We start from the raw sequence: 71943 nt of genomic DNA on the forward strand, positions 1-71943 counted from the left end.
GCACTCAATAAATATTTACTGCATGGATGAATAATTAAACTGCACCACCCTGTGTGCTAGAGGACAGAAAGAAACCAGGTGGGCTGTGTGACTCAAATGGTTGGCACATTGTGGTAATAAGACTAAGCCTTGGCCAGCTCCGCAGAGGAGAGATAATTAGGGTGCCAGCCGCAGTCTCCAAGAGGACTTTCAGGGGCTGGCTGACCCTCTTGACTCAAATGTGTTGCTGTTTCTTCTGGGCTAATGGGCCTGGTGGGGGCTTCCTCATTGGCCACAGAGTAGGAGTAGGGCTGCCTGAATATTTTCAAGGGCTGGAGCCCCCCTGAATCCTGTTTCAGCTGTGAACATCTTAGAAGCTAGAGCTGGAAAAGAAAACAACAAGCCCTCAGGTCACAGTGGCCTGGTCTGTCTCACTGTGGGAGCCTGTGTACTCGGCCTCACTCACTCCCTGGCCTGTGACTGTGGGGCATATTTACCTCCCTGAAAGGACAGGGAGAGGCTGTGGTGCCCATACCCCACTGAACACCTAGTCCAGCGCCCAGCACAGAGCTGAAGAATATTATTTCTCTTATTTTTCTTCCAAAGTGATCACTCAATAAACACAGTGAACGACTAAGGGGTTGGGGGCTGGATAAACAAAGTGAGACACTGGGCAAACCTTACTGTAATCTCCAGTAAGTCCAAGGTGATGCATGAAGAAGACAGCTGGAGGGAGGAGGAATCAGTATTTGTGGGGAGTGGGGCCTTGAAAGGAAGGTGGCACATAAAATACACTGTCAACACCAGCCCTGCACGGACCCCTCTGCTCTGTAGAAACCAGCTTCTTCCCTGGCTCCAAATACTTCTTGGGCAGTTCCATCTCCATTACCCAGACCTCTGATCAGGTCATATTTCACCTGTCCTCTAAGGTTATGCTCTGACTTCCTCAAGGGCTGTGGCCACAATGACTTGCTTTTAGCAGCCTCTTCCTATCTATACCCTCTGTCTATACTACCTAAATAGACATCTTTGATGGATGCTTAGATGCTTTCTTCTTATTAGTCTTGTCCCTCCAACTAGATTGTAAACTCTTTAGCAAGAAGGTAATTATCTTGGTCCTCCCTTCGGTGCTCCCCACCCCAGAACAGTGTTCTGCATATGGTAGATGTGCAGTAAATTCTATTGGGAAAATGGATGAGCAAATAAATGAATAGATAGACAGGAAGGAAGGAAGGAAGGAAGGAAGGAAGGAAGGAAGGAAGGAAGGAAGGAAGGAAGGAAGGAAGGAAGGAAGGAAGGAAGGAAGGAAGATGGGCATTCTGGTTTTTACGAAGACTGTAAGGAACTTACGTGGCTTGTAAGGTTAGTGTTCTTTTTTTTTAATTTTATTTATTTATTTATACAAGCACTGGTTACAGTCAGAAGCACGGGAGGGTGAGAGAATTCACCAGAGCCAGAGCAGGGAGCAGAACAGGCAGACTGACGAAGTACACTGCTGAGGTGAGCAGCGGGCAGCAGGAGAGGTCTGCGCACCATGTGGGACCCTCACCAGCGGCCGGGGATCGAACCGGCACTGCAGAGGCTGTAGGCAGCTTCGCAGCCCAGCGCTCAACTGCTGCGCCACCAGGGCAGGCCCAGTTAGTGTTCTTTCTTTACCTCACTTTCTTACTCTTCTACAACAGACAACATGCTTTTAAAATTTTTACTTCTTGAGTAAAACTTGATGTGAGATAATATGCGTGAAGATTTCAAGTGATATAACATAATCAGGACTTATAAACACTTATTGAACACTTGCCATGTCATGATGGTAGTTCCTGTCCTGAAGAGGCTTACAGATAAGTTGGGAGATAAGAGTTACACACATGAAAACTTCAGCTAGAATGTTCCAGTGGTTGGGGCTCCAGCTCTGGAGACATCCATGCCAGGGATCCCAGCATGCCTTGAAACAATTGTTGTGAAAATTACATCCAGTGGGGACATTTGTAAATAGATAGATTATCTATCTATCTATCTATCTATCTATCTATCTATCTATCTATCTATCTATCTATCTATCTCTCTGTCTTTCTATCCATCTATAAATATATCTATAGATTAATGTTTCCTCATTTGTAAAAGCAAGGGCACATAAAACATTTAAGAAATTAATATGTTTAAAACTCTTGGCATAGTGCCTGGCACATAGTTAGTGCCCAATAAATATTACTTATAATTGTTATTCCTAAAGATATCAAACTTTATTGGCTTTCTGTTATGAATCAGCTACAAAGAACTTCAGGCATTGGATTACCATAGCTCTCTCTTGACAGTTGATTCCTCCCTCCATATTGTATTATTTTCATTAGCAAATAATAGCTCATGTCTCTTCCATCTTGAACCTCATCTCCTTGATCCCTCAGCAGCGTTTAGCTGCCACGCCATCTCTCTGCCGCTTTCCTTCTCCAGGTTTTCAATACTTGTCTACACATATTGCTTCTATTTCCTCTCTCATATCTTGACTCCACTGAGACCAATTTCTCCCACTGCTCAGCTGAAAAGGATCTTGTTAAGTATTATTCAGGCTAGACCAATGACTGTAACAAATAACCTTCCTGATCTCAGTGGCATAACACAATTCAGAATATTCCAGACTGAGCTGGCATGGGCAAGAAGGCAGAGGGGGCTCTACTCCATGCAGTGACCCAGAGACTCAGGCTCTATTCACAGTGGTTCTACACCCCCCCTGGGACCTCAGAACCCTTTCTGTCTACCTGCCAGATAAAGGAAAAATAGTTTGGCAAGATTATGTGGAAGATTTTAGGGTCAAGGTCTGAAAATGGCTTACATTACTTCTGCTCATGTTCTGTTGGCCATATTTCAGCTCCATGTCCTCACCATTCTGGAGGGAGCTTGGGAAAGAAGCCTTGGCTCTGCCCAAGAGGAAAAGGAAGGGGGTTTGTGAGCACTACCATAACCGTAGTCCCCAGTGACTTCTCTGTTGCCCTACCCACTGGATACCATTTTGTCCTCATCTCACTACTTTACCTCTTAACAGCTTTCTAAATAACTCATCATGTCTTCCTTCTTCTAAGCCATCCTCCTAGTTTCTTCCTTATCCTGGCTGATTCTTCTCAGTCTCTTTTGAGATTTCCTTGTCTCTACCTAATTTCTAAGTGACTAGGATAGAGTGGTTCTCCCTCTGCCCATTTGCCATTCCCAGGGTTGCAAATACCCTCTGTAACCTGAGGACTCTCTGGGGTATACCTCTGGTTTTGATCTCGCCTCTGAGTACCAACTTGCATTATTGACCACATGATGTCTTCATTCAGATATTTCACTGGAATCTCAAATAACATTTACTAAGCTGAGCTCTCAACTCCTTCCACCTCCCATCTCCTGCAACAGGCTGTTCTTCCCCTCATACCCTTCTCATGATCATTCACCCAGTTGCTGAAGTGCTACCTTAGGAATCAACTTTGATTTCTCCCTCCTTCTCTCTTAAATTCCATCTTGAATCTGTCATCAAGACCCATAGTTTCATGTTAAAAATACAACTGGAATTTCACCACTGTTTTTTATAATATGCCAAAATATAACCCTTACCTCTTTCTTAGATTAAATAATAGGCTCCAAACTGATTTTCTTATTTCTGTTCTCTCCCCCACATCCATTCACCGCATCACAGTGAGGGGGATCTTTGCAAAGCGTAGATGGCATCGTGTCACTCTATTTAAATTCCTTCAGGGGCACTCGGTTGCACTCAGGATAAAATCCACAACTTTCAACAAGACTAGCAAGACCTGGGCCTCCCTGGTGGTGCAGCGGTTGAGCGCTGGGTTGCGAAGCTGCCCACAGCCTCTGCAGCGCTGGTTCGATCCCCGGCTGCTCCCCGGCCACCGGAGGAGGGTCCCGCATGGCGCGCAGACCTCTCCTGCCGCCCGCTGCTCCCCTCAGCAGTGTACTTAGGTCCGTCTGTCTGCTCTGCTCCCTGCTCGCTGCTCTGGCTCTGGTGGATTCTCTCCCCGTCCTGCACTTCTGACTGTACTCAGTGCTTGTATAAATAAATAAATAAATCTTTAAAAAAAAAAAAAAAAAGAAAAGTTTAAAAAAAAAAAAAGACTAGCAAGGCCTTGTGTGATGTGGCCTCTGCCTACTTCTCTGATCTCATCTCAGGTCTGCCCTCCCCCTGCAAACAAACAGCCATGCCTATTTAGATGCAAATCCAAGTGAGCCAGTAGTAAGAGTGGAAAAAGTCAAGGAAGCCTTGCAGGACAGCTAGAATGGAAGGGACCAGGCCTGTGTTGTTCTCCACTATACACACAACAGTTGGCACAGTGCCTGACATACAATAGAGGTCAATAAATATTTGTGGAACAAATGAATGATAACGCATGAATGATTAAATGGCATGATTCCTGCTCTACGGGTAGAGGAGGTCAGCAAATTGACAAATACTTGGTTTATATGACACTGACAGATAGTCAAGGTACTCTAAGGCTACATGGACTGGAAATGTCAACTCTGCTTGGGGCAGTGTCAGGGAAAACTTTGAACAAGAAGGTGACACTAAGCAGGGAGTTGAAGGCTAATTAAAGATAAGTCCAGAGAGATGAGCAGAGACAGGCATCTCATACTAAAGACACTGGTAAATGAATACTGGGGGTCATTGCTGTTGGGGGCCATTAGAACAATAGACAAGACAGTGTGTGATCGAGTGTCAAACCATATGTCACAGACCACAAGGGCTTTGTAAGATGAGAAGTTGGGGATGCCTGGCACATGGTAAGCTTTCAGTGGGTATTGGTGGAAGGAATGCAGGCTGGATTACTAAGGGCAGTAATGGGTTGATTTGAGTCATTACTGCGCCTTGAAATGGAAAACCATTGTCTAAATGGAAGATGATATGCTAATAAAAGTCATAATTAATATTAATGAGAAGACAGTAACTGATGATCCCTCAGGGGAAGCAGAAGCCAGGTGGATGAGAAGGTGTATTGAACACTCCAGTAGGCCATTTTGTCTGGCTCTGCCACCCTGGGCGGGAGGGAGGGAGAGCAGGGAAAGGACTTCATGACTCAGGTAGTCTCTGGCAGGAGGCTGCCTTCCTGCTGCCTGGTCCAGCTACTGATGCCCCACCCCTGGGGGAGGGCTGGCCTTGGGAGGGAACCATCCTCCCCAAGAGACTGTAGGATCTTGATCTCCAGGAAAGGTCTGCCTGAGGTTTGTGAGGGTGAAAGCTGGGTCTCAAGCATGAGCCTAGGTCTCAAGTATCTTGCCTTCCTTGCTTCTTTCCTTCCCCAGGTCCTGTGTGGACAAAAACACTGCAGGGTTAGGAAATTCAAACTGAGTAAATGCTGGTCTTGAAAATGTTTATCTAGGTGGACGGGTGACTCTTAAGCCTCAGCACAGTCTGTCTCGAGGGCAGGAAGCCAGAGCGGGGCCATTAGAGGGGAAGGGAAGGCACAGGGCAGAGTCCCTTCTCTGCTTTTGGAGAAGGATAATGTGTGTGGGTAATCTGTGGGCCCTCTCTCTTTTTTCAAATCATAAATCTACCTCCATCACCCTGCTTACTGTCCATATACCTCGTCATGGTTATCTTAAGAATGATGGTGGAGGGCCTCCCTAGTGGCACAGCGGGTTGAGCGCCTCGCTGTGGAGCTCTCCGCAGCCTCTGCAGCATGGGTTCGATTCCCGGCTGGTCAGGAGAGGCGCCTCACACAGCACAGCAGACCTCTCCTGCCTTGCCTGCTGTTCCCCTCAGCAGTGTCTTCAGTCTGTCTGCCTGTCCTGCTCCCCACTCTGTCTCTGTCTCTGTTGAATTCTCTCACCCTCGTGCACCTCTGGTCTGTGCCCCAGTTCTTGTATAAATAAATAAATCTTAAAAAAAAAAAATGATGGTGGAGGTAGAAAAAAAATCAATAGTCAGTGATAATAGCACCCTTTACTGACCCAAGCTATTGTTATAAGGCCTTTCTGTTAGTTGTTTAACCTCTCAAAAACTGAGAGGTTACTTTTGTCGTTCCCATTCTACACATACAAAGACTGAGACTCAGGGAAGTGAAGTCGTTTCTCCAAGGCCACGCAGGAAGTTGTGGAGGCAGGATTTGAAGCAGATTGTGCCACTCCTGGAATTACTGTGGTGCACCAGTTTTCAGGGTGGACCTCAGGAAGGGAAGGGAGGGTTCCTGGGCCACAGTAAACTAGAGAAGAACTTGACCAAGAGCTAGCTGACAAAGTCACTGCCGGGTTCTCAGAGACTCTGGTCCGGGTGTGAGGAGCATTCTAGCTGTGTCGTAAGGGTAGAGCACATTGGGCAAGCACCTTTCAATGCTTTTGTTTTTCTATCTGTATGATAGGAGAATAATCACTAATCTACAAGGCCATCGGAAGTAATGAAGAAGCACTACAAAGTGCCCAGTGCATCATAGTGGGTGCCCAGTAAATGCGTTCCTTTCCCCACCTCCTTTGCTGGGTAAAGTTTGCTTCGGGTTACTTTCAGTGGCCAGTGCACCAGATCTTCTGCAATGCTCTGGGGGATACACTGGTGAAGGAAGAGATTGGAGCAATGTAAGCTGGGGTGAGGAGGGGAAATGACACAGAGCGATCACAGAACACAAACTAACACTCCAGAACACAGTAACTGATACAGGAAAGTTCTCTGCAAAGCAATAACCTCTGAGGGCGCATGGTTGTTCTGGAGATGCTGATGCCCCACCAGTGACATCAGCTTGGACTCTCCCCCAGCCCAAACCTGGTGCATGTCCCATGTCAGCAGGGACAGAGCAGGAGCCCGTCTCTCAGAGTGTGGGAGAAGGAAATGACCTGCCCGCAGTCCCACAGCTGCTCAGGGCGAGAGCAGGATCAGAAGACCGGACTTTAGATTTCTGTATCGGATCTTCCCAACACATAGGCGCGTAGAAGACAGAGACTTCCTTATATCAAGAGTTATTGTTTATTCAAAACTTTGGCTTGGAATGGCTTTGCATTACTATTCTTTACTAACTAAACCTGCTTTAGTAGCAGGTAACTGGGGATGTCCACCTGTTGGGTGACCTGCCTTGTAGAGGTTGGCTGGAAGCCAGAGCTGAGAGCCCCAGATTACCACTGAGTGCTGGGTGTCAAGGATCTCCATTTCTAAATAAACTTTATTTTTTTAAAGGGGGGGGAATAGGAGTCAGAAATTCTTTTTTTTTTTTAAGATTTATTTATTTATCTATACAAGCACTGGGTACAGTCAGAAGCGCGGGAGGGTGAGAGAATTCACCAGAGCCAGAGCGGGGAGCAGAGCAGGCAGAAGGAAATAAACTGCTGAGGGGAGCAGCGGGCGGCAGGCGAGGTCTGCGCCCCATGTGGGACCCTCCTCCGGTAGCCAGGGAGCAGCCGGGGATCAGCCTGGGATCAGCCGGGGAATCGAACCAGCGCTGCAGTTGCTGCGGGCAGTTTCGCAACCCAGCGCTCAATCGCTGCGCCACTGGGGAGGCCCCTAAATAAACTTTAAACAGAGGACACGACTAAGCCCTGTTCTGGGTGGAAGAGAGCTGCCGAGGCTAATGGACTCTTGTACTTAAAGGCTTTGGACTTTTCAGAGTCAAAAAGTTGGCAAATCGGTCTTCTGAGGCTTACTTAACTTTTTGGAGACGTGTGAAAGGAAGTGAGGTTTATTTGGAATTCCAATATTCCAATTCCAGCAGGGAGATTTAGTTCATTCTGAAGAAGTAACCCAGGGCTTTCACCAGGGCGTTGTGCTGCGGAGCATCCTGGGACTGCACTTCTCCTTGACTTGTGGGCTTGAACTCTTGTCCTGCGTGCAGGTGGGGGCATGGATTGGCCCCGAAGGCCTCCCCGCGCCGCGGGGGCCATGCGGAGGTCTGCGCGCGGGCAGCGAGGGGCGCGTGGGCGTCTGCGCGTGGCGGGGGGAGGGCGCGTGAGCGTGGCCGCCGCGGGTGTGCCCGAGGAGCTCGCGCTTGGGGCTGAGCCCGCTGCGCCCACTTGTGGCTCCCGGAGCCGCCGGGAGAAAGCGCGCTCAGACCGCCTCTGCCTAGGACACCGCCCGGGAGGAGGAGGACCTACGGCTGAGGACACGAGGGCGCAGTCTGCCTCGCCGCCTCCGCCGCTCAGCCCCGGCTCCTTACGTCAGGGTGCCGGGTCCCCCCTCCGCGCGGGAGCCTGCCGGCAGCGGGAGCGCAGAGCACAGCGCGCCTCGGAGCCCGCGCGCCCACCTTGCGCGCTCAGCCCCGCAGAGCCCGCCCGGAGGCAGAGCTGCCGAGACCGCACCGGACGCCGCACCCGCACCCAGCGCTCCCCGGCGACCGCTCCCCGGACCCCAGGGGCCCCGGGCTGGGTCTGCGAGCTCCCCCGCCACGCGCGCCGGGCTGCGCGGTGCCCCGGAGCGGCTCCCGGGTCGTGGGCGCCGGCGCCTGGGCCCGGGCACCTCTCGGTGAAGTAGCTGAGCGCCCAGAGCAGGGGGTCGCCACGTCGGGGGCGCGACTCGGACCCGTGGAGCCGGCCCCCGAGTGCGGGGAGCGGGCCCGCCCGCGCCGCCCCACCATTACCTCCCCGGGAGGCAAGGAGGAGCTGGTGGCGGTCGCGTCCCGGCTGTGGCAGCGGCGGCGCCGCGCTTGCCTGGCGGCCGTCGGCGTGCTCCTGGCCATGGCGCTGGGACTGCTCATCGCCCTGCCGCTGCTGCTGCAGGCGGCGCCCCCCGGCGCCGCGCACTACGAGATGATGGGCACCTGCCGCATGATCTGCGACCCGTACAGCGCCGCGCCCGGCGGGGGTCCCGCGGGGGCCAAGGCGCCGCCGCCGGGACCCAGCACCGCCGCCCTGGAAGTCATGCAGGACCTAAGCGCCCACCCTCCGCCCCCGTTCATCCAGGGACCCAAGGGCGACCCGGGGCGACCAGGCAAGCCCGGGCCGCGGGGGCCACCTGGAGAACCGGGCCCGCCTGGACCCAGGGGTCCCCCGGGGGAGAAGGGCGACTCGGGGCGACCCGGGCTGCCGGGGCTGCAGCTGACAGCGGGCACGGCCGGCGGTGTCGGGGTGGCGGGCGGCGGCACCGGGGGCGGCGGCGACGCTGAGGGCGAAGTGACCGGCGCGCTGAGCGCCGCCTTCAGTGGTCCCAAGATTGCCTTCTACGTGGGTCTGAAGAGCCCCCACGAAGGCTACGAGGTGCTCAAGTTCGACGACGTGGTCACCAATCTCGGCAATCATTACGACCCCACTACCGGCAAGTTCAGTTGCCAGGTGCGCGGCATCTACTTCTTCACCTACCACATCCTTATGCGCGGGGGCGACGGCACCAGCATGTGGGCGGATCTCTGCAAGAACGGGCAGGTCAGTGACTCCCCTCACCCCATCCTAGCTGGCCCCGGCACAGTCCCGTAGACCCCTGTCCCCACCCCAGCCTCAGCCGCCTGGGAAACCAGGCTCCTTTTTTCCCACTCCTGGGTACCAGAGCAAGCCCTGGGCGGGAGCGCGCCCCAGTATCCAACTTCCCAGTGCTTTCCGGCAGCCTTTATTCGCACGTTGCACTAGAGGTTGGGCCCCCAGCGCCCAGAAACCCGGTTCTCCAAACAGCATTGTTGGGATACTTGCATACCTGCCTGTAGCCCCATGAGTTCCTCGGAAACCTCCTTCTTGTTAGTTCTCTTGGTGCGCCCGGCTTAACCCCCTGCCTCCAGTCTCCTTTCCTCTTTGCCATGGCCCTGGTTGCCGCCTTCCTACATTTGCCCTTGGAGTGGAAGGGTCGGGAAGGAGTTGCTAAGTTGGACAGAGTTCGGGGAGCATAGGCGGGAGCATGCGCCCCCAGCAGACTGCAGCAGGCCGGCCAGGGCGCGCGCCAGGTGAGGGTTGGGTGAGGGCCCAGGTGGAGGTGCCCCAGCCCACTGGCTCTCGCCGCTCGCCCCCAGGTCCGGGCCAGCGCCATCGCGCAGGACGCAGACCAGAACTACGACTACGCCAGCAACAGCGTGGTGCTGCACCTCGATTCTGGGGACGAGGTTTATGTGAAACTGGACGGCGGGAAGGCGCACGGAGGCAATAACAACAAGTACAGCACGTTCTCCGGCTTTCTTCTGTACCCGGATTAGGGACTTGGGGAACAGGAGGTGGGGCGGCTTCAGACTGCCCTATGCCCACCGGGGAGCGCTGCTCCTCGGCGAGGACCACTCTCACTTCTTGACACTTCTGACATCTCCGTTGGAAAAGACACATCCCTGCTGTTCTCCTTGCCCCAGTCCCAACCTCACCACGTTCAGGCTGTGCTCCTGGTCCCTGTCCCCAACCCGGGGAGGGAGCGGGGTATGGCCCAGTGGGAACTGAGAGTCAGTCTGAACCCTGGACCTTGCGGCAGTGGCCCGGCACAGACTTTGGAAACCTGTGCTGAACGCCACCTGATTGGACTGAACAGGTGGGGAAGCCTGCCTTCTTCCAGCCCCTCCTCGTCCAAGTGCCCTGAGCCTAGGGCTCTAGCCCTGGTTAGCCAGGTAGGCCAAAGTGAGCGGGAGCTCCCTAGGGTGTCCTTCTTTGTGACCCAAAATACTTGTGAAATTTCCCCATTCATCAGCCAAAACACCATCCGCTGCAGAGCGCCAACAAATGGAGGCTTCACATCCCCACATTGCACTCCCAACTCGGCCACACCGCAATGCATTAAATTATGTTTTTAGATTAATGACTGATGTCTCTGTCAGTGTGGCCGCTGGACCTGGCCTCCAGATGTCCACCTTGGTGTAAAGACCTTAGCCAGGCTCTCAATAGCCCCATCTATGCCCTGCTTGCCAGCCACTGCCTGAACCTGCCCCTGAGATGGTTGAAAAGATGGAGAGTAACAGCAGCTCCCCATTTGAGGGGGTCTCCGTGGGGTGCAGTCCAGAATTGGAGGCACCAAGCAGGATGTCCGGGGCAGAGTTAGAGGCTTAAGGGAGAGGACTGGTTGAATCTACCTCCCAGTCTTGTGGCAGGAGGCTAAAGGCGTTGCCTTTTGAGGGGAGGAGGGAAGGAGGAGGCATTTCTGCAGGATGGGAGGTGTGAATCAGGCATTGTGATTTCCTGAGACATTGCTAGCAAGTGATCCCTGAGATATTTGCCCCTAAACGCAGAACAGAAATCCCCTGCAGAAACACACCCCCTCAGGCACATACGCAGCCCTTGTCTCTGTGGTTACACCACATCTCTCTAAAAGCTGGTAAACTGAGGTAATTCTGTGGCTGGTCCAGCTCCCTAAATCCACCCAGAACACTGTGGCATTGAGAAAGACTCCCTTCAGTGGGGGCAGGACAGACCACTTTTCTGGGGTCTTTTCTTCCTGTTTGCACAGTGGTGTGAGGTACCTGCTCTGAACCCCAACCTGTTAATTTGGTCTTCTTTCTTTACTTTCCACTGGCAATCCACAAACAGCTTAAGAAAACACCCAGCTTCAATTTTTTCTTACTTTTTTGTTTTATTTTTAGATCACTAATTTCCAATAAACATTAAGTTATTTACAAAATAACCAGTTAGCGACCCAGTAGTACTTACTGAGCTCTTTTTGATCAGTTTGAGGAGAAATGTGGGTCCACCCCACAGGTTTATTTGTGTAAAACTGGAGACCTGCACACACACACACCATGTGGACACAATGTTGTGGTTGTCATCACTAATCCATGTTAAATACCGGCACACGCGCGCACACGCGTATTCATAGGTCTGTGTCAGGTGCTGTGTGACAGTGTTCAAGGCTGGATGTCTGCTCCCAAATTGCATTGTGCTCAACTTTAGTTCCTGGAGGATTCTGAAAGCTGTGATTCCCATTTAAAAGACAATTACACCCCCTGCCTGGAGTCCTGTTGCTGTAGCTCTTCCTCTTTATGCTCTTATTTTGTTTGAAAAAGGGTTTATTGTCATTCACTTGAGTATTAGCAATGATTGCGTCTGCTTTCAGTCCAGGGACAAAGTGCTCAGAGAAAGCTAGGGGGAAAACAAATATGTATACAAATCACCATCCCCCACTTCTGGACCCAAATGGAACCTCAATTCCTCAATTCCTCACACCACCCCCCATTCCTGACAATTGTGGAACCCAAACCCAGTTAAGCCCAGGAACTGCAGTGGGCAAAGTTAGGCCCCATCTACTGTTACGTACGTATCAATTTCTGAAGCCTTGCCGATTGTATCATCCAGAAATGCGATTAAAACCAAATGTCTAAGACCCAAATGAAGTCTAATTGCTATGGATCTGCAATACCCAGTGGGCCCCTAATCCTTTTTGACTTATTCCTCCCCTTCCTCCGATGAGATGGAGCTTAGACACAAAGCCCTCGGTTTAAATTTCAAAAATTAAAATTGACATGCAGCGGTGGCTTTCCTGGGAGCGGGAGGAATTTCTAAGGAGATGCCCAAGCCCAGCTTTATCCTCTGCATTAAGAAGCAATTTGTACTTCTAACAAACCCCCCACCACTCCCCTCAGGCAGAAGGGCAGTCAGACTGCCTTGCCTGAGTCTGGTTGTTCACAACACTTAGAAAAATTTGAATCTGAGATTCCTCCATCTGTATTCCCCCTGCAACTGGGCTTCTTGCAATTCTAATGCCCAGGCTGCTGGGAGGTGCTGCCAGTGGTGTCAGCTGCTTAAGAGGATGACAGATTGATGAGGTGGCGGGGCGGGAGGCATGGCCAGCTCAGGAACAGCCTCCCCGCATCTGCACCCTCGCCCATCTACGCAGCCCCGCGTGGCCCGCTGGGGGCCGTGATGACATGTTATCTCTAGAAGACTCCATAACTAGGAGCAGGCTGAAGTGGGGGTGGAGACCAGGCTTCCTACCACTGCCATGGTGTGCCATCAGTCTTGGGGTGCATGTGCTGTACAAGAAACTTTTGGTCCCAGACACTTATCTTTCCATTCTCTCATTCAGATGGGAATTATTATCAATCATATTTATAAAGTATTGTTTTGATTTCCTAATTGCTTTTGGGTCTATTTTCTAATTGTGTTCTTACATTGAGATTATCATACTGGCTTCTTCCAGATTGTTCTGTTCATCTAGAGGTGGGGAAATCAGATCTTAGATAAGTCCAGCATCTTGTCCAAGTGCGCAAAGCTTGTGAGAAACTGAGCTGGGACTCGGACACAGACCTCTGGGCCATGTCCCTGCCTGACCACACAGGTGGGCACATCTAACTCTTAGAATTCCCAGACCTTTGAGAGGAGACCTAATGGGTGCAACAGACTTCCCACCCCTTCCTCTGATGTAGGAGCCTCAGCACCCTCCCAAGGGCCATACCACCAGAAAGTACCCAGACAGAGGCTCCCACTCGTGAGGAATTTGGCTGAACATTCTGGTCTTGGGGGCACTGGTGATGACTCTTAGGTCTCAAACTCCAGATGTTCCATTTGGACCCGCCTCTGGCCAGCAACAACCATCCCTCAGCCCCACTTTCTCCCTAGTACTCACTGACCACCTTCTCCTGTAACCACTCACCTTCTCCCACATCGTGGTGGAGACGGTGACATCTTGCAGATGCAGAGGGTTTAGCTGAAGTGACCATGGCTATCTCTGATTGGCCAGAGTCCCCATCTATGTGAACAATTATTTTCAGGACTGCCAGAGTGCGTGAGATACATACCTAGCCCTAGAAATTTGGATCAAAGTTATGCCTTCTGCTACATTTTCCTCCTCTCTGGGTGGGCAGATGGCTTTTGCAGGCACCCAAGGCAAACATCCAGGTCCCCCTCTGCACTGAGCTATGATGACACCATGCAGGGGCTGCACGGAGGAGATGGGGGCTCCCCATTTCCCTGATTTTGCAGTCCAACTGGGCAAACGCTTTTTGAGCACACACACCCGGTCTAGGTATGTGACGTATCAGTAATTGTCGTATACTACTGTCAACCCTTTAAAATGTTTCCGTTGTCTTGGATTTATATTCATCAAATGAGCCACACATATTCCAACTGGCTAACCAAGTTTGGAAACGCCTCGCTTCTCACCGGAACAAAGGAAGCAGGCTTAATCCTTGTGTTTCTCTTTAACTTGTCATTTCCCAGAAGCTGAGACCAGCAACTATGTTCTTTTGACAGACATAGGTAAGCCTGTGCACTTTAATTCTTTGAGTGCACAGTTTCAATCATAATTTCAGTATTAGTAATGCTTGCTCTTCTCTTTTTTAGATTAGAAAATAAACAAAAATTAAAACGTCAATATTTCTTTTTTATACCTCGTTGTTGAAGCTTGATATTGGCATTGGAAACAATCCATAAAATCAGGAAGGTGGCGCAGCGGTTGAGCGGTTGAGCACTGGGCTGCGAACCTCCACAGCACTGGTTCGATCCCTGGCCACTGGCGAGGGTCCCGCATGGAGCGATAGACCTCTCCTGCCACCCGCTGCTCCCCTCAGCAGTGTATTTCATTAGTCTGCCTGTTCTGTTCTCCGCTCTGGCCCTGGTGAATTCTCTCACCCTCCCGCACCCTTGACTGTACCCAGTGCTTGTATAAATAAATAAATAAATCTTTAAAAAAAAAATCAAGAAGGGTTGGCATAGGGGGACAGGGTATCCCTCAGGCTCGTCTGAAAACTGGGGAAGATGAAGAAGCTGGAGGTGAAAATGAGGAACTTTGTATGCATTTTGGCTTCCTGTTACTGCCATATGTCAATTCCCTTCCATTAAAAGGAACTGTCCCCAAAGAAGCTTGGATCATAGCCGTAATTGTGGTAAATAATATGAGCAGTAGTTTTAAAACTAATTTTTCATAAAAATTTCAAAAATACTTACAAGTAGCTAGAATACTGCCCTGAGCCTCCATGTGCCTGCCATCTAGCTTTGACACTCACCAAAGTGGCCAGTCAGGTAGGCCTGCAATTTTCATCTATTAAGACCTTCTGATGTGCCGGGAATTGGTGCTGGGACAGTTGTTTTCTTACGCCACTCCACTGGGTGAAGTAAGCATTGCTTAGCCCCACTTTACAGATGAGGAAGCTGAGGTTCAGTGAGGTGGAATGACTTACATAAGATGAGGGCAGATGGAGTCAAGATCCATCTGATCCCAGATGCCGGCTCTTTGGAGAAAATGTGTGGGGCAGGGAGATGAGGCCTTAAAAAGTTAAAGCACAGTGAGGGCGCATTGGTAAAACCAGCTCTCTGTCAAGCGCTCTGAGGTGAAGCCAGCATGAAAGACTTTGTGCAGCTCCCCTAAGGGTCTGTTATCTCTTACGTGTAATCAGTTTCTTTCCAGAACTTCTCACTCTCCCCACTCTCCGTTCCATATAACAGTCATACTGTTCTCTCTGCTTGAATCCTCTCCTCTGGGCTAGTTCCCACGTCTCTCTCAGGACCCAGTTGCCATTTGCTCCCAGTAGCCCCCAGCCTTCACTCATGAGTTTCTACTTCTGCCTGGCTCTGAAGGTCTCTAGAACGCTGACCTCCCCTACTGCATTGCCCCCGGCTGCAGTCATCACTATGGCATGGCTTGTCTGTCTTCCCCATGGCAGGTAGGCTTCCCATGGGCAGACCCAACATCGGTGTAAGTGACCTCTGAACCCCCACTCCCTCCCTCAGCACTTAGAATGGTGCCTGGTACACAGTAGGTGCCCAATAAACATTTGTGAAATGGATGGATGGAAACCTTACAGGCTCTCAAGGGAGTCATTCTTTGCAGTGGGATGAGATCTCCTCAGCAAGCCAAATACCATTCTTATGGATGGGTGTCCCCCCCGCCCCCCCCTCGTGTGTGTGTGTGTGTGTGTGTGTGTGTGTGTGTGTGTGTGTGTGTGTAAGGATTGGGTGAATGGGGAAGAGGTGTAAGGATTGGGTGAATGGGGAAGAGGGTGTGCGAAGGAGCGCTTGTCACAATCTTCAAGGCTCTTGTTCTAACTCTAGGAATCTGCAGAACCTTCCAGTTGACATGAACTTACGACCACTGCCACACAGAGGCTTCTGGTCTGTTTTAGGCTCCTTTCCCAGCCTCTCCTCAGCCTTTTGGGGCTGCTTGGGCAGTAGCCTCACTTCCAAGGGGTCCCTCAGTTGATCTTCTGTGTTCATAATTGTTTCATTTTTGCCAAATGAAAAACATCTTCTGAAAAGCTGTTGCTGTAATATGAACCTGCAAAAAATGTAAACACTGTAAAGACATATAAAACAGAAAGCAAAAATGCCCTCTTTCCTTATGCAGTGTTCTCCCCTGAGATAACTTCATTTAACAGCTTAGTTTGTATCCTTCCAGACTTTTCAAATGCACTTGTGTTCACAAAGAGTATAAAACTCTCTCTGCTCCTGATCTTGGCCTCACTCGAGAACAACTTTAAGGGGTCATTTGTGCAAAGGCCCTTAGCACCTTTGATGGAGGTATAGTATATGTATTGTGTTGTTGACAACACACTTAAAATGATTAAACAAATCTACCACTAGACCTGGAAGCTGTTTGGGACATTTCTGGGTAGCAGAGGAACAGCCTCTGCTAACAGATTGATCTTCCACTTAGATACAAGTTCTGCTCTCATGTTGCAAAATCCTGCTTTATTTTCAAATCAATATAAACAATGTCTTATTCAATTTGCAGACTATTCAAGTGCTTATCCCCCTTCTGTTCTCACTATCTACCTCTTGGTATGTTTTCTACTCTAACAACCTCTCCCTTGGGACTGAATAAATTGAAGAAAGAGATCTGCTTCAGACAGCCCAGCTTTGCTCCTGCTGGCACCGGAAAAGGGGGATTCTTGGCTGCTAGAGTGCGTGTGAAAAATTGGAGGGTGGGGAGCTCCGGCAGCCTTGTACTCCGGCATGCTGTTCTCCAACTAGATGAGCCTTGGCTGCTGCCAGTGTTGCTTCCAACTTTTCGAACTTTGTGAAAGCTGTAACCCATTTCAGGGAGGGTGAAGGTCCATAGAGGCAGGGCTGCTGGATCTCAGGATCCTGATGGTGCTGCAGGACTTCTTGGAGAGAGACCACTCTTGATTTTGACTCTTGGGTGAAGCCATGCATTTTTCTGGTGCCTGTCTGCTTGCCCACATGAGCTTTTGTGGAAAATCGTGAATGTGGCCTCTTCCTCTGGCTTTTGAAGGGCCACAGTTTTGTGAGTGCAAAGCTGGCAGGAATTGGGCTATTCAGCTGTGTACCCAGGTCCCCAGGACTAAGATTGGGAGAATGCCCCCCTTCTCTCTGTTCCTGCCTTATAGTTCCCTTGTCCAGAGCTGGGTGCTACTGCCTTTCCCCCTCATATGGCACCTGGGGGTGGGGTGAGGAGTTGGGGAAGGCGGTCCTTCTGCTCTGATGCCTGATGTCCGCAGGCCAGCTAAAAGACTGACGCAGGCCCGGGGATGCCAGGTCACATTGGGCATCTGACGTGTGCCCTGGAACCAGAGGGAGCAGTGGGCAGCAGCTGAGTGCACCAAAATAGCCCAGCCCTTTAAAAGCAACCAGGTCACGACGCAGAGTGGAGAGAGAAAACAAAGTGGTTTTTAACCATTTTTTGTTGTTGTTGTAGTGCTGTACCCTTTACCTGTGTTATCTTGCTGAATCTCAATGACGAAGGAAAGTGAGGCTCAGCAAATTAAATCATTCAAAAGTTATCAGAATAACTCTGTGAAAGGGTCAGGACTAAGGCACAGAGAAGGTTAGTAATTTGCCCAAGATCACACAGCAAGAATGAGCTCTGAGTTTGAAGCTCAGGTCTACCTGATTCAAAGGCCCTGACTCTTGTCATCCAATGCCCTGTCTCTTATATTGTTGGCTGGTTATCTGAGGCTGGCTTTCTTGTTGTCACAGACCCTCTCTAAGCTATGGTTCTTCTTCCACAAATGCCACCTATTCCTTGAGACTAATGGGAGGAGGGAATGAGCTAGTGGATGTAAACTATGTGAATGAGAAGTATAAGTTATTATTCAAACATTGACTTTGAAAAGTTGCTTTTCTACCAATACCTCCTCACTAAAATTCTAAGTTCCTGATAGTTGGTAGAGCTCAACTCTGCCCTTTGAATTTGAATTCAAACCACCTTTACCATACATGGTTCTATGATACTTTGGCAGATATTAAACTTCCTGATCCTCGTTTTCCCCATCTGTAGAAAGGGCCCGTGATCTCACCACATTGGCATTTGGATGGATTTAATGGGATGTCATCACAGGGTCTGAGGCATCACATAAGTGCTGGAGACCTAAGGATGGTAGAAGCCGTTGAAATAATTATCAGGGACCACTTTGTTCTCTCTTGAGACAGCACATTTTAGGAATCTGAACCAAGGCTGTCTGGAATGAGAAGGGGCAGGATTTCAGTTTCAACAGCTGGCATTTACGAACATGCCAATGCATTAGCAGTCAACAAAGACATATCCTAAATATGTCTACAAACCTTTCAGTAAACCTGGGAGGTAAAGATAATTGTACCCATTTTACAGATGAGGAGGCAGGAGGCCATTTTCAACAGTTTCATGTTAAAGCCAGAATGTAAGTCAGGTGCAAAACTATTATCTATTCAAGTTTTGGCCTCCCAGAGAGGACGAACTATGAGGTAAGCATTGCCCCTAGTCCCTATCCCTATCGGTGGGTATGTAGAAGGCAATCCTGTGTAGATCCTGGTGGGGCTCTCTTGTCATTCCCAGGCCAATAAATCCACACGTAATTGGTCCTGGAGCTGTGACTAAGTCTCTGGGCTCTGCTGCATGAATATGCAAACCCCCATTGACAGACCAGCAGGCACAGCCCAGCAGCTCAGGGACTCTCGCCATGCATAGTAAGAACTCTTGCTAATCTCCACTAAAGCTCCCAGGGCTGGGCAGAGTAGAAGAGCTCAGCTCCGCCCCTTTGAGGGGGTACATTGAGGGCATGCAATCCAGGCCTTGGACTCTTTCAAGGTCTGCTATACCTTGAAATATGGATCAATATAGACTACAGATTTTTGAAAGGTTGGCTTCTTCTTTCTTTCCCCAGCTCCAGGATGCACAGCTTGGGAGGCCCAGAGCCTGCTCAAGGGCAGAGTTGCCAGTGGAAAAAGTTCACTGGCCTTTGGACTTTGAAAACCAGCTTTGCCAAGGGCTCCATTAACAATCGACTGAATGTGTGACCACTGTGTGCCCAGCGTTGTGGAAAGAGACGTGATCTTCCACTCTGGCTGGTGCCTGGAATAACAATTATCAGTGATAATAGCAACAGTATTACATCTCAGTCTTGACTATCAACTTGGAGGCCTGAGTGATTTATGATATCTCAATTAAAACCCCCTGGAATATGGGTGTTATTCTTTCTATCTTATAGGTGAGGATGCTGAGATTTGAGAATTTAAATGACTACAGTTGAAAAGCACTGGAGCTCGAGTTTGAACCCTGGTCTCTCTGGCCACAAAGTCTTTCCTTTGCACAACAGAGATGCTGAGGAATGTGGCGAGGACATGCACATGGGGAGGGCTGCACAGCCGGCTGCTCTGGGCACAGGGCATCTCATTTGGAAACCAGTTTCCTGGAAAGGCTGGAGTGGTCAGGAGGGGCTCCTAGAGGTGTTGGTTTCTGAGTTTGGATTTGCCATATTTTATAGTTATTATCTTTTGGGGGCTTGCAATGAGGTTGAAAATGAGGTTGCCTCCTCATTTCCTCACATGCAGAAAATTTGCCAGTTATTTATCCATTCTCCCCAAATGTATTGAATGCCTATTTTTATCAAAGTTGAGCTCTGTGATGCATCCTGGGGTACAAAATGTCCTGAGATGCATCCCAGTCTACAGGAATGCTCAGTGGAGGAGAGTAGTCAGCCATGGCTCAGGCAGAGAATGTTGTTACCTGGAAAAGGGAAGAGACCGAACCAAGTTGGGAGTCACTGAGCTCAGGTTAGGAGAAACAAAGAGGGATGGAGGTTTCCAGCTCCTGGAAAGTCACTTCTAGGTTGGGGTCCTGGGAAAAAGTTGAGATGCCATTGTAGTGGTTGGGGGGACCAGCGTGACAAAGACTTAAAGCAGGAAACTTGCTTACATGTACACCAGGCCTCCCATAACCTCCGAGACATACTACAAACTAGAGTGAGCATCCATCCATCCATCCATCATCCGCCCACCCACCCATTCACCCAGCCACCATCCATCCATCCACCCATCCCTTTATCTAGCCATTATCCATCGTGCATACAGTGCATACCTATGCTCCAGACCCCGTGTAGGGCCTGGGATGTCAGACAATCTCTACCGAGAAAAAAATCCCAGTCCAGTGACAGATCTACCAGCAGCCTTCATCCACCCCTTCCTTACTTCCTCCCAATAGCTCCTTACTGAGAGAGATGGGGGCAGGGCCCTGAACTAGCCCTCCTATCAGTAAGCTGACCAGCAGGGAGCGTGACAGCCTCTGACAAGTCACTCCCAAGTGACTGGCATCAGAGAACAAGAAGTTCTCCACCAGTGGGCTGCAATTGTGAAGCCAAGCTCATGTCTCACTTATAAATACATGAGGCAACCAGGATCTAGCTCCCCGGAGGCTCACCTTCCTGCCTCCTGCACAAGATGTCTGGGCCTGGATGGTGTGTTTCTTGCATGGGGTTTGGCCATGCTATGTGCCATGAGTGGGGTTGGTCTAAGTCTTGCTTGGCCCCTAGCTGCCGCAGGTACCACCTCTCAGCTCCCTGTCTTTGCTAAGGGGCATGTGCACCCCCATTTCTGGAGGGATGCTTCACAGCTCCCACACTGTGGTCAGCACTCATGTTGGGAAGTCTGATTGCAGAGGGAGAAATTTACACCTGTATCTTACTGTCATTCTGCTGCTAATGGGAGGGGAGGCCTTGGGAAAATAAAGATGAGCAAGTCCACCTCCCAGCCTGGCCCACACAAGGAGGTGAAACAGGAGAAGTCACTTTCACCAGCTCCCCCAAACACTCATCTTCAGGATAAGCTCTCATGGCCCTCAGGTCCTAGAGCTCAGCAGCAAAAGTTCTTCCCTCATGTGGCTGGACTGATAGGCTGCCAAGTTCGGGATCCTGTGACCCCAGCCCTTTAACAACAAGCAAGTGAACAGACAGCGATAGGGGAAGTGTTTGGCAGCTGCTAAGGGCCAGGGGCTCAGGCAAAGTTTTCCTGATTAACAATCCGTTATTCCCCTTCTGGGAGGAGGGGCAAAGGAATCGCAGCGCCATCACATGGCTGCCATCACTTGTGGTTCCTGGCTTAGTAAATGTCCTTGTCTCCCTGCTCGTAGATTGAGATCCCACCATGCCACCTTCCAGCCCACTTCTTTCTCTCCATTTCATTCCACAGCCAAAGGGAGCCTTTTGTTCCTCCAAAAGGAGGCTTCTTTTCACCTCCAGCAGAGCCAGAACTAGGGTGAAGTGCAAAATTTAAGGTGCCAAAAAGCCTCAGTAATCAGGATAAATAAATTTCATGTGATACTTAAAACATCAAATAAGTACAATCCACAATAAACCAAATAGCAACATTTTAAGTAAAGATAAAATCAGTTCAGGAAATTACACACATTTTCCGTCCTCCAGAGTGGGTTTTTGATTCTCATTCTGTTCCAGATGAGCACCAGGTTATGGAAGGGAGGGAAAGCAGAGGGAAAATGGAGCTCTGAGGATTTGGGAGAGGAAAACTGACTCTTAATCTTAACAAGTAACCCTCCTTTTACTATTGCTTATTGAACACTTGCTCAGCACCAGGTACCATGTAGCATATTTTATATTTATGACCTCATTTTTTCGTGCAGAGGTGGTGTGATGATGTGTGTTTCCTGGACTTGGAATCTGAAGAACCCAAAGCCCAAGTAGCTTGCTCAGAGTCACAAGCTGGCCCGGGGTTGGAGTGGGGGTGGGGGGTGGGGAGGACACTACTGGACCTGAATCTAGCTCTGACTTGAAGACCTGGCTTCCTCCAGGGAAGCTTTGGATTTCCCTTCCACCCTGTTCCAGCAACAACAACCATATTAATAAGGGAAATTTACTAGGCTTTGCTATGTGCCAGTCACTCTTCTAAGTGTTTTAAATGTATCGTGTTTCATCCTATCAACCACCCAAAAATGAGGTCGGGATTATCCCCCTTTTATACATGAGGAAACTGAGGCACAAAGGTTAAGTAACTCACCACGGTCCCAAACAGAGTAAGTGTAGCATGGCCAGGATGGGACCAGGGGGGAGCTTATATCCTTGGGGGTGAGGCTTCTCCAGGGCTGAGTTGGACCACGGGGGGAACTTGGGCTAGAACTCATCAGTGCCACCGGCCCTGGCTGACCCAGAATCTCAGAGCTCCCGGGGGGCCTTTCCCACCCACTCTCCCACCCTCGCCCGCACCGTGGCCCCTCCACTGTCGCTGCCACGCTCAGCAGAAGCTGTCATCCTCCTGGAAACCTGCCAGGGGGACAATGAAGGCATTCAAGGGCCGTTATTTATTTATTTCTCAATAAAGAAACTTCATGAATAGATGGATATTTATTCACCTAATTCACTTTTGCAAATGCAGTGTCCTTCAAAGGATGATTTGTTTGCTGAGTGGGGCTGAGGCGGGAGGTTAAAAATAGCTCCCGGCAGTACCGTATTTCTCAGTAAATCAGTGTTGATAATTTAATAATAAAATTAGTCTTACATCAGGTACCAGATAACACTCCCCTGACATGCAAATGGAATTCAGCTTCCTCCCCAACCCTCACCAGCCTCTGTTTTGGGGACACTATATTTAGAGCCTTTCTTACGTGGGTCAATACCCGAACCCCTAAAATGCCTGCCTCACTAATATGGTCATTTGTAATGTTCACCAAGTTCAAAATGTACATGACTGGGCTGCCTCTCACTTCACAGCTGCCACACACAACAGGGTTACAAAGAGCACCGAGCACACATCTGTCCAATTTGGGGAGATCACTCTAATCTCTGAGTGTTAGGGCAGACAGTCTCTCTCAACATACATTTTCCTTCCTTTCTTTTTTTTTATAATTTTTTAAAAAGATTTATTTATTTATTTATATAAATACTGGGGTACAGGCCAGATGCGCCGGAGGGTGAGAGGATTCACCAGAGACAGAGCGGGGAACAGAACAGGCAGACTGACGAAATACACTGCTGAGGGGAGCAGTGGGCAAGACAGGAGAGGTCTGCTGCGTCATGTGGGACCCTCGCTGGCTGGCCAGGATCGAACCGGTGCTGCAGAGGCTTCAGACAACCTCTCAGCGTGGCGCTCAACCACCTGCGCCACCAGGGGAGGCCCTTTCTTTCCTTTCAATAGAAGTTTGATGGCTCCCTTCTATGTGCCACATGCTCTAGTAGCAGCAGAGATGACGAGATGCTGTCTCTAAGGAATTCACATGGTCTGGTGGAGGGACAGGATGGATGCATCAAAGGACATCATGACAGAAGGACAATGATAAGAGCATGTGTCAGATGGGGGGGGGGCATACCAGAGGCAGGGCTTAAGGTTATCTGTGGGGGAAAGAGCACATGTGCAAATAGGCTTGCCCTCAAAGTAGACATGTTTAATGGGCTTTGTAGGATGAGCAGGAGTTCTCCATGTAGTAAAGTAAGAGTTGGCAGCAAAGTTGAGAGAACATTCTAGGCAAAGGAAGTGGTATATACAAAGTTGTGGCTCCAAGAGACTGGGTACTGGTTAGAGAAATTGAAATTGGTTGTCTGAGGTCAAAGACTAGCAAGAGGGAGTCTGGGGAATCCATGTGGAGAGACTGGAGAGGGTTAGATGTTCATGTTGAAAGACCTTTCAGGAGACAGTGTGGAGGGAGAAGGGATGAAAAGGGCAAGATGGTTCCTGTCTCCTCTAAGGACTGATCGCCCCATTTCTACAGGGCAAAATTCTATGAATGATACAACACACATGGACTGAGGAAAAAACAGGCACTAGGCAGCCCTTAGGGCAAGAACAGAAGAGAAAGAGGTGCCCCAAGAGAAATGAAGGGACAGGGAGGACTTCTGGGCCCTCTATGGGAGCCCAGGTCTCAGGCCCCTAGGGTGAGATATTCACCAAGCCCCTCTATTTGAATGAGAAGAACAGTTTACAAGCAATTCCCACAGGCACTGGAATTTGATCCAGACCGCAGCCTCAAAGATTGGCGGGGCAGGTTTCATGATGCCCATTTTACAGATGAGGGAGATGAAAAAACCTGCCCAAGTTCATTCCACTAGAATGCTGCAGAACTGGGGCTCCAGATCAAGTCCTTTTCATCCAATGCCCAGGTATTTTTTTGGGGGGGTGGGGCGGGTGGGATGGGTGTGGGCATAATTCTCATTTCAGTGAGTTGGGACTCTGTGGCAATCCTTTTTATACATGGGGAATAGGAGACAGAGCAAGAGTTCAGGTGGCTTGCTTAGGATCATGTGGGTGACCCAAGGCTAGATTTTTTTTTTAAATAATAAATTTTATTTTTATATTCCCCATACAATTGCAAACCCCCCATTCTGACCCCAATCCCTCCCCTCCCGCCCCAAAAAGTGTCTCTGGTTCATAGTTTTTTGTTGATTTTGATTTTCACTTTCTTATAGTTATTTATTTTCCTGGTCCCTTATTTAAGTTTTCTAGATTCCTGCTATGAGTGAGACCATCCGGTATTTTTCTTTTTCTTTCTGGCTTATTTCGCTGAGCATGATCCCTTCCAGCGCCATCCATGTTGCTGCAAATTGCATGTGTTTATCTTTTTTGAATGCTGAGTAATATTCCATGGTATATATGTACCACATCTTCTTGATCCAGTCATCTATTTTTGGGCATTTGGGTTGTTTCCAAAGCTTAGCTATTGTAAACAGTGCTGCTATAAACATAGGGGTGCAGGTGCTCTTTGGAATGGATGTTTCTGTGTCCTTTGGGTAAAGACCTAGGAGTGGAATTGCTGGATCATATGGAAGCTCTATGTTTAGTAGGTCCAGAAATCTCCACACAGCTCTCCATAGTGGTTGGACCAGTTTGCACTCCCACCAGCAGTGCAGAAGAGTTCCTTTTTCTCCACACCCTCGCCAACATTTGTTGTTGCTAGTTTTTTTAATATGTGCCATTCTCACTGGTGTAAGATGGTATCTCATGGTAGTTTTGATTTGCATTTTCCTGATTACAAGTGATGCTGAACATTTTTTCATATGCCTGTTGGCCATTTGCATTTCCTCTTCAGAGAAGTTTTTTTTAGCTCTTCTGCCCATTTTTTGACTGGGTTATTTTCTTTGCTGTTGCTGAGTCTCATCAGCTCTTTGCAGATTTTTGTGATCAGTCCTTTATCATTAGTGTTGTGTGCAAAAATGTTCTCCCAGTTGGTGGGGTTTCTCTTTGTTTTTGTTATTGTCTCTTTTGCTGTGCAGAAGCTCTTTAATTTGATGTAGTCCCAGCTGTTTATCTTTGCCTTCACTATCACAGCTTTGGGTGATGTGTCTGTAAAGATGTCTTTGATGTGCAAATCACGTAGTGTTTCACATATATTTCCTTCTATATATTTTATGGTTTCAGGTCTTATGTCTAGTTCTTTAATCCATTTTGAGTTGATTTTTGTGTATGGTGTGAGGTAGTGGTCAAGCTTCATTCTTTTGCATGTAGCGACCCAGTTTTCCCAGCACCATTTATTGAACAAACTTTCTTTGCTCCAATGCATAGTCTTTGCTCCTTTGTCAAAGATTAGTTGACCATAAATCTGTGGGTTTATTTCTGGATTTTCTATTCAATTCCATTGGTCTGTATGTCTGTTCTTGTTCCAATACCATGCGGTTTTGATGATTATGGCTTTGTAGTAGAGTTTGAAGTCTGGGAGTGTGATGCCTCCATTCCCTTCTTTTTTTTTCAGGAGAGCTTTGGCTATTCGGGTTTTTTTGTGATTCCATATGAATTTCATCAATAATTGTTCTATTTCTTTGAAGAATGACATTGAAATTTTGATTGGAATAGCATTGAATCTGTATATTGCTTTTGGTAGGATGGCCATTTTAATAATGTTTATTCTTCCAATCCATGTGCAGGGGATGTCTTTCCATTTCTTTGTGTCTTCTTCTATTTCTTTTAACAGTGTTTTATAGTTTTCTTTGTATAGGTCCTTTACCTCTTTTGTTAGATTTATTCCCAAATATTTGATTTTTTTTGTTTCAGTAATAAAAGGGATGGTTTTTTTGATTTCTTCTTCTTCAGATTTATTGTTTGTGTATAGGAAGGCTACTGACTTTTGCGTGTTGATTTTGTATCCTGCCACTTTACTGAACTGATTGATGAGTTGAATTAGTTTTTCTGTGGAGTTTTTGGGGTTCTCTATGTATATTATCATATCATCTGCAAATAGTGATAGTTTGACTTCTTCTTTTCCTATTTGGATTCCTTGGATGTCTTTCTCTTGTCTTATTGCTCTGGGTAGGACTTCCAGTATTATATTGAAAAGCAGTGGTGAGAGTGGACATCCTTGTCTTGTTCCAGATCTTAATGGAATTGCTTTCAGCTTTTCACCATTGAGAATGATACTGGCTGTTGGCTTGTCATAGATGGCCTTTATGATGTTGAGGTATGTTCCTTGTATCCCAAGAATTTCAAGGGCTTTTATCATGAATGCGTGTTGCACTTTGTCGAAAGCTTTCTCAGCATCTATTGATATTATCATATGGTTTTTATATTTCGTTTTGTTGATGTGTTGGATAACGTTGATTGATTTTCGGATGTTGAACCATCCTTGTGTCCCTGGAATGAATCCTACTTGGTCGTGGTGAATTATCTTATGGATACATTGTTGGATTCTGATAGCTAAAATTTTATTGAGGATTTTTGCATCAGTGTTCATTAGGGAGATTGGCCTGTAGTTTTCCTTTTTTGTGTTGTCCTTGTTCGGTTTTGGTATTAGTGTAATGTTGGCTTCATAGAACGTGTTTGGTATTGTCCCTTCCTTCTCAATTTTTTGAAAGAGTTTGTGAAGGATAGGCACTAATTCATCTCTGAATGTTTGGTAGAATTCATTTGGAAATCCATCAGGTCCTGGGCTTTTGTTTTTGGGGAGGTTTTTGATTACCATTTCAATTTCGCTAATTGTAATTGGTCTGTTAAGGTGTTCTATTTCTTCTTTATCTAGCTTTGGGTGATTGTAGAGTTGTAGGAATTTGTCCATCTCCTCTAGATTGTTGAACTTGTTTCCATACAACTGTTCATAGTAGTTACTGATTATTCTTTTGATTTCTGCTGTGTCTGTTGTGATTTCTCCTCTTCCATTTGTGATCCTGTTTATTTGTGCTTTCTCCCTTTTTTCCTTTGTGAGCCTGGCTAGGGGTTTGTCTATTTTATTTATTTTTTCAAAGAACCAGCTCTTAGTTTCATTGATCTTTTGGATTGTTTTTTTAGTTTCAATTTCATTTATTTCTGCTTTGGTTTTTATTATTTCTTTTCTTCTACTGGTTTTGGGGTTTTTTATTGTTCTTTTTCTAGATCTTTGAGCTTCGAGATTAGGTTGTTTCTTTGAGTTCTTTCTTGTTTCGTGATGTGAGCTTCTATTGCTATATATTTTCCTCTTATTACTGCTTTTGCTGCATCCCATACATTTAGGATATTGGTGTCCTCCTTGTCATTCAATTCAAAGAATTTTTTAATTTCTTCTTTGATCTCCTCATTAGTCCAGTGGTCTTCCAGTAGTGTGGTTTTTAATCTCCATGAGGTAGGAAAGTTCCTTGCAAGGCTAGAATTTAGATTCTGTTCTCTGGAGACCCCATTCCTTCATTCATTCATTCACTCACTGTGTTGTCTCTACTATCAGGTCTGCCTGTCCTCATTCCCTGTTACTGTGCACATGGCCACCTGCACTTGGCAGCTAGCCAAGCATTGTCCTGCCCATGGCCTTTGCCCTTGCTCCCCCTCTGCCTGAAATGTTTTGTCTCTGGGTGCCATCACAACTCTCTTATTTTATTCAGGGCCCTTCTGAATTGTCACTTCCTCAGAGAAGACTTCCCTGGCCTCCCCACTACTAAGCACTCCCTAGTGTTTCATCCCTCTCTCCAGCTGTAGTTTTCTTTATCACATTTACCCCATATTGTCATTTCTTCACTTGTTTAATGTCTATTTCCCCTACTAGAAAGTAAGTTCCAGAGGGCAAGGAGTTCATTAACTTCTTGTTGGGGGCCCCTGGATGCAAGGCACTTTTTTAGAATCCAGGATAAGCTGCTTCTGCAAGAGTTAGTTCATGGTGTGCTGGGGAGACAGGTTTTGGCTCCTCACCATGTGCCAGTGTGCAAAGGCTATGTCAACCTTAAGTGCCCCAGTTGGGTCTCTTTTCACTGCAACAATGAAAGGGGGAAGGGAATGTGAGGAGATGGTCTATAACTTGCATGGGGGATGCTCCGGTGCCTTTTAGAAGGAATGAGATGCATAAATAGATGTAGAGAGGACAGTCAGCTTGCACCTATATCGGCCCAGAAGATGATCTTTCCTTAGAAGTACTCTATGGCATTTGGTCATGTCCACAGCTCTGGGCCTCAGTTTATTGGGCCACAAAGTAGGTGGAAACTTGCTGGATTTACCTGGCTCATGAAGCTTGATGTTTCTGTACCATCCCCTAGAGAGTTCAGTCTGGAATTTCCTTTCTTTCCCCCGCTGTCTGCACCTTTATCCTTTACTAAGTGGTCAGTCTACACTAAAATGGAGGATATTACACATCTCTGCCTCCCCTCTGCCCCAGAGTGCCTAGGACATGGGGTTGCAGGCCCCTGGCCCGCCCCAGAGGGTCATGGCGGAGGGACAAAGGAGCCAGTCCAGGAGTGGCCAGATCGGCCCTGAGAACTGACTCTGGTAAACATGGTTAAATGATGGGAACATTTTATTCTATAATAAAAGGACTTTTAAGAAAAATACAGAAGTGCTTAGGGGAAAGTTAAGGGGAAAATAAGAAGGCGATGGAATTGTTCACACTCCATCAATGCCTAAGAAAAATGAATTTCAATGACCCACTTTTCCAGGTATTCAGATGGGGCAGGGAGGAGAGGGAAGCCAGTCTTTCCACTTCACAAGGCAATCCCCTCCCTCACCTCCCTACCCCCATGCTAGAAACTTCTGTTACTGGTCTCCTGCCCAGTTCCACTCAGCTTTTCACTGTCACCTCAAGTTCCAACAAGTTCAAAATGAACTCCTGAGCTTCCTCCCCCTCCATCTAGAGCTGATAGTCAGTTGGTGGAAAACAATAATCCCATGGGGGGGGGGGCTTTAGATAATTAGATATTAATTTAAATGCTTAAATACTCACATATATATTCATTTAAATATTTCCATATTGGTTAGTGAATAACCACTGCCCTTAGCCATCCCAGCTGTCCTGGCCCCTCCCCTAGGAGCCCTGGACTTTCTCCCCATAGGTCAGCAACTAAAGGGTTAAACAGTGGCACTCTTATGGTCTTTGAGAGCCCTGCTCTAGTTCCCAGGCTCTCACCAGGTGGCAAGGGAACACCTGAGATTGGTCACAGAGAGTCCCAAGTCCCCACACAAAGCAGACCCAGGGCCCTGTCTCAGCTCTAATACCCCACTAGACGGGCATCATTCCTGCCGGCTCAGTGTGCAATCATCTGGTATCTGCTAAATGACCCCAACGATGTCAACATCCTAATCCCTGGAAATCCAGAGCTTGAGAATGTTACTTTATACTTTACAAAGGAACTTTGCAGATGTGATTAAGACTCCTGAGATGGGAAGACTATCCCGGATTATCCGGGTGGGCACAAATGTCCTTAAAACTTTTTTGGGGGGGGAGGGGAGGGCAGGGGAGACCAAAGGAGATTTGACACAGAAGAGAAGTCCCTGTGTTCCCAGAGGCAGAGATTAAAGGGATGCAGTCACAAGCCAAGGAATGCAGGCAGCTACCATGTGCTGGGAGGGACACCTTGATTTAAGGGTGCTCCTTACCATAAGACTGAGTCCAGACATTTGTCTCTAGAACTGTTAAGAGAATGAGTTTCTGCTGTCTTAAGTCTCTTAAGTCACTGATTTTGTAGTAATTTGTCACAGCAACATTAGGAAACTAGTACACAGAGTCAAAGCAGCTCCTCCCGGTCATCTCTGGGCCCTGGGAGCTCACCACACTGTGGCTAAGAAAACTGCTCCGGTCCATGGCCCATGACCTATCACAAATGCAGAACAGGTCATGGAACTCCCACCCCTCACTGCCCACTTCCACCCAAGGACTCAGGGTAGGGGGCAGAAGTGTCCTGGGGAGCAGGCCAAGGAGACCAGTGTTCCTGGGGGGACTCTGCCTTAGGCTGTTTACTCCTCCCGGAGCTAGTGTGACTTGTGCAGCCCTGTCCCAGCCCAGGAGGCCTCTCAGTCACCAGTGCTGACCAAATGCTGGAACTATCACCCCTGAGTCAGTCATGGAGGGTTTCCTCAGGGAGAAGAGCTGACCATGAGAAATCCACTCTGGATCCATGCAAGGTGTCAGCCACGGCAGCCAGGACCACAGAGAACCCACTTTGGCTGGGGGTGGGTAGGAAGTAGGCAGATCCACAGACTAGGGAAGGGTCCCAGGTTAGCTGTTAGAAGCTTGGCGTGGTCACTAATGCCACAGGAGAAAGGGACTAGAGGGGCAGGGGATTCTGATTTAGACTGGTGGGTGGGGGTAGGAGAGGGGCCCTGTCCCATAGCCTCTGGAATGAGGGTTGAACCAGATTAGCTCTGGCTGGGTGGTCACAGAGCAGAGTGGACCTCATCTATGGCAGGGTGACTGGCATCTTGTAGTAGATGGTCGAAGAGAGACTGATGGCTGAAGGGGATGAGTGTGTGAGTGAGTGAGTGAGTGAGTGAGTGAGTGAGTGCACCAACAGGCTGGAGGTTGCCCCAGATGAACAAGAAGTAGAAGAAAAGCTGTGGCCACCTGTGGGATCTTTGTGACCCCACCAAAACTGTCAACATTTTGGGGGGAAATGTTGGAGGAGGAACTGTTTTACCTCTAAGTCTTAATCCTGTAAATCCAGGCAGAGAGATTTTAATTACCTGGCTTTGAGTGGTTTTATTTTTCAATTAAAGTCATCAAGTAAATATTCAGAAGTTAGTACTCTTGTTAGGAATTAGCAGCACAAGTGGACCCTTCTCAAGATGCTGACCTAAAAGCTGGTTGGGGGGAAGGGTCTGGGATGGGGCGGGCTACTGTGGGTGAACTTCACCTAGCTCATCCCCTCCAACCATGGGCTGAGTTGAAACTCCAGTCCCAGGCACTTTGGACAGAAACTGGTGGCTTCTGGGAGTGGGGTGGGTGCTCCCCTAAGCACCTGTGTCCCTCACTCACTTCTCTGGCAATAGAGTTCCTCAGGATCATTCAGAAAGGGGCATCAGCTGAAATCACAGGAATCGCAGAGCCTGCGACAGCCCTGTGCATGCAGCAGATGCCCAGTGGCTTTTGTTGAACTGTAGTGCGGGGAAGAGGGACAACAGGACCCAGGGTCTATGGTCTAGGTTCTGACCCAGGCAGGGTGCTCTAGGACAGACCCTGCCTTTTCCCAAGCTTCTCTTCACAGGGACCAAGATGGGAGGGAGGGCTAAGATGGGCACATCTTAGCCAGGGAACTAACAGCCCTATCTGTTCCCATAAAGGAGAACTCAGGAGGTCAGTTGCTGCCTCAAGGGGGAAATGCTGGTCTTTCTGGAGACTTAGGTGTCAGGAGCATTCCCAATGTTCTTTCATTACTGCAATGCAGTAAATTGTGATCCCCTCAAAAGTCATATGTTGAACCCTAAATTTCTTTTTTTTTTTTTTTTTTACATTAATTTTACAAATATATTTATAAATATGATATTTAAAAATCTGACAATTTTCAGTTATTTCTAAAGGATTTTTTTTTAATTCTTTTTTTTATTTTATTTTATTTTATTTTATTTTTTTTTTTTATAAATTTTATTGTTATATTCCCCATACAATTGCAGCCCCCCATTCTGACCCCAATCCCTCCCCTCCCGCCCCCGCCCCCCTAAAAGTGTCTCTGGTTCATAGTTTTTTGTTGATTTTGATTTTCACTTTCTTATAGTTATTCATTTTCCTGGTCCCTTATTTAAGTTTTCTAGATTCCTGCTATGAGTGAGACCATCCGGTATTTTTCTTTTTCTTTTTGGCTTATTTCGCTGAGCATGATCCCTTCCAGCGCCATCCATGTTGCAGCAAATTGCATGTGTTTATCTTTTTTGAATGCTGAGTAATATTCCATGGTATATATGTACCACATCTTCTTGATCCAGTCATCTATTTTTGGGCATTTGGGTTGAACCCTAAATTTCAATGTGGCTATATTAGGAGTAGCATCTAGAATAAGGTAACTGAGGTTAAATAAGGTAATAAGGGTAGGGCTCTGACATATAGGATTAGTGTCATTATAGAAGACACCAGAGAGCTCCCTCTTGCCATGAGAGCACACAGCAAGAAGGCAGCTGCCTGCAAAGCAGGAAGAAGAGCTCACTAGTAACTGGATTGACTGGCACCTTCATCTTGGACTTCCAGTGTCCGGCACTGTGAGAAATGCATTTCTGTTGTGTAAGCCACATATATGGCATTTTGTCATGGCAGTCTGAGGTGACTAATCCAATCAGTGCTATCTTTTACAATGTAAGAGCCTCCAACATCCCTGAGAGGAGGCTGAGCAACGATGGGGAATGGTCAAGGGTGCAGTTGGGAGTGGCAGTCAGCAGCAGAGTCGGGCTAAGTCTTGCGGTTTCTTAGACCAGTGCCTTTAAGGATTGTGCTGAGCTGAAGCTGCTACTACTAATGATGGTGGCAGAATTCACATGGAGCACAACAGAACAAAGGAAACGGAGCTGGCTACTTGATCAGGGCATACCCAAGGGTCGAAGACCAAACAGACTCAAAAAGGGATCAAAAATACCTGGATGGCAGAGTCCTGAGATTCTAAGAGCTACTCAGAGCCCCTCCAGGAATCCCTTGATGACCCATCTCCATCCTTACATTCTCTCCAGGATCTGATTCCAGGATTTAAAATCAGTGTTTGCGGGCCGCAGGTGGTTGAGTGCAGCGCTGTGAAGCTATTTACAGCTCAGACTTCTCCTGTCTCGCCTGCTGCTCCCCTCAGCAGTGTATATCCTCAGTCTGCCTGTTCTGTTCCCTGCTCTGTCTCTGGTGAATCCTCTCACCCTCCCGCACATCTGGCCTGTACCCTGGTTCTTGTATAAATAAATAAATCTTAAAATAATAATAATAATAATAATAATAAAATCAGTGTTCGTGTTGGATCCTTGAGGGAGAGAACCCAGACCCAAAGTGGGGATCAAGGATCCCCTTCTGGACTCTGCTTCAGCTGGGGACCTGAGATGGCTTGGGGCCTCCGTCCAACCAGCCCAGAGAACACCCACTGCAAATGGGATCTGCCTCCCAGGCTGCTGCCTTCCCATGGGCAGAGAGAGTACACAGACTCTTTCCCATGATCCCACAAACACCCAGTTGGGACCCATCCCTGTGGAGAGGTGGGTCCCCGCCCTGGTTGGGAAGGGGCTGTGAGGAGGCCATAGTGAACAGAAATATGGGCAAATGGTTCTGGGATTTATGCCAACATATAAATAGCACAATGCCAGAATCCTTTTTTTTTTTTTTGATATAGAGATGATCTGAAAAGTTTACATTGATGCCACCTGTCACCTTTTCCGGGAGCCATCTTTGAGGTCAGAAGCCTTAGCTGAGCACCGCTCAACACCACGAGGGTGATTAAGCAAAATGTCAAGAACTGAAGTGCTGTTATTAGGTAAGCAGAGACGCTGAACTTTGGCTAATGAAGGAAGACCTGGAGACCTAAAAGAGGGGAGCCCCAGTCTGTTCCTAGGTGATTTGGTGACGAGCAAGGGTCTCTAAGCTGTAGACAGAGGCTTGGCTCCAGGGCTATGTGTGAAATTCACTGGCTATGTGACTTGGGCTGAATAATTTCCCTTTCTGAGCCAAATCTCCTCACCTAAAATGGAAGTGAATGACTTTTAGGTGTGTTCTAGAGTCTCTGAATCACTAATATTTAATATGATTGTGTTATAGAGAGCTTTGCTGCATACTTTTACTTTAATTATGTCTTTTGAAGTACATATCTGTATTTTCCACACATGCTCCTGACTATGCATTGGTCTTTGGGGGAAGATTTGGAATTCTCTTCTTGTTCCTTTAATTATATTGTTGATAGTTGTGTTCCATCAACCCTGAGAGGCCAGCCCTAGTCTTCTAGACTCTGTGTGTGGACCAGTTACTAGTTTAGAGATTTGACTTCCCACAGAACAGGTTTAAATCCAGTGTGACAGTGGATAGGATACTAACCCAAGCCCAGATTTCTTGGTATAAAACAGAATGAACACCAGTTACCTCATGGAAGTGTTAGGGGGCGAGTGCAGTGACACAGGAGAAGCATCTGTCTGAGGTGACTCTACATAGATGGTGACCAGATTGTTGAAGTGCATGCAGTGCCTTGTTATTCCAGTCTTTTCTTAATTAATCGTTGCCATCATGCCCTACCCATGAGGTCCTTTCTCCAGAGTACCTCAGGGACCACCTTTGTGTTGACAAATACATATATCCTGAGTTCTAAGACACCCATTTTTAAAACATTAAACAATTAATGAGTGCCTATTTGTGCTTTTTCCTATCTATCAATAAATCTATCTATCCCCCTCCCTATCATCTATTTATCATCTGTCATCTGTCTGTCTAGACTAATGACAGGGCAGTGTAAAGAATTCAATTACAGATGTATGTAGCATGAAAGAGGGAAGTCCTTTTTTACCCTCCTCCCAGTGCATTTCTAGCCTCAGAGATAACCACAGTCATAATTATGGTTTAACTTTTTGTGAATTTCCCTTTGCTATAAACTATCTCTGTTACATATGTTACAGAGATAGTTTATAGCAAAGGGAAATTGACCTTGAGCAAGTCTTTAAAAGCATAAATTTTAGAGAGTCACTTTGTTTTTTACTTAACAAAGTGTTTCTCATGTCAGACATATTACTCTTTTTAAAATGAACAATATTTTTTTAAAAATCATCACATGGTAAGATTGACATTTGGGCATAAAGTTCCCTGAATTTTAATTCATGTACAGGTTTATGTAATCACCACATCACTGTCAGGACACAGCGCAGTCACCCCTACTCCCACACTTACCCCTGGCAACCTCTGGTATGTTCTCCATCACCAGAAGTCTTATCTTTTCAAAAATGACACATAAATGAACTCATAGACTTGGTAGTTTTTTGAAACTGGTTTCTTTCACTTAGCACCATGGCTCTGAGATCCATCCAAGCTGTTCTATCAATATGTATTGTTGAGTAGTAGTTCATGATGGAGGGGCATACCACATTTTGTGTTTCCATTCCTCAGCTGATGGATATTTGGGTTGTTTTCCGTGGTTGGTGATTATGAACTTTGGGGATCGATCTTTGTGTGGACACATGTTTTCATTTCTCTGGGATAAATTTCCAGCTTAATCAACAGGTACTTCTAGTTTCTTGTTATTGAGGCTGGGTCTGACATCATACAGGGTAAGGTGCTGTGGTCCTATAAGTGGCCTTTCTGCCCCACACTGAGCTGGCTTGGCCTAACAGATTTTGCCTCAAGAGCAGGAACTGAGGTTTCGCACATGTGAGCTTCGGCTCATTGAAAGAGAAGGCAGAACGCCTCATGATAAATAGCTCTCTCTCATTCAGAGTTGGGTATAAACGGGGATTCTTGAAAGTGCTGAGTACTTCCTGCTGCCAATTGTGGTTCAGTTGGACTTTTTTTAACATCTCATCAATAAAAAAGCAAACATCAAAACACAAACACAAAAATATTTTCACTTATTGGGTGTTTGGAAATAGGTGGACTAGCATCCGGGCAATGGTGTATGTGGCTTATGTTTCCTCACGCTCAATGTGGTGTATTTGAACACACAAATCACTTGGATCATCTTCATTTAAGCACTGAGCATAATTATCACAGGAGAATAGATTCTATAGATTGGATGAGCCCTCAGGGGTCACGCTACATCCCCATTCATGTTTCCACCATGAAAGTCATCAGGTCTCGGTGACAGGGTATGCAGCACCAGTCAGACCAGGGCATTCACAGGTAACTTAATTGGTAGAAAGCTTTTGCTTTCCCTGAGCTGCAAATAACCTCTTCCACTTCCATACATTGGTCTCTATTTGTCCCCAGGAGCCCACAGGGTTTCTAAGTTTCCCTGCATCCTTTGGATAACAACTCTTTTTTTAAAAAACATTTTTTTCTTTTTTTTTTAAAGATTATTTATTTATGCATACAAGAGCTGGGGGTACAGGCCAGAGATGTGGGGGGGGGGTGGTGGTGAGAGGATTCACCAGAAACAGAGTGGGGAAGAGGACAGGCAGATTGACCAAAGTACACTGCTGAGGGGAGCAGCAGGCGAGCCAGGAGAGGTCTGCCGCACCATGTGGGTTGCTCCCTGGCTGGCCAGGGGATCAAACGCGTGCTGCAGAAGCTGCGGACAGCATCACAGGTTGCGTCTTAACCCCTTGCGCCGCCAGGGAGGCCCAACTTTTTTATTTTCTTACATCATCATTCACTTTTGTACAATATTTGATTCCTCCCCTCAAGTGTAGTCCCCATAATTCTCCCACCACCACATCACCCATGAACCATCACCACAGTCCCTGTGCTCTCCCCTCTCCTGTTTTGACCCATCTCTCTCCCGTCCCCTGCTGTGTGCCTCAGATACAGTTTGTGGCAAGTCTTTTTCCTGACTCTTTGTTTGGTTTCCCTATAGACAGCAGCTCTTGATGGAGCATGAAAGAGCTATCATGTCTTTCCTTTTAGTCTTCCCATCCCTCCTTGCCTCTTACAGTTCAGAGCTTCCAGTTCCTGGCCCTCTCTTCTAGGCATAAGCCATCCTTCCTGTAAGGAAGCTTTTCATCCTCATCACTCTGGTATGCTTACTTTCTATGAGGTAAGGAATGCTACCCACGGCTGCCAGTGGGTGGCTCCCTCCCTGCCCCAGGACAGCAGTACAAAATGATGTTATGAGCATGGACACTATGCAGCCAGGACCAGAGCTGGAATTCACCTTGGCCCTTATTAGCTGTGTGACCTTGAGCAAGTCTTTAACCTCTCTGTACCTCAGCTCTCTGTGCATCGATAGAGCACAATAAGCTGTTGGCAGGCAGGAGGTGGTCACCTACCTGACTACCCCTAGGACTACCAGTCAGACACTGGTCTTGGAGACACCTGGATCTGGCCAAGGAGAAATGCCCTTGTCCTTTGGAAAGTTCTGGTCAGGCTATGAGAAATAGTTCCTGGGGAGGGCAATTTGTTCAGCAGCCTAGGGTGGGGGGCATGTCCTGGGTGAACCCTCTAGAGAAAGCAGAACCTTCCCTGGAACCCCTGCTGATGTTGTAAGGAAAGCCACAGAAGGACACACTCTGGGAATGTAGTGGAGGGCACAGAGCACTGATCTGGGGTGTCCTGGGCAGTTTGCAGTGTCTGTAAGTCTCAGCTTTATCATTAGGAAAATGAGCAGCATCCTTGCCATTCTCTTCTTTCAGGATTACTTTTAGCCCCAAATGCTGAGTCATCAAGGCATGGAGGTCAGAGGCCTGACTTTGGGGTCAGACTGACCCTGCTTTGAATTCTGCTCCATCACATACAAGCTGAGGGCCACAGGCAGGTGTCTGAACGCCTTTAAGGCTCTGATTTTCCTTCTGCAAAGTGGATATGGTGCTACAAGCCTGAAGGGTCGTGGGTAGAGCAAACATACCACATGCCAAATGCTTAAGATAGCCCCTGGAACATAGTAGGTGCTCAACGTCGGATAGTCTTCGTTGTGAACTGTGACGGAGTGTTTGGTGCCCAGCAGATGCTTAGGACAGGACACCAAACCTCAGGACAGCTGGAGTCAAGGGCCCTGGATGCAGAGACACTGGGGTCTCTCCCTGCTCACCTCTAGGATGGTGTCAGCAGTCCCAGGGCTCCCAACGTGTGGATGTGTGGCAGTCAGGGCTCTCATCACCACTGATGGTGTCCTGTGGGTCAACCGGGCAGCTCATGCCTCCCCCCCGCCCCAGGCAAGGACCTCTGAGCAGTAGGTGGCCCACGTTGGGGGCGGCGTAGCAGAGGAGTGGCCTCTTAAATATTGAATCACCCTTGCCCAGCCCCACTACTGCTGATTTGACTAAGGGCTCCCAGCCTGAAGTTTGTTTAATAACCTCCTGACACTAAACAAACAACCTTGCAGAAGGAGTAATTTGCGAGGCAGAAAGAAAACAAATAAGTTGCAAGGACACGGCGCGGCAGCGGCCAGGCTGATTACATTCCAGGGGCCACCTAAGTCCGACATCAACTGAGAGCATATAGATCTTGGCTCCTCTCCACTCTGGGAAGTCTTCAAAAACATGGGTGAGGGAAACTTTGCATTAGGCCGATGGTGATGGTGCGTCATTAGAATTCTGGGGGCATATTAAATGCCATCTAGTTGCTAACACGATGCATCATTTTCTGCTAAATAATTGATCACGGTGCAGAGATTGTGTTTGTGGAGTTTAAAAAAGTGATTAGAGCAGGGAACATTTCTGGGAGGCAAGTTGCATCTGTAACCCAGAGCCTGCTCTGTGCACCTTCCTGGGGGGCCACGGGCACTAGGGATTCTGGCCACATTGGAGCTGGGGTACAGCACAGGAGTAATGGCCAGGCAGGAAGAGGGGTGGTGATAGGCAGTGGCTGGTGGGTGGCAATAATAGACTGACGAGGATAGAGGGCTGACAGAGCCCTTGTAATGGCTGAGGGGCTGTGCTGACCTTTAACCTTTGACTCTGTTGGGAGTATCAATGGAAGACAAGAGGGCTGCCCCAGGAGAAAAGAAATGTTATCCCCTTCCATAGCCCACGTACTTCCGAGGTGGTGAAGCAAGTTTTGGTCCTGAGCAGAGCTTGTCCTGGGACACAGACCTTTTCCTCAGTTTTCTTTCCTTTTTCTACTCTACTTTCCATTCGAAGTCACTTCTTCCTTCTCATCCAGGAAAGGCTCTGGGATCCTTCACTTTCACCTCTGAGTAAGCATGTGCTGTCAATTTAGGCTGTAGGTGGAACGACTTCCTTTTAGGTGGGAAGGCATTTCTGAAGCTGTTGGGGGAGAGAGACTTTACGTGTGAGCTGTGGTCTTTTTGGGAAATGGAGGTGGTAAAGCTTCAACAGTTAACTGGAAGCAGTAAAGCTTCAACAGTAACTGGAAAGTAGAAAGATCTGGTACACAATGAATGACAATAGTATCAGCACTGAACAGGAAACCCCAAAAAAGAGTTCAAGCTCAGTCATTACTGAAGTGCCCTTGAGTCTAACTTGAGCCTCAGTTTCCCTATCAGAAGCGCAAGCCTCTGTGTGTGTGTGTATTTATAAGGGCTCTTTGGCCTTGACAGTCCTTGCTTCTAAACCAGTTGTTCTTATCCCTGGATGCACATTAGAATCTTCTGGGTGTTCTTTAAAAATTACAGATACTGGGGCCCAATCCCCAGAGGTTCTAACAGCACTGGTCCAGGGCGAGGTCTGGCATGTGTACTCTGAGGATCTTCCCCAGTGACTCTGCTGTGCTGCCAGGGACAAGCTCTCTTCCCTCGGGACGGCAGGGGTGGTGTGGGCCCTGTTTGAATTTCCCGAGTTGGGAGTAAGAAGGGAAATCTTGGCTGCTGTAGAGATAGTTTCAAATATCCAGCTGCTACGGGGCTCTGGGAAGATGAAAAGTGTCACCCTTGCCTGCGGGGCCCATTGGGCAGGTCCTCAGCCAGGTGGCGGGTAGAGGGTGTCCTGCGAAGGGGTGCAGGCTCAGCACGAAGGCAGTGTACAGAGCTCTTTGCAATGGAAAACTTCCTTCCAGGGAGGAAACACTTCTCTGCCTCCCAACCTGTTTGTTCTTACATGGCTCTCCTCTCTTCTGGAGGCACAGGCATATGCATGAGATTTGAGGTGGTTCTGCAGTTAGGGGGTTACCCCTGGCTCTGCTCTCTCTCCCCTAAGCAGTTCAGGATGGCACAGGGCCCACATACCCACTGCACTGAGTGAGGCAACCACCTGTCCAGGGCCCCTGAGCTGCCCACAGGTGCCAGGCCAGGCCAGAGAAGCCCCTGAGGCCCAGACCAGTTCCCCTACCTTCTGGCATAATAACCAATTAGATGTTCCTGTTAGTCCCTTCAGACTCCCTTCTCACGTGTGGGCCACACTGTCTCCCAGCCAAGTCCCCCTTTCTGCGGCAGAATCTGATTTCCTCATATGAAAACCAACTGGCTTCTGTGGCTCTGAGGGATAGATGCGTGACTACCTTTCACTCCAGTGTGCGGCGGGGACACAGGGGTGTCCTGACTTCCCCAAGTTCAGTCAGTCTATAGGTGGGGAAACCAAGCAGAACCTCTGGCCCCTGAATCTCAGTCCAAGACAGCCTGAGATTGAAAATGGAAAACGCAGTCCAAGATCCCAGGGACCTTCCCAAACTCTGAGTTTGAGGAGATTAGTTTCTCTCAGAAGACAAGCCACGGCTTTGAAGTAAGTGCCTCAGCTCTCCCCTCAGCTGATTTGTTCCCTGGCTCCATCAGGATGTTCTGGGTTTGTCTGGGCCTTTGGCATGTTGGCTGCAGAGTCCCCCTGAGGCGCCGTGGCCTGGGCCACACTCCTCCAGCCCTACTTTGCCATGTCATGCGCTGTCCTTGTCATTGCCGATGGGCCACCCACGTAGAGTCTGAGGGAGATTGGTTTTTAGCTAAAGGTCAAAGCAAATTGCCGAGGGCTCCCCAGGGAGCCTTTCCTGCAGATCTCAGTCCAACCCTGACCGATAGGAGGCGAGTAAGGCTTGCATCCTCGTCTGCAAGGTCAGGATCAGAAGCGGGGCTGGGAGGTGGGGGTGCGGGTTGGGGTGAAGGTAGGGTCAGAGCCCTTGTTTCTGAGGACTTTTTCCTTTTTGGCTGCCACCCAGTTTGCTCCCACAGTGTGGGGTGTTTGCCCTGGACATGCAGCACAGCAGGGTGCCTTTGGAAACTTCTCCTCTGGGTTGTTTCCATCTGAGATGTAGAATTTGGGGCTGGGAGAAGGGTGAACAAGACTCCTTTGTTCGCTCCCTCTGCCCGCAGGAGATATGCTCTAGTCTTGCACACATCTCTTGTGCTCTAGTCTCTTCCTCAAAGACAGTGTGGCTGAGACCAGCGTTTCTCCAATCTCAGTGAGCACCAGAACCACTGGGGACTTGATAAAATACAGATTCTAGGATCCCCCTCCCCCACAGAGTTGGCTAGAGCATCAGGGGACTGCCGTTTGAGAGCCTTGGGCCAGCCATTTCCTTCTCGGTTGCCAGCCTCGCTGGAGGGGTTCTTGGAAGTAAGAGCATCAGCTGTAGATTCAGACAAACTTAGAATCCTGGCTCTGCTGCTGTCAAGCTGTGTGACCTTGGGTGAGTGTCTCGTGCTCTCTGAGCCAAGATTCTTGAAATTTGTACATCACAGACTCCAGGGGAGGCCTGAATAGGATGACTAAACATCTGTGATCCTCTGGTATAGGCAGGCACTCCTAGCTAGTCCTTTCTGGAAGGAGGTCCTGGCAGAGGTGAGAAGGGCAGAGTCTTTATCCTTCTGCAGATAGGGAAAATGAGGGCATGAGCCCAGCACAGGCTCCCCTTGGGGGGCTGACAGAGCTGGCACCAGGTTGGGTGCTTGTACCTGTGTCTGTCCTCCCTCCAACCCAGCAGCCAGAGCTGCTCCTCAACTTCTGAGCAAACATTGATGATAAAAGTGCCTCACCCCCCACCCATCACCCTGTGCAGACTTACTCACCAAAGCCGCTGAGTCACCACTACAGGGAGAGGCTGCCTCCTCCCTGCTCCCCCTGAAAACCTCCCAATTCTACCATTTCTTCTGGGATTGGAAGCTGATAAGATGCTAGGAGCAAGAGAGTGGGGTGCCGGGCCCACTCCCCTCTTCCTGCAGGTGCACAGGGGCTGGGCAGAGAAGTTCAGCCAGACCCTGTGTCTCTGCTCACACACCTCTGTGGCTCTCTTGCCTTTGGCTGCACTTCCTTTATGCATTAGACATGGGCCATCCAGCATGCCTCCCCTAATCTCCAGCATCTGGTGGAGCTCTGGCATCCACTCAGCTCATGGCATCCCAGGACCCGATCACTAGTCACTTCTCTATATTTTCTACAACTGGTGGCAGGCCCTGAATCAAGCTGAGTTCTGATCCCTTAGAAAGAGAAGGGACCTCAGTTTGCTCATCTGTGAAATGGGAGCTCTTGCCAGAAATCCTGTTCTGATGCTGCCGCAGGAGCAGGCACAGGCTGAGAGCCTTGGACTGCCCGTGGATTAGAGGGGAAGATCCTCATGAAGGCCCAGGAGCTGACTTCCTCCTGACTGCCTTGTCTTGGCAGAAAATGGAATCACTTGACTGGAAAAATAGTTCCTTTTCCCATCCCCTGATCTTGAGTGTGTCATTCACTCCCTTGTGCTTTCACTCAGGGACCCCCTCTTCCTAGAGTACCCTGCTGGAGCCTGCTGACCCTGAGGACTCTGCCCTCTGACCTGCTTTGTGTGCAACATTGGCGTCCCAAGCCTCACTGCTTCCGCTGCCATTTTACTTCTCTCTCTCTTTGGTAAATTGGGAGACTTGTGGGCAGGGCTGTGGCTCAGTTGCTTTGCTCAGTTGAGGTTATGGTCACAGTCGCAGGTGGGCCAGGGCAGGCTTGGCATAGGCAGTTAGTGAGCCCAGAGCTGTGGAGAGGATTTCTACCTCTTCTTCCAGGGCTTTTTATCTCAAAGATGTGTCAGGACTGTGTCTCTGTGTGCTCAGTGGGTTGGCTCTCTGTCCCAGGGTCCTCTGGTACTTTTTAACCATTTGCATACTTTATTCATCTGGAGAGAGATTGGGGCCCATGGCTCAAAAAATTCTTCGGAGACAAGGATTCCTGTTTGAGCAAAGGTTGAGGGAGGACCTCCTACCCACCTATCCACTCTATCCCCTCCCTCCTGTCCCCATCAGCTACACACACACACGCACACACACACACACAGCATGCTGAGCCCCTGGTGTGTGTCGGTCCCCCACTGGTCCCCTTTGGGAAGGAGGTCTCATGGCCCCAAGATGTCACTTTGCCAGTTACTGCCATCTCTATTCCAGGCATGCAGGGCTCCGCCAGCTCTTCCAATCCTCCAAAGACCCTCCAGTGTTTAGCTCAAAGGAAACTTTTGATGTCCTAAATGACAAAGCCAGGCATCACGGAGGATGCTGCGTGCGACAGCTCCCTGCAGACACCCGGGGAGGGGCAGCTGCCCGCCTGTCAGAGCTCCTCGCCCGTCTGAAGTGTTTTGTTTCAGCTACTCATGGGCGTATTTGTTGTCAGAGCTGCCCCTTCTCCTGGCTGCTCTTGGGTTTCCTTAGGGAAAAGTAGAGTCATAGGACCAGGCTAGCCCAGCTATGCCTGTGGAGGGACAGGACTTGGGTCTGACCCAGGAAGTGGGGGCCCAGCTTTGCCCAAGTCTGTCACCCTGCACTGTGTACCTGACCCAGGCTACTCAGCCATCTTCTCTGGACACCTGGGGCAGAGGGACTTTTGCATGCAGGGCCTTTGCACACACTGGCTCTGAGCTCAGTTTTTGGGCAAGTTTATTTGCTCAAGCGTAAAATGGGGAGGATTATAACACTGATCTCAGAAGACTGGATGGCATAACACGCACCCTGGAGCAGGCAAACTTTCAGTAAGTACCAGCTCTCATCTCCTTGCTTCATCACTTAGTGGTTCTTAGTCCTGGCTATTGATTAAAATTCCTAGGAGGGGCATCTGGCGTACCCAGGCCCAGGTGGCACCAGACTAATGTCAGAGGGACTGTGAGCATGAACCTAGCTTCAGTGGTTTTTCAAAGCTCCCTAGATGATTCTCAGATGCAGCCAAGGACCAAAACTCCTCACTCTCTCTCCAACTGGATCCCACTCTGACCTAGCCTTGTCCAACTTGGATGCTGCTAACCACCTGTGAATATTTAATTTTAAATCAATTAAAATGACATAAAATTAAAGCTTCATTTGCTCATTCACACTCACCATTTTTCAAGGGCTCTCAACAGTCATGTTGAGCGATTGGCTACCATGTTGGATGGTGCAAGTCTAGAACATTTCCAGCTTTGCAAAAAGTTCTTTTGGTGATCACTGCAAGAGCAGAGCTGTCCAATGAAAATATAGTGTGAGCCAGATTGTTGAATAAAGGGAAACAGGTGAAATTAATTCCCAGAATATAGTTTACATCATCCTAAATATCCAAAATGGTGTAAATGGCATCATTTCATCATGTAATCAACATGAAAAAAGTATTGAGCTGGTTGACATACTTTTTTTTTGTATACTAAAGCTACAGAGTGTGGGGTGCATGTTACACTGTCAGCATGTGTCGGTTTGGTCGGGCACCTCTCAGGTGCTCAATGCAACATGCTCTGTACAACATGAGGCCCAGCGAATGCCCAGAGATGTGTGTAGCCATTTCCACGAATATCCTCTTTTGGACAGAATGACATTGCCACGCCCACATGTCATGCTTTAGGACCAGTGATGTACTTTCATACATATGTCTGCTGATGCCCCCACTCCTCTGGCTGAGGGCCCTAATCCTCAGGCTGGCTAAAAGCATTGCTCAAAAGCATGGCTCCCAGACAGGGAACCAGCCCTGGCACTCGACTTCATATCACCTGTTGTTACTATCTTTCCGAGGCTAGTGTGTATCCAGTCCTGGGCAAGTGCCATGTGCTCTGGCCAAAGATATTAGCCATCCCTTGGGGCAGAGAACCTGCCCCTATTCCTATTTTGCCCATCCTGCTGTGGTGTTCCTATCACCAGCCCACCTGGCCCTGGACAGACCTGGTGGCTGTGGAGCTAGAATGGAAGTTCTCTCCAGTTAGGAGACTCAGGACTGGAGGCTGTCATCATTTGCTCCAACTGCTGTAGCATTTATGTGTCACCAGGGAGGGTCAGGTGTCACCTACCATCTACCATTAACACTTTAAAATATATTTACTGGTCATATTGGTTCATAGTAGAGTGCATACAGATGGACAACAGCTTGATCATGATAAAAGTATGCTGACAGAAAGAGCAGGATGACAGCGCTGTCCAGGAAGAGAGGAGGAGACTGTCCATGGTGGGGCAGACAAGGAAGTCAGGGGTCCGGTGAGGGCACGTGGTCCAGGGCTGGGCCAGCGAAAAGAACATTGGCAGCAGGAAAATGGAGAAGGTGGAAAGTCATGTGTAAACCAGGCCTTGTGGAAGTGGGAGCAGTGTGGAGATATATGACATCATGGGAGGCTTGAGAAGGTTTGCAAAGGAGAGTCCTGCCCTCCTCAGGTTTCCATTTTAGAGCTACCTTGCGAAGCCCAGTGGACAGCATGGCATTCAGGGATTGAGGGTCCAGCCCCTGGCCTTGGTTGATCTTTCAGGCTGGGCTGGGGTACCAATGCCTGTCGGACTCCTCAGTTATAAGACCACCTCTGAGGGGCTCAGCTGGCACCATGGAGAGGCAGTTCTCTGCTCTTTTTCTGACTTGCTCTCCTTGCCGCTCTCCCCAATGTATCCTTGACTGCCTCAGACTCTTTATAACTTATTTCCAATTATCTCCTCACCTGGGGGCCCACATCTGACCCTTAGAGAGGTATAGTCTGATACTCCATCTTCCTTTGTGGCTTACACTCCTTCCATCGCACCCCAGTTGTCCCCTAGCTTCGTTGCTCCAGTCACCGCCTTCCCGGTGTGGACGTGGCAGTCCACATGGTGTCAGTCCCTCCGGCTTCTCCTGGATTCCACCAGTGGGACGAGAAGACACGACTCCAGATCTTCTCTCTAATTACTTTAGCTGGAGCGATACTGGCAGAGAAAGTGATGTAATGCAGGCATACGGCAGCTATGCAAATCCAGAGTCTGCTGGTCTGTGCTGAGCTATTCTATTTCATTCATCCGACAAATGCTCACTGAGCACCGAATCTGGACCCTGTCCCACCCCAGGGCCTCCGTTCTGACTGGCCGTGCCTGCGCGGAATGGTTTTGGATAATGGGCTAATGAATCAGGATCATCCAAATGATTTTCTCTTGCACTGAAGTGTCCAAATGCCAGACAGCTCTGTTCGTGGACTCAGCATGTAATGATCCCTCCCAGAAAATCATAATCCATCAATCCCTCCTTTCAAGACCATCAATCAATGTTCCAGAATCCACAGCTGCCTTCTCATTCCAGGAGTTTTCAATCACTTCCCTCTTCCCTCGTGCTTGCAGAACAATGCAGTGACACTGGGAAATTGTGTTTTGACATGAAATCATTATGTGTTTTAAAACCTCTCCTTCAATGTTGGTCTTTTCCTGCCTTCTCTCTCCCCTGACACATCTCCTGTTATGAACGGCAGCGCAAGCCCCGTTCCTTTGTCAAACTCTCAGGCACAGGTGAGTGATGAACAGTCCAAAAAGAAGAAACAAAAAATAAGCTGCCTGTTTTATTCTGACACTATCACACTGTAATTAATTTGCCCCTCCAATCAGAGCCCTCCTGGTGTATTTCCTGCAGGCATGTTTGAGGAATTGTTGGGGGCGCTGCTGGGCAGGTGTATATAGTGAAGTAGTATCATAATCAGGTGTATTTAATGTGAAATTTAACTACTGTCCTGCATTCAGCACTCACTCAATCAGAAGGAGCAGGGGGAAATTCAACTAGCTATTCATGGTATTATGATTCTGCCTATCGACCCTCTTACAGCCCAGAGTAGGGATGAGTAGGGAGGTGCCTGGCTGCTGTCTCTGTCCCCATTACTGCATGCCTTTCCAGGTAAGAGCCTCTCTCTTTGCTGATGCTGATTCACATGTTGAGAGACATGTATTTTTTTTTTTCCACAAAAAGCCCCTAAAAGCTTGCCAATTACTGATCTGGTGCTCAAACAGAGAGTAGAGTGGAGGAGAAGAAGGGACGAACTGGACTTCCAGGAAGTGTGCTCATCTGTCCCTTCACTTTCCCAAGGTTTCTTCCTGCAAAAGCTTGAGTCTGAGCAGTTCTCTCTAGACCCACTGACTTTCAGTTGTAAGTGCCTGAGGATGGACTGGGAGGCTCCGTGCAGCAGAATCTCATCAAGCCGTGGGGAGGCAGGCTTCCCGTGAACCCCACTAGCAGCATGTTCTTGGGCAGGTTGCTTAACCTCTTTGAGCCTCTATTTTCTCATCTGGAAATAGGGGCCAGTCATACCTACCTTGTAGGGGTTGATGTGAGGATTAAAGAGAAAATATGCGTCCAGTGGGACCCAATGGGTTTGCAGCAAATGGTGGTCTTGCTATCATCATGGATAAATGAGTTCTTGCTGAGGAAGGCTGAGCTGCCAATGTCACCGAGGTGCTTCATTTAAAAAAGAAAAGATGCTGTTAAGTTAGTTTCTGCCAAACAACAATAACTTACCCCGTAAATAATTGATGCTGTGAGCCGGCTTCCAGTGTTCACATCCAGGTAAGGTTTAGGAATGATGGCTCCACATTCTAAATCACCTCATCTTTCCTTTCCTGAATAAATGGAGTCTCTGCTGGAGGTCAGAATGAAAGACACTCGAGTGTGACTTCCAAAGAAAGTTCCATGGGGAAACTGCAGGTTTGCTCCTGTGCCTCTGGCTGAAGACACCTGGGGCCCTCTAGACAAAGGTGAGGGCTGGCAAACTGTACCAGCATGTGAAGCTTCCCCCCACCCCACCCCGTGAGGGGGCCTCCCTTCTTTGGGCATCTACTGTTTCAAGGTTCTCAAACTTTGTCTCAGGGTCACTGAGAGGTTCTGCTCTAGCCTCGCCCTCTCTTGCAAGTGTTCTCTCTTAAAATGTGACTGTGTCCCCTTCCCATGGGACCTGGCTTTGGCAACGACCATCCCAATGATATTTCATCTATTCTAGGCTCCTAACTGGTGCATTCCTTTAGTGTTGGGAGACACCTCTCTGGAGGCTTCTCTGCTCCCATTTTTCAGCCAAGCAAGATGAGCCTAACCAGTTGGCCTCACAGCAACCTTGTCCCTGGTTCATCTATACTCAGCTCTGAGACAAGGTGGGGCTGAGAAACTGGTTGTGGAACTAGCCCTTTATGGGGCACTAGTCCCAAGATTCAAGTATCTGTGGCATCAAGTATCTGCAGAGAGGGGAAAATGTGGAATGGCTCCTCTTCCTTGGGTGTGGAGCACTCTGTAGGGGCCTGATCTGGGCCTAGGGCGGTACCAGGAGCCTGTGGGTAGAGGTTGCTTGTGAAGTCAGGTGGGAAGTCTGTCTCTGTGATCTGGATGTGTGCAGCATGGCATTAGTGCCAGGGCTGGGCCCTGCAGGAGCTGACCAGATTAAGGGAGAGTTTTAGGGTTCCCCAAAGGATGGGATGAGCCCCTCCATTTACTGAACACCAGATGTTCAAGGCACTGTGCTCAGGATTTTTATGTTAATACCTCAGTCCCCCCCAGTGCCTGTGGAGGCAAGCACTTGCATTTATGTATGGTGAGTGACTTCTCCTTGGGGTGCAGTCTCTTGTCCAAGATGACACATCTGGAAAAGGGAGAACCAGGACTCTTACCCAGCTCTGGTGCTCTCAAACTCTTGCCCAGACTCCCCACTGTAGGAGGTGGGCAGAACCCTAGGAATGCTGGAGGAGGGCCCCTGTGCAGGTTAGGGAGGCTGGCATGTTCCTGGCTTGGCCCGGGAGGAACCCGAGGGCAGATCCTGGGACCCGAATTTACTTACTAAAAGGCAGGAGCTGAGGGGCTGCACTCAAACAGGGGCATTCCAGACACAGGAAATGAAGTCATGGTGAGCTTCAGGCACTGTGGGGGACTCTGGGTGGAGGGACTGTTTTGAATTGTACCCGTGAGATGCCCCCCCACGCCCCCTTCTCTGCATTGACCGACTTGAAAGACCAGCTGCAGGTGCCTGAGGGAGACCCTCTCTGTTTTAGGAACTTGCCTGCCCCAGCATTTCAGTCAAACAGCCTGGTAGAGCCACCTGCTTTCTAGTTCAATGGGACCCCCTGGGGAAGGAACTTTAAAAAGATCTCAAATCATAACAATGCTCTCCTCTGCTCAAATCGACAAATGTTTTCTTCCCCTCCATCACAGCAAGGGCACACACAGAGAAGGATAACATTGAGAAAATGCCTTTCCTGGCTGTCAGACCAAGCAGGGACAATTAACCCTTACTTAGTCAATTTCTTCCTGCTGTGGCCTTTGATAAGTGTGCCCAGGGACAGTTTACATTTCCTCCTCCTGGCAACACCAGGCTCATCTTCGCAGGCCTGTTTATTTTCTATCCAACATGTCTGTTATATCCATCCTGTGCTTTGCAGTCCCAAGGCCATGACCTTGTCTGCCTCTTGTCCTCCCTGCTGGATTTCCCTTTCTGTGGTATTCTCCCACCCTGTAAACACCCCTCCTCACTTGGAGTGATCGTCCAGAAGCTCAATGTCCTGAGGCTCTAGTTTGCCTGGACAGGCTATCTCTCCCACTGGGTGGGGCTGTTTCTCATTGTGCCTTTTCCTCTGGTGGACACTAGGCCCTGTCCTACCATAGCACCCCATTCCTCTGGCCACGGTGCTGGACCCAAGGGGTGAGCCAAGATCAGAGTCAGTACAGTGCAGGGAGGTGGGATCTTCTAAGAAGCAGGGAAGTAAAGGCCTCTGTTCTTCTAGGACAGCTCTGACCATGATCCTGTGTGTTCCTGGCCTCCCTTCCAAGCCCCAAGGGTACTGAGTGACCAGCAGCTGCAGGGTATCTGAATGTCTTACAATCTGACTGGGTGTTTGCCTCAATCCCTCTGTTCATGCCTAAAGCAGCATCCAAGTTCAGTGCTGGTGTTCTCTTGGAAATTGCTCAGGGCTAACTAGTGCTTTTTACAAACTCTTTTATATGCAAACCAGTCAAAAGGGATTCTATTGACTGCAACTCAGAATCCTGCATTAACACAGGTGACAGTACTGCAGCAGTACTTGAACCTCTGGCTACAGCAATGTTTGACATCAGATGCCCACCATCCTTCCCAGTTCTGTGAACTAACATGTTCCTCACTTTCTTATGTGGTCGAGAGAGATGTGTTTCTGAAACCTGTAAACAGATGAGTCCTGAGTAATACCACATTCCATCCCTGCTCAGGGATCGTTAGTGACTCCCAGGCTGCTTTTTTCCTAACTGTCCACCCCAAGTCCTCACCAGTTCCCATGATGTTCCATTCTTGCAGGGCAGTTTCTGTCCTCAAATCTACCCCTTTCAGGACTGATCACAAAAATTTACAAAGAGCTGATGAGACTCAACAAAAACAAAGAAAATAATGCAGAAGAGCTAAAAAGAAACTTCTCTGAAGAGGAAATGCAAATGACCAACAGGCATATGAAAAAATGTTCAGCATCACTTGTAATCAGGGAAATGCAAATCAAAACTACCATGAGATACCATCTCACACCAGTGAGAATGGCACATATTAAAAAAACTAGCAACAACAAATGTTGGCGAGGGTGTGGAGAAAAAGGAACTCTCCTGCACTGTTGGTGGGAGTGCAAACTGGTCCAACCACTATGGAGAGCTGTGTGGAGATTTCTGGACCTACTAAACATAGAGCTTCCATATGATCCAGCAATTCCATTCCTAGGTATTTACCCAAAGGACACAGAAACATCCATTCCAAAGAGCACCTGCACCCCTATGTTTATAGCAGCACTGTTTACAATAGCTAAGCTATGGAAACAGCCCAAATGCCCAAAAATAGATGACTGGATCAAGAAGATGTGGTACATATACACCATGGAATATTACTCAGCATTCAAAAAAGATAAACACATGCAATTTGCAGTGAGATGGATGGAGCTGGAAGAGATCATGCTCAGCGAAATAAACCAGACAAAGAAAAAGAAAAATACCGGATGGTCTCACTCATAGCAGGAATCTAGAAAACTTAAATAAGGGACCAGGAAAAAGAATAACTATAAGAAAGAAAATATCAAAATCAACAAACAACTATGAACCAGAGACACTCTATGGGGGTGGGAAAGAAGGGATTGGGGTCAAAATAAGGAGGTTGTAATTGTATGGGGAATATAAAAATAAACATTAAATTAAAAAAAAAAAACTACTCCTTTCATTCCCTCGCTCTTGCCTTTGTTCATGAGCGCCCCTGCTGCAAGGCACTCGCTCTCCACTCTGCTTACAGCAAGTGTGCATGTTGCTTCAAGGAGGTGCAGGAGTATCTCTTCTCTGAAACCCTAGAGTTTATGCAGACAAGTCCTTTCATTTATGCCCTGTCAACATGCAGGGTTACTCTCTGGATGCAGGGGCATGACAAGGTATGAATGAAGTGGTGGCTATTTCTTGGGTCCCTACCTGCCTGGCTGAGGGCTTTATGTGCACCTTCTCAGTTAATTCTTACAACTCACAATTAGCATTGTCATTTTGTGACTGGAAATATGGGTTCTGGGAAGTTAAGGAACTCCTCCAAGGTCACAGTTAGCAACTTTGCAGGTTCCTCCCTGCATGGTTCTGTCCCTGAGACCTGGTGCTTGATCTTAAGGGACCCAGGATAGTCTCCTGGGTAAGAAAATGCAAACACCACCGGGCAGCCACTCTGTGCAGATTGTTGCACTATTTCTGCAAGGCCAAGATAAGTGAAATACAATTCAGCCCCTGACCTCAGACAGTGCAGTATGAAAGAGAGATAGGACCAGCAGCCAAGGCAACTCAGGTTGGAGAGAACACACAGGAGCCAGAGGAGGGCAACACAATGACTTTGAACTGGGAGCCCTTGAGTGGGGTCCTGAAGGTGACCTCAAGGTCTATAAATAGTCACAATGAAAGTTATAGGAGCTCAGATGGGGACCTACCATAGACATATTTGGGTAGTCAGGGAGAACTTCCTGAGGGGGTTGGGCCTTTTTGTGAGTCTTCAAGTCTGGGGAGGATTGCAGTAGTTATAAATATTGTCTCATTTCTTCACCATTACAGGTACTGAAAATTTATTGATAAAATTAATAAACTTGAAATACTTCTGTATGAAAATTCACATCCGTCTAGTTCCTTCCATATGCCAAGCACCACATGCAACGTTTCTTGCCAAGCCTATAAATGAGAGTGATAACAAGCTAGATTTGGGGGTTAGTAATAAGATATGGAGACCAAATTGCAATGGCTGGGAAATCTTTATAATCATCCCACATGGAAGGAAGAGAGGATCTTTTAACTACAGATGAAAATGCATATACAGGGAGATTATGTGACTTCTTGGGGCTCCCTGGCTTCTCACTAACAGAAGACGCCTTTGGATAGGAACTTTCCACGCTTCTCCCTGCAGACCTGGCTTTCTGGCCTCAATACACATGCTCTGTTTGAGTCACAAGTGTGTCCATTAAAGTCAGAGGTGTTGTAACAGGGGTCATGCCTGTTGACATATTCCCAAGAGGGCTCTCGGCCTAGCAGCCTGGCAGCTTTGACCTGGGTCCCGCTGGCTGTGATTCGGTGGGTGTCATTCATTCAGAAACTCAAGTCTTGAGTCTGATGTCTCAGGCCAGTGCTATAGGGTGCATTTGGCGGAGGGCCTGGTGTGGGTGAATGGTGGTGGAGGTGTAGGGGACAGTGGACCCTCATCCCTTCCCTGGACTTGTGTCTGACTCCTGTAACCAAACAACACGGGATGGTCTCCACAGTAAGTTTCCAAGAAAGGAGGGGTTACAGCAGCCCAAGAGGGTAAGCATTCTCAGTCGAGAAGGGTCAGTTTCAGAAGGGTGAACACCATGGTGTTCCAGGGGGCGAAGTGCAGGAGCAACAAGGAGGTGAGACCGGCAGCAGGGACAATAGTTCAGAGGCTTCTTTTCCCTTCTTTTGGACCTCTTGTCCAAAGGAAGCCGGACTCAGAGGGGAGACAAATGATGAGTACCAAAGGGCAGCTAGGAGAACTTGTCTTGGGGACTGTCTTTTGAACCCTCTGGTTCCCAGATATAATTAGGGAGACTTGAGGGGTAGGTCAGCAATACTGTGTAAAATCAGCGCTAGAAAAACATCATCACAAAAAGTGCTTAGCATGATGCTGGGCACACAGTAGGTCCCCAACAGTGCTTCCTGGTTAATGCATGGCCAGGCCCTCTTGTTAGAACTCGCCTTGCTGACTATCTTCTGCCTTCTGCCCTCCAAGTCAGTGGAAACCTGCGTGGAATAACAATCCAGGCCTTGAGGGGGCTGTGCCTCTGGGCCTCGAGGGGAGTCGCTCTGCCTGCTTCCCCAGCTCCTGGGGGCAGAGCTCTTTCCCCAGCTTGGAGTCAAGTTGTCCTGGCTTTCTTTGCACTGGGAAGAGGACTCAGCTCCAGATGCTCCCAACCCCCAGCAAGAGTGTTGGGGACTCAGACGGGAGACCAAGTCTTCTGCAGTATCTGAGGGCACCTTTCAGTGACTTGTGTTGCGTCTCCTAGAACAAAATCATGGAGTGCAGTGCAGCCTAGCCTCTCCTTGCCAAGGTACCTGGTTCCCCTGGATGAGGACAGAGGAGCTGGGGAGGGCAAGAACTGGAGGAGCAGGGGGTGGTGGAGGGTGAGGAGTTCCTCTCGCCTGGCTGGGCAGGACTGCCATTCCATTCACTCAATTCCAGTACATTTGATTCTGAGCCACAAGTGGCTTGTTCCTCTCCAAAGAAGCATTTGAATTTTAAAAGAGGACCCCAGAGAGGAAACACTTAACCCAAAGGAATGAATATTTAATGCTGGCATTTCAGGTTTTGTGGAGGAGGTCTTAGAGGGGCCTTTCCTGATGTTCCCCTGAGCACCCCAGATGCCTGCCTTGCTGCTCAGGCACAGGCCAGCCTGGCAGGAGACCCTGGAGTTGCTGGGGAGAGCTGAGGTGCTGGGCTAATCTCAGCTTCCAGCTAGCTCTGTCCCTGAGCTGTCTGTGGGGTGCCCGTTGGGCCCCAGCTAGTTCAGTGCTCAGGATCTCACAGGGGTGACCCCAGGACTAAGTAGGGTCTACATTAAAAAAAATGGGGGCCCTCCCCTGGTGGCACAAGCTGTTGAGCGCAGCGCTGTGAAGCTGTTCACAGCCTCTGCAGCGCCGGTTCGATCCTGGCCAGCCGGCAAGGGTCCCACATGACACGGTGGACCTCTCTTGTCTCGCCTGCTGCTCCCCTCAGCAGTATATTTCGTCAGTATGCCTGTTCTGTTCCCCGCTCTGTCTCTGGTGAATCCTCTCACCTTCCCACACATCTGGCCTGTACCCTGGTTCTTGTATAAATAAATAAATCTTCAAAAAAAAAAAAATGGGGCCTGCAATGCCCTTCAGATGATGCCTGTGCTCTCAGCAAACCACAGTCCTCTCATCCTGTCTTGTTGTCTGCCTCCTGGATCCCCCAGAATGGGGAAGCTGACATAGGCCATCTCATCTCATTTACCCACAGCAAAGAGGCCCCAGACTCCTGATGTCAGGGGGGAGCCAGAGTTCTGAGTGTGACCCCTGAGTCCACACTGCCTCTTCACAGGGAGCCTCACAGCTTTCCAGGACAATGGCTCTGGCTACTGGTGAGGCATCTTTACTGGGGGCTTCCTGGTGGTGCTGCTATGTGTGGAGTGCCCGGGACGCGTGGCATCGCTGGATATGGGCTCTGAGGTGGACAAAGAAACTAGAGATGGGGCTTTGATTTTTCTTCACCCTCAGCAGGGAATTCCAAGTTCAGAGATAGATGCTCAAAGGGTTTCTGGGGAGTGGAGTTGCCATTCAGTAAGTCCCTTGGGTTTTTCACGATGGGGGCATGGAAGGGAAATGGGATCATTGGCACCCCTTTGCCAGCGTCTGTCTTGCACAAACGTTGTAGCAATGGCTATGGCCACATCAGGTTACCCTGTTCACAGGACCGTGCCCTTTGGGTACAAGCCCCCTCTAGCTGGAGAAGGTAGCACCATTAAGATCCATGGACTGTGGTCCTGGGGAGTCTGTGCCTTCTCTCTTGGCTTGGTCCCCCTGCCCTACCCTCAGGATCCTGGCTCTGACTCTTGACTCATTCCCCCAGCCTCAGGCGCCTATGCCCGTGACTCCATCTACTCCACACACAGTCGAATCAGGCAGCGCCCCTGGCCAGTCGGGGCTGCCAACTGTCACAGGCTCTGTGGTCAGATCTACTTGGGGTTGGAACCCCGGTGCCAGTTTACATTGTGAAATTGGACAAGTTACTTCTCTGAGACATCATTTCCTTATTGTCTGCAAAGTGGGATAATGTCTCATGGGGCATTTAGGCAGATTAAGTGTATATAAAAGTATTTTTTAATGGTTGCTGGCAATGTAACTGGCAATAGTTCTGCACCTGATTTCCCCCACCTTATCACTATATCCTCAACTATTTCATATTAGTTCATAAGAGTCTCATCAATGTTTTAATGTTTGCCTGGTATTCCTTTGTGAGGATGAACCATAATTTATTTAGCAGTCTTCTCCTGATGGACATTTAGGATGTTGACAATATTTTGCTATTATAAATAATGCTGGGATAGCAGCTTGTATATTCATCATCTTGTACAAGTGCCTCTGTGGTTACGAATTGGCTGTTCCTTTTCTTAGGAATTTCCTCCCTTACCTGCCTGGGAGGGCTTTTTTCTCTTCCTTCTGGTGCAGCTGCCTTGCTGCCTCCCCAAAAGTTGTCCTTGTTTTTCTCAGGACAGTCACCGGTCCCTTCTTCAGTGCCCGACCATCCTCTTTCCATAGCTCTGTAATAAACTCTGATGCTTGTGTTTTTTTTTTTTTTTAAATGATTATTTATTTATACAAGCACTGGGTACAGTCAGAAGAGCGGGAGGGTGAGAGAATTCACCAGAACCAAAGGGGAGAGCAGAGCAGGCAGACTGACGAAGTACACTGCTGAGGGGAGCAACAGGCACGGCAGGAGAGGTCTGTGCGCCATGTGGGACCCTCGCCCATAGGCCGGGGATCGAACCGGCGCTGCAGAGGCTGCGGGCAGCTTCGCAACCCAGCGCTCAACCGCTGCGCCACAGGGGAGGCCCTGATGCTTGTGTTTTAATCACCTATTTGTGTGTCTGTTTTTTCTAAATTGTGAACTTCTTGATGACAAGGATGGCACCTCTCCAAAAGCAGAGGCAGCAAATGTATCCCTAGTCCCCAGCCCAAAACTTTTCACATAGTAGGAGCTTAATCGCGTTGTGTAACCTAAGTAACTAAATGAACCTGTCTCTGCCCTCAGGGAACATATGGTCCAATGGAGGAAATAAATTCACACACAAAGATAATTACAATTACAATGCAATGCAGAAAATATTAAATGCCATCGAGGTACAGATTAGCTATTCTGTTCAGTGGTTCTCAGCCTTGACTGCAAATGAGAGTCACCTGGGAGCTCTTTAAAGGTGCTATGCCTGGACCCCCTCCTCAGAGTGTCTGGTTTATTTGGTCTTGTGTGTCCCCCAGCAGCTGGTGATTTAGAGAGCTCTCCATGGGGTTCTACAGCAGCCAGGGTAGAGCACCAATATATTGTGCTCCAGTAGAATCTCCTGGGGATCTTGTAAACGTGCAGATTCTGATTCAGCAGGTCTGGGTTGGTCCTGAGGCAGTATTTCACATTTATTTTTTTTAAAGATTTATTTATTTATACCTTCAAGAACTGAGGTACAGGCCAGAGTTACAGGGCGCGGGGGGAGTGAGAGGATTCACCAGAGACGGAGTGAGGAACAGAACAGGCAGACTGACTGAAATATACTGCTGAGGGGAGCAGCAGGCGAGACAAGAGAGGTCTGCTGCACCATGTGGGTAACTCCCTGGCTGGCCGGAGATGGAACTCGTGCTGCAGAGGCTGCGGACAGCTTCATAGTGCTGTGCTCAACCCCTTGCACCACGAGGGAGGCCCAGTATTTCACATTTCTAACAGGAGCCCAGATGCCGCCCAGGTTGCTGGTCCTAGAACCCTGCTTGCATAACATTGCTCTAGAACAGTTGTTGGTCCTGGCTGTCCTTGTGTCTCCAGACCAATTAAGTCAGTGACTCAGTCAGCTCAGGCTGCTATAGTAGAATATTATAGTGGTAGATCTTAATAGCAGGCAATTATTTCCTACAGTTCTGGAAAATGGGAGTTTGAGATACAAGTGCAGCATGGCCAGTCTTGGTGAGGGTCGTCCTCCTGATTATGTCCTCACGTGGTCTTCCTTGATGCGTGGGAAGAGAGATCGAGGTGGGGAGGAGAGAAAGGAAGGGAAAGGAAGGGGGACAAGTTTTCTGGCTTTTCTGTTCTTATAAGGGCCCTAATCTTATCATAAGACCCCACCCTCATGACCTCATCTAACCCTAATTTATTCCCAAAGATTCCATTTCCAAGTAGCATCATTTTGGGGCTTAGAGCTTCAATATGAACTTCAGGGGGATACACACACTCAATCTATAGCAGTAATAATCTCTGGAGTTAGGAAACGAGGCATGAGTATTTTTTAAATCTTTGAGATTATTACAGTGTAGAAAGACACATTTCCTGGAAGACACGTGCTGTGTAAGTGGGGGGGAAGGGCATTTTAGGAAAAGAAACTGCTTAAATGACCTTTGATTGCTCTTCTAGTTCTAACATTCGGTGACAACTCTGGTTAGATTGGAGGACAGGAGTCCTGGATCTAGTTCCGGTTCTTAAAGAAACTCTTTGTCGGTCCTAGATATGTCCTTCACTTGCTCATGTAATTATTAAACACCAAGTATTGTACCCAGTTCTGGGAAAATAAGAATGAAACAGCAGGTCTGAGCCCTACCTTCTTGGAGGAAACAGTGAATTTAGACAAATAAACTAGTGATTATTGGAGTACGATTAATATTATGATAGGGAAAGCTTAGGAAATGCATCAAGTTCCTAGTCAATCAGCTGCATGGAGAAAATGAAGTCTTCTCACTCTATTTCACAAGGTGTAACGAGTGTCACATGGGGCAATGGATTTTGGGAAGCTCTGCAAAATTGTATAAGGTCTGAAGGAATGTGGCACATGGATGATCAGAGTGTGTGTCTAGTGGGATAGAACTGAACCACTTTCAGCAGGCATACCAAGGCCTCAGCCAGCAGCCTATGCTTTTCTGGATTGCTTTGTGTTTTCATCAGGAGACCTGACTTTAACCCCAATGCTCTCCATGGCCATCGACACCCACACAGGCACTTAGTGGAGTGTGGTTTTCAGTGGAGTTGGTTTTATATAGAATCTCTATTTTTCACAGCCCTGGAGATGACACAGCTCTTTTAGAAGGGGTGTGCAGAGTGACCCTGGGAGGGCAAAAGAGAAGTGTGGGCCACCCACCTGCCAGCTGCCTGAAACCACCCAGTCACCCTCAGAACTGTCTCTGAGTCAGCTGGAATTACAGATCCTGAGGTTCAAAGCTGAGCTTGCAGGTGGTATTAGACCCAAGCTGCCCAGGTGGGCTGACATGCAAATGACGACATGAATGCTCAGGTGAAAGGGGAAGCTCTTTCTTTTCTCTTTATCTCTCAAGGCTTCCAACATCCCTCACAGTTGGGTTGCCCCACTAGAGCCCATGGAGGGCTGTGGGAAATGAGCAAGAAAACACAGTTCATCTCAGGGGTGCTGTTGGCTGCTTGTTCTTTGTTATTTCCAATTTGGTCTGACTTAACTGAAGTATGGGATCTGTCTGCCCACAGTGGGTATGTCGCCTCTCTTCTTCATTGCCCATTCTGAACCTGCGACTCCGTTCCCTTAGCTCTGGCTCCTGCATGCAGCCTTCTGTCTTGAGCACCTGTACCGAGAATTGGCCTTCCCATAGGCTTCTAGAACTCGCTTTGGCCCCATTGCCGCACAAGATAAACATTTTCTCTCCCTTTTAGCTCTCCCATTTCCTTCACTTACTCTCTAGGCTTACCAGCCTTGTTTTCACACTTTAAAGACAAGCATATGCTGAGAAAATAGCACCTGAAGTGCTGACCACCAGGCAAAAGCTAGGAGACCCCAACCTAATCCCCTAAACCTTGTGTCACAAGAATGAGATACTGACCTTTGCCCAACCCCTCCCCCTTCCTTAGGCCCTTGTTAACTCTGGATAAATACCCCAACATTCTGTCAAAAAGCAAGATGGTGGTCTTTCAGACACAAGTCTGCTGCTCTTCTCAATTTGTTGACAGATCAAACTATTTTCCTTCTCCTCAAACTCTGTTTCCTTTTATTGGCTGAGGGAAACCAAGACTAGCAACAGTAGAGCTACTTAAAGAAGAGAAATTAATCTATTTAGTAAGGGAATTAATGAGCACCTATGCAATAGTCAGCATAACTTCTAACTAGCTCCCAAAGTTATTGAGGACTGAGAGAGAAACCCACATGCATCCATGCACAACACACTGATTCCCTGATGATAGGGCCTAAGGCTATAGAACCATCAAACAGGGAACACACAATAAATAATCCTTATCTGGAGAACCTTGGTTGTTGATTAGGCTAAGCAGGTCACTAGTAGGGGCAGGTGGCCGATGTCAGGACTTAGGAAGTCAGAAGTCAGATGAGGACACAAGAGACAGGATAACATTTTAAGAGACACAGGTGTCACAGAAAGAACGTGAAAATCAAATAAGATGGGCTTATACTGCAGCTCCAGCTCTGAAAGCATCGTTTTCTTCATGCACAGTAGGATAATAACACCTATCTCCCAGGTAGTCAGGAGAGGTGAGAAAACACAGGCAATGCACTCAGCACAGTCCTTGCCACACAGTGAGAGCTCTTGGGTTTAAGCTGTCATTTCCAAAGACAAAGCCTTTTGGGTCATAAGGTGTAGCTCCACACCTTCAGCATGGACAATGGAAGGAGGTGAGCAGAGCTGCTAAGTTTGGGCTTTTAATTTCTGGATCAGAAAAAAATAATAGTTAACAATTATATGGAATTTCTGTGCCAGAAATCTTACATGTATTCAGTTATTCCTCACAACAAATCTATGGTGAAAGTATTGCTTTTGTCCCCCATTGTAACACATGATAAAGTCAAGGCACAACAATGAAGTGATCACAGTCTCACAGGTAAATGGGGGAGGCAAGATTTGACAGAATGGCTTCATAGCTCAAGATCTTTGCCATGAGACTACGTCAGTCCTTCAGGATGCCCAGATTCTCTTAGGCAGGGCAGGTGGGAGTCAGGGACTGGCAGCATTTTATCACCTCACACCTCACTCTTCTCTTGGGGTTCCTATTTATTTTCATTTTGTCCTGGAGGCAGACCTCAGCCAAGTAGTATTCCATTTCCATCACCACCATCCCCCACAATATGTGGCTAGCCCTCTACTCCCTTCCCCCACTGGGTCTCTCTTCTCGCACATGTCCCTCTTCCTGTTCTCTCTTGCATATGTCCCTCATCCCACTCTCTCTCTCTCTCTCTCTCTCTCTCTCTCTCTCTCTCTCTCTCTCTCTCTCTCATACTCGGATGGGGGGAGAAAACAAAGAAGAGAGAGCTGAGTGGAAGAGAACGGTTAAGGTTAAACTTAGAAGGGGTATGAGAGAAGACTGGGTGAGGGAGCGAAGGTGGGGGAGAGAGACGGGGGCTGGGAGGGAGACTGGGGAGACTGGGGAGATGATGAGGGTCCATTCATAGGGGGGTAAGCTGAAGACAAGAGTGAGGAAGAGAATGGGTGGGGCTGAGGGGGAGGGGCATGATTTGGAAGGAAGAAAACATAGATGATGGAAAAGACAAGAAAGAAGGGATCAGTGGAATGGAGTTAAGTATGAAGAAAATAATAAAAGAAAAGAATGAAAACTTGGGAAGAGAAGCAGCAAGGAGAAGGGGAACTGGAGAACCAGGAAGAGGTTTCCAAAAAGGTAGACATTCTGTGAAGCAGCAAGCTGAAAATACATCTGTCTCAAGAGGACTGGAAACATGTGCCATTCCTGCTCTTTCCTTCTCTTGGGTCTGGAGGTCCGGCAAGGTCAAGGAGAGTGGTGGAAAGCAGTTGCAGCTTGGCACAGTTGAGCTTAGCACAGAATTATGAAATTCTGAACTTTCGAAGGTGACCCCAGCCCTCTATCTACCGTCAGATACACTCTTCTCCATTCAGTCATGCCCAAACTCTCCCACCATCCCTTTGGTGAGCTAACTCAGTACAGGCAGAAGGCCATCCCTGCAGAGGAGGGAAATGTGATACATTAGTGCCTTTTTATCTAAAGTTTGTCCTTGTAGGTTATAAGGCAAAGAGTGCATGGCCTTAAAGAAAACCTTGGCAAAACTGTGCCAAGAAACACAGCTTCATTGGGACCAAGTACTATCCCTTGCCCTCCTCCGCATAAGAGTGGCACCTAGAAGTGGGCTACAATTAAGCCCCTTTGAGATTGTGTTTGGAAAACCTTTCCAGGCCTCAGTTCTGAAAGCCAGTCCGGATATAGCACAAGATTGCCGGATCACACAATATGTGAAACACATCCAGGAGGTTCTGGCAGTAATTCACAACTTTGCAACCTCGAGGATCTCTATGCCTCCTGATCAACCACTGCATCCCTTCAGACCTGGAGATCAGGTCTTCTTAAGACCTGGCAGAGTGGAGATGCCCGAAACCAACTGTCAGAAAAATGGGCTGGTCCATATGACGTTTTGCTAAGCACATATACTTCTTTGAAACTTGCAGGCATAAAACCCTGGGTACATCATTCCAGAGTTAAGAAAGCACCAGAAGGAACTGACCCAGAGACGAATTACCACTGGTCTTGTGAACCCATTGAGAACTTGAGATATTTGTTTAAGAAACAGAAAAAAACTTGAATGTTACTGACTTCTTTTCCAGTTATTGTTGCAGGATACCCAAGGACTCATTTTTTTCTGAAGAAACCCTGAGAAAAAAACTAACATGCTCTAACCGATCTTCTTCCTTTCAAAGTTTAGGAGACGTGAAATAACATCTAGGATCATGCATATGCTGCCAATATTTTTTTTTACACAGAAAGGCGTTCAATCTTGATTTTGTTATTTCCTTTTAACTTTTTGTTTTTAACTTTGAGGTTTTTTTCTCTGCTTGTTTTTTTGTTTGTTTGTTACTTTGGCCTATCAGTGAAACTGCAGTTGTATGAGATATCCCATGCGTGATAAATGGTAACTAAAGAGCTCTTTGTGTCTATATGTTGTATGTCTGTATGTCCTTGTGTCTAACTGTTTTGGCCTCCAGTGGTTGACAAATTGGTATACATGGTGCCCATAGACGTTGGGGGAAAAAAAAAAAAGAGTCTCCAGTTATGAGAAAAACTAAAGGTTATGGTTTGGTTGTCAACATTGTGCTACTGAACTAAGCCGGTGCCTTCATAGAGATTGAATATTGTTGTTTCTGTTATTTTTCTGATATTTATGGCAAAGCTTCCCAGAAATCTAAATTCAAGTACAAATTTGGTAGCCTGTCATTTGGCTGATGCAAGGAAATTTTGTGGAACCTCGGAAGAGCTCCTGAGACACTCCACAAAGTTTCTCCCTTTCCTCCTGGGAAAGGCATTAGATGAATTTGTTCTATTTGGCTTTTACCTAATGAAGTAAAACTGGAAGGGAAGCATTGTCACTTGGGAAAATGGTAAAACTTTGGCATGTACAGAAATGTTAACAGTGGTTTTCTAAAATGTGTATAAAACCTCTCAGTACCTGATATGTATGTAAATTGTCAATGGTGATTGTGGCCTTGTAATATTGTATACTTCAATTGCTTAATATCTACAAAAATTGTTTCTGGAAATATAGGGAGAAAAGTTCTCAACAGATTCCTGTTGATGGAACTGTTGAGAGTAAAACTTTCCTACAAAGGACTGCATAGACCTCGAAATACACCTAATATGTACTGTTTGCTTTGACATAATACTGGTAATTTTTTTGCATTTTGTTCTGAATCCACAAAGTTTTCTTGTTTTGGTGACCAGGATCTGCAGCAAGGTTGCAATTTTTTTTTCAGCAAAGCTAACTTGTCACAATTTCTCTCCCCTTGATACCAACACAGCATACAAATAGTGGTAGTAATTTTTTTGCTACTTATCTCAGAGTCTGTTTTTGCATAACTTCCATAGGGATTTTGTCTGCTTAAACAAAAAAATTGGACATGAGTTTGATTGTGTGGCTTTGTGTGGAGTTCTTCCAGAAAGTTGAAAAAGAGCTGAACCAATAAGAGGAGACACTGTTTGCTTTGTTCGTAGGGGTTCCAGAGACCTCCAAAGAAGGTGAGGAAGCTTGCCTCCATTGGCAGGACTGGACAACCCGGCCAACAAAAAAGCCCTGGTACCCTTGAGAAGAGGAAGCCCAGGTGGAGTCTGATGAGACCAACTTTGTTCCTGAAGCCTACATCGACTGGATGCCAACAGTTCGCTCTGATCCTATATGGAGTATTCCAACAAAGCCAGCTAAAATTGCTGTTTAGTTATTCTGCCCTGTGATTTTATGCAAAATTAGGGAAAATGGTTTAAAAGTAGATTTAGTTTGCAAACTTTTGCTATGCTGTTAAAAGTTTGGGATCAAGGTTGAGAAAATTTGTGTTTTACATCAGTTGAACCATTTTAAGATTTTTTTCCTGTGATTTTGATGTATTTGCTGTCTTGTTTTGGCTAATGCCTCCAAATGTTTTTTTTTTTTTTTGGCTTGAACTGATGAACTGTTTTTCCAGGAATGGAGGACTTTTGCTTTCCACAATGGACAATACCTGGAGGGACTGGTTTTCTTTCACACTGGAACCCGGTGTCATCTGAGACTGCATCCCAACATCCATATATTCGATATTCATCACCACGGAAATGGTGGCAAAAAGTAAAAGGTGGGTATTGTTAGGGGGAAAAGGATGTCCTAAAGCTAATTCCATACAGGCTTTGTGGACTCCACCCCCACCCCAGGCCAAAGCCAAAGACACTGGGAACTCCAAATCCCATCACCACCAAAGGGAAGGTGGCTGGGACCTGAGGGTGGGGTTAAGCAGCCAGGTTGATATAAGGCAGACACGTGGGCTTTGGAGGGGGTCCCCCATTTTGGCTCCCCGCCAGCTCGCAGCGTCAGGCCAGCTCTGAGAGTGCCTTTGGGTTTCCAGTTCGGCGGATCGGGTAGGATGCATTAAAGACTTTATTTCCCTATTTTCTCCCTGAGTTGTACATTTTCCTTATTTCCTTTTCCCTTGTAAATAAACCTTTTATTAACCTTTTGCGTGTGCCTGTAGTGGAGTGTTAATAAGTCCCTTTTAAGCTCGCGGGTGAGGACCCACAGCCAGGCAACCTGTTCAATATCAGGGTTGTTCCATAACAATACAAGTCCCCTATTCTTTCAATCTAGCTGCAACTCATTCTGCTGCTATCAAGCATCAAGGAGCACTTATTAAGCATTTATACATGCTTGACATAGTGACAGATGGTTTTACACCTGTAATTTTGTCTAATCCTCACAAAGACTCTGGGAAGTAGGCATTATTAATCCCCAACTTTGCAGATAGGAAGCTGGGGCTGGAAAAGTTTAAACGTATGCAAGGCCATGTAGCTAGTAACTGGTAGAACAGTGAACCCATTTATTCAGTCTCCAAGGCCTGTACCCTTTCCAAAATGAGGCAAAATCATGTTATAATATTGTCTTCAGAAGGAAGGACACCTTTTGTCATGAAATTGGGAAGCTTGAATGTAAAGTTGCTGAGATCAGAGAGGCCTTGCCTATAGGAATGACTCATTGCTTCAAAGGAGGCAGAAATATCCCTGGTCCTGGTCTCTTGTCTGGCCCTTTGGGGGCCCTGAACAAGTTGTTCTGTGCCTTAGTTCCCTCCCAATCCCCATTCTTGATCAGTAAAATGAAATCAAAATGTTTATAGAACTAAGTTGAAGTGAATGAGGGTTCTAGTTTCCCAAGCTAAGCTTCAGTCCTACCCTACCTTCAGGTTACATTTCACCACATATTCTTTAAGGACCCTTCCTTGACTCCCAGAATTTGGGGGATTTATGCCATCTATAGTAACAAATGGATAATAAAAGCATAAAGGATAGGATATAAGTGGAAATATACATCTTAAAAGTTAAACATTTTGCCTGACATAGTAATCTGTTTTAAGTTATAGAAGTATATTGTAATGCCTAGATAAATCCCTCTAAACAATGTAAAGAGATATAGCTAAGAATCCAAGGCAGGAAATAAGATGAAATACTAAAACATCTGATTAGCATAAAAAAGGCAAGAATGGAGCAGTAAAGGGACAAACCTGATAAAACAGAAAACAAATGGAGAGATAGTAGATTTAAACTCCACACATACGAGTAAGTATATTAAATATAGTTTTACCTCCAATAGAGAATGCAGTGATTTTTTAGACCAGATAAAAGAAAAAGACCCAACTATACAAATGCTTCAAAACACTCTACACTTTAAATATAAAGACCCAGATATATTGAAAGTAAAAATAGACAATGGCTATGACAAACATAAGAAAGTAGCTATTCTGATGTCAAACTAAATTACAAGATAAGGATTTTTAGGGATAAAAAAGACTTTTCTAATCATTAAAACCAAAGTGTGCCTGCATTGTGTCTGCATTTAGTTACAGAGCTTTAATATATATTAAGCAAAAACTGATTGAAGTACAAGGAAAAGTATTCAAACCATAATTTGAATTAAAAACAGTAGGCGATTTTAACACTCTCCCTTCAGTAATTGATAGAATGTATAGACAAGTGAATCAGCAATGATATAAATTTTGAAAAACACTAGCTATTAATAGCCTAATTGACATTTACAGAGTACTCCCCCAATAATTGCAAAATAAACATTCTTTTCACATGCATTGGACATACTGATCAAAATAGACCTCATATTGGCCTTATGATGAGTTTTGAAAAATTTCAGAACACTGCAAATGTGTGTATTTTCTCATACTGAACAGAAATTAGATTTGAAATCATTAAAAGTAAGACATGTAGAAATATTCCAAGTATTTGAGAATTAAACAGCATATTTTAAAATGGTCCATGGGTGAAAGAGGAAATCACAAGATAAATTAGAAAATGTTTCAGATGGAATGATAACAAAGAACACCCCATTTCAAAATGTGTGGGATATAGCTAACAAAATACTTAGAGGGAATTTTAAACCTTTAAGTATTTATGTTAGGAAAGGAGAAAAAATGTAGTCAAGAGTAAATTTTCTACATTAAGAAGAAAAAAAAGACATAAAAGAAAGTAAATAAATATAAGAGCAGAAAACAATGAAATACAAAACAAGGAATGAGAAAATATTAATAAAGGCAAAATTTTTCTTTTTAAAGATTAATAAAATCCATAAACTTTCAGAGAGGCCAATCAAGAAAAAGGAGAAAATACAAGTTGCCAAAATCAGAAATCAAAAAGATATCATTTAGATCTTACAGACATTAAAAGGAGAAGAAAATATCATTAGCAACTTTATGTCAATAAAATCAACAACAGATTAAAATGACAGATTGTTTGAAAAAGACAAATTAAAGTCTTTAATAGCCCTATATCTATCAAGCAAGTGCAATCTGTTTTAAAAAATATTACCTAGGGCCCTCCCTGGGTGGCACAAGGGGTTAAGATGCAAACTATGGGGCTATTCACAGCCACTGCAGCACAAATTCCATCCCCAGCCCAGGAGCTACCCACATGGTGCAGCAGACGTCTCTTGTCTCACCCGCTGCTCCCCTCAGCAGTGTGTTTCAGTCAGTCTGCCTGTTCTGTTCCCCACTCTGTCTCTGGTGAATCCTCTCACCCCCACACCTTTGGGCCTGTACCCCAGCTCTTGTATGCATAAATAAATCTTTAAAAAAAAAAGTGGGGGGAAGGAAAACTGAAGGACAAAATTGGAGATCTTATATTAATTGATTTCAAGACTTACTAAAAATCTGCATTATTAAGATAAGGTAGTATTGGCATTAGCATATATTTTAAAAAGGAAAAATCAATGGGACAGAAAAGAGAATCCATAATCAGACCCACCTATCCAAATCAATTTTCTTTAAGACACAAAAGTAATTCAATGTGCAAAAAGGAAGTCTTTTGGACAAATAATGCCACAGAGAAAACAATATGAAGTATAGGGGAAAAATTTAACCTTGACCCCTGCTTCTCACACCACATACAAAAAGTAAATTGAAGCGGATCGTAGACTGACACATCAGTTTGGAGGACAAATCAAAGTTAATGTTTGAATGTTTCTAGGGGAATAGAAACTTAAAAAGAAAAAACTTTGACACCTGAGAGGAGGCAGAGATATCTTAGAGGGGACACATGAAGTACTGCCCACAAAGGACAAAAAGTTGATAAAATAGATTTTGTTAAAATCAATCATTTCTGCACATTGAAATATACTGTGAAGAGAATACAGAGCAACCTATAGACTGGGAGAACAACAATCACTATGCGTATGACCAATGTATCTAGAATATATAAATAACTCATATGCATCAAGAATAAAAACAGGATCATTTCAATAAAAGTGGAAAAATGCTTGAACAGATACTTCATGAACATATAGGGTGTGCAGGGTTAAAATCCTATTTTTATTCCCAAGCCTGTTGTCCATTAAATGCTTCATTCTATTTTGGGGTTCTACTGGCACAGGGGAGAGACCCCAATCTAGTCAATCTTTCAGAGGGACACATGCAAAGTATTTCCCTTGAGCTTGTGCCCCTTCACCAATGTGCTCCTTGCGTTCCCATCCCTTCAGGACTGGGCATAGCCATCTCCCCTCAGCAGGGGCTATTGTACAATTCCTGCTTGGTATAATGGACTGGACAGGACAAGTCTTAGTTGCTATCCTCTCCTTCTCCTTCTCCTGGATCAGTCAATGTGTATTCACAAGAGGATATTGTCCTTCTCTTCCCCTAAGCTATGAGGGGAAAAACCAAGAAAGTGATCTCATATAGATATCTTAGGAACAATCTATTAGTCTTTAGTGCATCCATCTCTCCTGCCAGCTCTGCCCTCCCCTAAGCTGAGTGGGACATATAGACAGAATACATAGGACAGGGGGCCACCCTCAGAGACACAGGGGTGGATGAGAATCAACCAATGGAAAGAGGGAGGAAGGCCAGCTTCAGAAAGGATGATGCTGCTTGGAGGGCTTCCTGGAGGAGCTGTGGCTTGAAAAGAAAGTAGGGGAGGATTTGTATGGGTAGTAGTGTTAGGGGGAAAAGGATGTCCCAAAGCAAATTCCATACAGGCTTTGTGGACTCCACCCCCACCCCAGGTCAAAGCCAAAGACACTGGGAACTCCAAATCCCATCACCACCAAAGGGAAGGTGGCTGGGACCTGAGGGTGGGGTTAAGCAGCCAGGTGGATACAAAAGGCAGACACGTGGGCTTTGGGGGCTCTCTCTCCATTTTTGGGCTCTCAGCCAGCTCGCAGCGTCAGGCCAGCTCTGAGAGTGACTTTGGGTTTCCAGGTCCTCGGATCGGGTAGGACGCATTAAAGACTTTATTTCCCTATTTTCTCCCTGAGTTGTACATTTTCCTTATTTCTTTTTCTCTTGTAAATAAACCTTTTATTAACCCTTTTGCGTGTGTCTGTAGTAGAGTATTCATAAGTCCCTTTAAAGCGCGCGGGTGAGGACCCACAGCCAGGAACCCGTTTAATATCGGGGTTGCCCTATAACAGTAGGATTTACCTCAAATTATTACAAATACTTACAAATGACTAATTATTACTAAATTTATATAGCACTTAATGATTTTTTTCCCAGTCACTGACTGAGATCAGTGCTTTACATGAATGAAATTCTTTTCATTTCCGGAAGGGTAGAGAGATTGACATGAGCAGGGTATTTTGCTGTCCACAGCAGCTACAGGGAGCCCCAGGATTACCCACGCCCCGTGCAGGCATGCACAGACTCCAGTACAGATACTCAAGGTAGATAGTGGGCTAAAGCTCAGGAACCAAGTTTCATGCAGGCCCCTTGTTAATTTTTGAATTGTTCATGAACACATTGTCCTGCTGGGCTGCATACATTTATTTAAACTTCCAAAAGAAAGTGTGCAGGGTGGGAAGCTGCTGGAGAATGCCAGCAACCTCTCTGACAGTAGCCTGTTTGAACCTAGAACTCTCCATCAGTCAGGTGATTCACTTTCACCTGGTTCTGCTGGAGTGGCGCCCTGTGTTCCCCAAATACCTGGATGCCCCCCAAAGCCTGCAGGAGAGGCAAAACTCATATGGATGAACTGTTAAAACAGCTGCCGGATCACAACACATGTTGTGGGACTCCGGTCCTCTTCCTTTTGTCAATCATATCTATTTCACATGTAATAGGCTTCAGGTCCGATTTCATTCAGAACGATTCTGTTGTTAAAGATATTACTGGCAAAGTCAAGTGAAAGGGCTAATATAGATCTGTCATTGGCTGTGGGACTCCAGCTGGGGCTGAAGGAACTGGAAAACTGAAGAGCTGCAGCTGTGAAAGGGTCACCCTGGGGGGCAACTCAGCTGCCCCCAGGCCCAGCTCCAGGACTTCCATTTACCATCCAGAATGCTGCATTCTCAACCCTCTCATGACAATTTTAATTTGCACCTGGGGGCTTCCACTGTGGCAGTCCTGAGGATGAGAGCTGAGGCTTTGGGAAAAGCCTCAGAGCAGTTCACAGAGTTGAGGGGCTCCGGTTTTTCTCAAGAAAGGAACCAAGATAAGAGGGCCTGGATGAAGGGCCAGCCCGGAGTCTCGTGCTCTGGGAGGCCAAGGCCCCTTAGTCAGAGACACCCCCTGCCTAAACAGAGCCTGGTCCCTGTTAGCCCCCAGGGGGGCTGTTGAAAGCACCTGCCTCCTCACTCCTTGTCACTTGTCAACTCCGAGGCAATCAGTCTGCTACTTAACACTTAACAGGCAAAGCACTCCAGCGGCTGCCTCCGATTTGTCTTTGTTAGCACTAACAGGAGAGGGGTGTGGACTGCTCATTGTGTCGGCCTCCCCACTGGCGCTGCACCTGGGGCCCACCGTGCAATCACTCAGGTCCTCCACAATCACCCCACAAGGCTCTTTCCCGACAAATTCTCACCTGACAGCATAAAACAGCTCCTCAGAGCCCCTCAGGCATGGTGTAGGCCTCCAGGGAGGGCTCCCAGGTAGAAACCCACCCTGGCATCTGTCTTCCCAAACATGGGCTCATGGGCACAGATACAGCATAGCCATTTCACTTAATCAACACTGGCTGTGCTGGAGATGAGGGACAGAGTGGGCAATAGACCACAACCCTGCCCTCAGGGGCCCTGGCAGATGAGGCAGGCTTATCCTCTGATTATCTCCAGCAAAGTTGCAAGGGCTGGAACAGAGACAGGTACTCAGCCTGTTACAGGGAAGGGCCCTTCTCACCTTGCCACACAAGGTCTGAAATAGTCCCAGACTGGGACACGTGGGAGTAACCTAGGCTGTGGAAGGCAGGCGGGCCTTGAGGCTGCAGAAGGGACACAAGCTAAGAAGGCAATCCGTGCAAAGATCCAGGATGAGAAAGAGCACCCTGAGCTGGGAGATTGGCCTGGTTGGCATGTTGCTGAACTATCGTATATCTTTTATTTACCTATCATCCATCCACCCACCCACCCTTCCATCCATCCTTCCTTCCATCTCAATGCCATCAAGTTCCAAATCAAATCTGTGCCCAAGGAAGTCTCTCCACTCAGTGCCCTGGCAGATGTATTCCTGCCTGAAGCACTAAGGCCCTCAGCATTTGTAACAAACACTCAGCCCAGGGAGAGGCAACAAAAATCACCAATATTACATACAGCCTGTGTGATTTTTATGAAATGATACATCTCTTTCACAGTCAGGTTCTGGGGCCTGGCAGTAAGCATGCGAAGGCGCTGGGATGAACTTTGGAACACACGCCTGCTACTGAGGCTTTGCTGTTGGTGTGTCACGTCCCTGACACTAGTGGTGCCCTAACCATAAGCACCACGAAGGCAGGAGCAGCAGGTCTGTCTGTCCGTCTGACTTGGTGATGGTACATATTACAATATGTGAGTTGCAATAAGTACTTTTCAATGAGTGGGAGCATAGGGATCCCATGGGTAGGTATTGTTCCCCCTTGTGCCAGGTCTGCTGTAACCCTGGCACTCTGGTGCTGCCCTTAGAAATTGCATCTCCCTGACACAAAATGTGGGCTTATACGGGTCTGACCTCCAATAAGAACTCAGCCACTTACCAGCGGGTGTGCTTGGGCAGGATATATAATCTCTCTGAGGCTCAGTATCTTCCACTGTAAAATGGGACGAATCATTCCTATTTATGAAAAACAATGATATTGCGGTGCTTTGGGCACTCAAAACACTGCACTAATAATAATGATTATTAGTATATTTTATATGTGATTACAAGACAAGACCAATTAGAAAAACTTTTGCTTCCTCCTCTGAGGCGGAAAAATTTCAGAAAGTGTCAGACACATCAGGCTTATGATCTAGCTCCTTACTGAGTTATCACCTTAAAATATGAAATACTCTGTTACTTATTTATTTTTTAAGATTTATTTATTTATGCATACAAGAACTGGGGTACAGGCCAAAGGTGTGGGAGGTGAGAGGATTCACCAGAGACAGAGTGGGGAACAGAACAGGCAGACTGACTGAAACACACTGCTGAGGGGAGCAGTGGGTGAGATAGGAGAGGTCTGCTGTGTCATGTGGGTCACCTTCCTGGCCAGGGATCGAACTCATGCTGCAGTGGCTGCAGATAGCTTCATAGGTTACATCTTAACCCCTTGCACCACCAGGGAGGCCCTGCTATTTATTTAAAGAGCAATTCCTTTATAACTCTTAGTACAAAGTATTTCTGTTAAGGGGAAAAGGCGGTCCCAAAGCAAATTCCATACAGGCTTTGTGGACTCCACCCCCACCCCAGGTCAAAGCCAAAGACACTGGGAACTCCAAATCCCATCACCACCAAAGGGAAGGTGGCTGGGACCTGAGGGTGGGGTTAAGCAGCCAGGTGGATACAAAAGGCAGACACGTGGGCTTTGGGGGGCTCTCCATTTTTGGGCTCTCGGCCAGCTCGGAGCGTCCGGCCAGCTCTGAGAGTGACTTTGGGTTTCCAGGTCGTCGGATCGGGTAGGACGCATTAAAGACTTTATTTCCCTATTTTCTCCCTGAGTTGTACATTTTCCTTATTTCCTTTCCTCTTGTAAATAAACCTTTTATTAACCCTTTTGCATGTGTCTGTAGTAGAGTATTCATAAGTCTCTTTAAAGCGCGCGGGTGAGGACCC

At 47.4% G+C, this 71943-nt stretch overlaps 1 protein-coding gene across 1 annotated transcript; it reads left to right on the forward strand.

Moving 5' to 3' along the window:
- Positions 1-8482: 8482 nt before the first annotated feature.
- On the forward strand, positions 8483-10049 carry C1QL2 (complement C1q like 2; the record flags this gene model as incomplete). The annotated part of the gene is made up of 2 exons (XM_084243753.1): positions 8483-9294; positions 9870-10049. Exons 1-2 carry the CDS (start codon positions 8611-8613, stop codon positions 10047-10049), a joined length of 864 nt encoding a protein of 287 aa, XP_084099879.1. The 5' UTR covers positions 8483-8610.
- Positions 10050-71943: the final 61894 nt, after the last annotated feature.

Source organism: Talpa europaea (assembly GCF_964194135.1).
Source record: "Talpa europaea genome assembly, chromosome: 1".
Classification (NCBI taxonomy): Eukaryota; Metazoa; Chordata; class Mammalia; order Eulipotyphla; family Talpidae; genus Talpa; species Talpa europaea.